Source organism: Mixophyes fleayi, chromosome 3, assembly GCF_038048845.1.
Source record: "Mixophyes fleayi isolate aMixFle1 chromosome 3, aMixFle1.hap1, whole genome shotgun sequence".
NCBI classification, from domain to species: domain Eukaryota; kingdom Metazoa; phylum Chordata; class Amphibia; order Anura; family Limnodynastidae; genus Mixophyes; species Mixophyes fleayi.
In genome coordinates, this window is record NC_134404.1 from 229,987,774 (window position 1) to 230,059,862 (window position 72,089).

The following is a 72,089-nucleotide window of genomic DNA, read 5'->3' on the forward strand; positions in this document are numbered from 1 at the left end:
ATCTGCACCCAAACTTTTGCCCGCCAAGCTGCATTTGTTTGGACACATTCGGCGAGCTGAGTCGCTTAGTAATATCTCTTAAAGTAAGGTACACCCAATCTGCATCCCTGGAAAAATCCTTGAAGAACTTTAAGTCAAAGTTTAGGATGGTTTTTGGCTCAAATAAAGGAGATAGTAATGTGTTGTAAAAATGTAAATGTTTGAGTGGGGATTCATATAGGAAGTTTCTAAAGAGGTAGAGAAATCTAGAGCAGGCCTGTCCAACCTGAGGTCCTCCAGGTGTTGTGAAACTACAAGCCCCAGCATGCCTTGCCAGTAGACAACCTGTTGATAGCTGAAAGGGCATGCTGGGACTTGTAGTTTCACAAACATCTGGAGGGCCGCAGGTTGGACAGGCCTGATCTAGAGCATTGATACATTCAACCCAGGAAAAATATTGTGTATTCTATTTGGCCAGATCATGCGAAATAATGGATAAAATTTGAGGGTAATTCACCTGAACTGATGATGAGTTTTAGTGAAAATTACACTGACATAGTGTAGCTTCCAAAGGTGCCATTTGAACAAGTATAGTGACTTCAAAGTGTATTTGACAGGAGGCATAAAATGGAAGTCGATCTTCTGAGTGCTGATTTAATATTTAGGCAGAGAGCCATATGACTCAATTACTGATAGAAGTGTTATGGCTGGACAATTGAATGTTGCTGGCATATAATGCAATTTTGTGCTCAAGTATGCCTGATTGGATACTTCAAATATTGACATTAAAGTGCATGGCTTGAGCGAGAGGTTCAATAATCATAGCGAAAATGAGGGGGAAGAGGGGGCAGCCTTGCCTTGTTCTATTAGTATTTATAAATGATTCAGAGGCAACACTGTTTTCCAGCACCACAGCTGAAAGAGAGCGATAAAATGCCAATATTAGTAAAATTAATGCCTATTAATTTCTATATGGGATAAAGTTTGGAACATAATCGGCCAGGATATCCAGCCTTCTCGGCATCCATTGCTAGAACAAGAGAAGGGTCTTGCGCTTTTGTATGGAGTAAATCAGATCAATTGACCGAGGCCTGACGAACAGGGACAAAGCAGACATGGTCTGGATGAATTAGAGAAGGGAAGAGGACCAGTTAGCATATATTTTGAAGTCCACAATCAGTAGCAAAATAGGTCTGTAGTTGGTGCAATGCATGTGATCTCTTCCAGGTATAGATAAGAGGACCACATTGACTTTGGTGGTTATCAAGTAAAAGGCTGTCCACTCTAAAATGTCATTAAATAGGCGAGTTTGGGAACGAGGTTATCATAATATTTCTTGTAATAATGAGAAGAACCGCGTGGCCAGGAGCATAAGACATTTTCAGCAATTTGATAGCCTGTAGGTATTCTGCCAGTGAAATATCCTCATTTTAAAAAATGGTTATGCTCCAGGGATAAGCTTTGGCAGGGTCTTAGTTTGTAAATAGTTAACTATCAGCTCTATCTGGGCAGGTAAGGAAAGAGTGGGAGGAGACAAATTATATAGAATGTCAGTAGGTTCTAAATACCTAAGGGATCGTAAATGGACGGGTCATTAGGGTTCCTTTGGATCTTCCCAATCAGACCACAAGCTATTTTTGCCGTAGTTTGTTGTCCTGCATCGGATCAGCTGTTACATTATAAAAGCTAAAAAGGCTAAATGGCAACATTTCCATTGTGCTGACAGGTTCACAATGTCGACAAAGTGATTGGAGACAATGACAATGTGGCTAATCACAATGCCAACATTAAAAGAGTAATGGAGGTAGGTTCAGGGTACAGCGTTGTAGGGTCCATTACTTCCAGAATGTTGCGGGGTATCAGGGAAGCAGGTGACCGTACTAAATCTGGTAAGCAATGTCTAGAGGAAATCGGGCGGAATGTGCCAGAGACGCGATGCACACAGTTCTCCCCGTGCGATGAGTTGATTGACAAAAGCCACAAGTCGTCAGCTGATCCAGATCAGTGGGTAAGCAGAGCGTCCTGAAATGAATGTCAGCAGTTAAGACGACACTTCTCGCAGATCAGGATGCCACACAAAGTAAACCAGGAAGCCGAAAACAGCTATGGGAGACGCAGGGGTAGAGGGTAGCAGGTTGCATAGAGGAGACACCACATCTGTGACATGAGATGTTTGCTGCGGCTCTCCAGTAGGAAGCCAGAGGTGTATACACGTATATTGTACTGGTTAGGAAGGTGAAAGGCAATGTAGCGGGTTGACGGCAGTAGATGTAATTGACTAATCAGACGAAACCCACAGTGAAACAGCCACCATCTTTAGCAATCAGGAGATGCCACCGGGAATTTTTTGTCCTTTAAAAAGGATTTGTCAAAAAGTGGGCAATCTTTTTAAGAAACGCAAACCCCATCAGTATTGCAGGAAGAGGAAACAGAAACATTCATTCCAATTCCTGAGGTTAATGATGGTAGTAAATTAAATGACATATCATTTATATTCTCTTTTAAGTGTTATTTGTATATGTTATTACACTGTAAATCTATGTCAGCTGTATTTAGTGCTGTGTCTCTTAAATACATAGCCTCATAGGAACACTCATTTGCAAGTCACCCTTGAAACTAGTCCTCAAAATTTACAATGACTGGTTTTAATGAAAGCAGTGTGTGTGGTTCTAGTGTCTCCAAATCCCAAACAGACATAGAAGACAAAAGGAAGCTAACGTTGGCAAGGGTTCCATGTCTTAATTGCATTAATGGCTAAGAAATGCTGGTTAGCCATCCGATGCTCCTACTAAAAATAAACCAGCTTCTTCATGCCAATCACGCAAAGCAGATATGGCTACTCTACACTACTGAAGGCATTGGATGAAATAGTTTTTTTGTTTTTTAAACCAATTCACATTATTCATAACTTATTCTCTGGCTAAATTTACATGACAGATAATGTTTTTTTTTGTACACTCTGAAACCTCGTATTTTAAATACATTTAGCTTGGGTATACACAATGGATGTGTTTTGATCTAAGACCTTTTTCCAGATTTTCAAATTCTGCTTCATGTTAGACATAGTTATGCTCTGCTCTCTACTAATCAATGGTAATATTTCTCAAGAGCCCCATCTATCTTACCATCCATCCATCCATGCTGATCTCGATTTCATCTCCTTTCCTGAACTTTCTTTCCCTTTGTCAGCAAAGAACCACAAACGCATTTTAGTTTTTGAGCATCTATAATTTAAATTTAGGCCTGACAAGATAAAACAAAACCAAAAAGGATTAAAACAAAATGTATTATTGTACAACTGGTATTTTAAATTTTGTTACTATGTGTAAACCTATGTTTTTGTTAACCTAAGTTACCAATATTAGTTGCAAAGTCTTTTGTATAAAAATTTCATTTTGGAAACTTGAAAAAACTATTTGGGGAAAGAAACTTATTTTTACCCCCTTCTATTGGATATAAGCAGAAATTCTAATGTGCACTCTCTGCCCACTAATAGTAGAGTCTGCCATTTTGCAGGCTGACTCAATATTAAGTAATGTCTAGATCAGTGGTGCTCAACCTTTTCCAGCTGGGACTGCAAGGGTCAGCGTGAAATTATTCTTGAAAGGAACAGGTCTTTTGTAATAGAGATCCATCGATTGCCATATATACAATAGATTCTAAAAACAGACTATGGGGGTAAATGTATTAATCTGTGAGTTTTGCCCTTAAAGGCATTGTAGTTTTAAATTTAGCTGTCAAACTCACCGAATATTGTTGAGTTGCAGAACTCACAGATTAATACATTTACTACCAGGACCCCATTTTGTTTCTCAACCCAGAGATTATGCACCACTGTTCTAGATAAGTAAATACATAATTACTAAAGACTGCAGCCAAAATGTATCATTACCATTACAATTTTTGTTTCTAAGATGTAATAATATGTAGGATCAAATCAGTACTTTTTATTATTTTTTTTTTTTAAGAATCATGGTAATTACATAAGAGTTAAAAAGAAATACAGCAGACAGAGCCAAAACTCCACAATCTACAGAACCAGTTAAGACTTGAGTCATATTTTTTACATATTAAAGAGAGGGGGCTAACAAGATCCAAACTCTTCTATCCACTTTTCATATTTTTCAATGTCCGAGGCAGACACAGATTTGGATACTTTCTTCAAAGCCATCTCAAAGTCTTCCATTGTGGTGGGCATGTGCATGTCATCCCTTGAAAGATTACGAATTTCTTCTGGTGTTAAACCTTCAATACGTCTCCTCATTGCCATCAAAGATGCATCTCTGTGTAGACATCGATATGTTCAATAAACACCACTATATGTTATGAAATGCAACTTTAAAAAGGATCTCATTTATTTTAAACATCTCATTTATAGGGTAATAAAAATGTATTAGAGCTTTACTATGTAAATCAAGAGACTCTCGTTTTCTCATAGCCTGAGCCAGCTTGTAGTGTTTTGGTTCTGCTCAGATAAAGCCATCTCTTTTTTAAAGCTTACTTTATCCCTGATGCTACTATTTACACCAATACACCCTTGCAGCTGTCCCAATCTCCACACTATAAGCCACACTCACTCCTCTTGTTTCAGCTGTGCCCTCTTCCACTTAGAATGTAAGCTCTCTAATGAGCAGGAACCTCCATACCCTTTGTTTTTATGTCTGTATTTATTGTGTTTGCCTTGTATGTCCTTGCTTTACATATGTCCTTTTTTCCCTACTGTACGGCGCTACGGAACACTGTGGCGCCTTACAAATCTATAGTAATAACAATCTTCAGAAGATTTGTCGCAAAGAGCATGAATGAGTTTGATAATGCATGTGCTGGGTGCGTAATAAATGTGCACAAATGCCCACTTCATTAAAGTAGCATCAAGCAGGGGTTTCTCCAAGAAAACCACCAGATAGTAGTTAGGTTATGGACTCAAATAAAAATTTTATATTTTCACATAAATCGTAATATCAGAAAATGCACCAGGGAATATAAATATGAACCAAATTTGTGGAAATTAAATATATTTAGGATATTAAAGGATTAGTCCCCGATAAAGAAAAGTACATAGTCCATTTTGAAAGACTTAGAAGGGATGGAAGGAATAGAACTAGTACGGTATTCTAAATATTCGTTTTCCATTTAGTTTCGATGAATATATAAAAGATCCAGGAACCTTTCAGAATTGGGGAATTTCTACACAAAGGAGACTTAATGGCAGCAATAACACTGAAGGAACATTGCATTTTCTGAATAAAGTGACTAAAGATGTCTAATATACAATGGCAAATGTCTAAAGTTGTAGCCAGGTATGGGAACTCCAACCCTAATGGTGAATGTTTTTAGCTGCTCTTTTATATAGGGTAACTTGTATGTTAGGTTTATTGATCATTTAACAGGTTAACATTCAATCAAGACAAATGAGACATTAACCAGTGATTTACAATTATAGTAAATACATACGTTGTTCACATGTGCGACCTGAACACTCACTATTGTCAGGCAACTTTACCAGATCCACACTGAGCTATGAAGACATACCTGCACACATTGGTGATATCTGCTCCAGAGTAACCATCCATGTTCTCCGCTATGCTCTCAATGTCAACATTATTTGCCAACTCCAGCTCTCGAAGGTTTATTCTTAGAAGCTCCCCTCTTCCGTTGGCTGGAAAACAAAGAGAAAAAAAGATGCCAACTTTTGTCTTTTAGAGATAGCATTTGAAAGGTAACAATTGGACATTAGACAGATATTAAAATTGGAACTATAGCCAAGATGTTTATACAGCTCCCTTTTTACAGCACAGTCATTCCACGTCAGTTCAACCAGGTGTGTCCACCATCTTAAATTTTACCAATTTTTTTTTTAGTCAAGAGTATGTTCAGAAAAATTATTTCTGCTGAATATCTCATCTGTCTAACCATTAGTTGTCGAAATATTGATTTTTCAATGTATTAAACTATTTACTAATCGCGGCTCATTTATTCCAGTTTACTTCAAGTATCACACGCATAGTTGTTTATTAAGGAACCACCACAAAAGTTGGACCCCTAAGGTAAATTTTCCTCACAAATCTAAAAATTAAAAACCAAAATTACTTTATCTGCCTTACGTTTCAGCAAAAATGCAAACTTTTGGAACAGAATTAAAAACGCTAGGTTAAATCAACATTAGGGGGTAAATGTATCAATATGCGGGTTCTTCAACACCCGCGTGTTCAGCCTCTTCCGCGATTAAATTTCAAGCGGAGCTGCATTGTAAAGGGAAGTTAACCCTTTACAATGCAGCGCCGCTTGAAATTTAATCGCGGAAGAGGCTGAACACGCGGGTGTTGAAGAACCCGCATATTGATACATTTACCACTTGATATCCCATTATATTTTTTTTAGGTGCTTAACAAAGATATACTACCACAGTAAAAAAAATCAGTATGGTACTCTGATACATAGAGGAGGAAAGTTGACGTTCGATTACGGTTGTACCGCATACATCGTTTACGCAATAAACCATGAAATTTAAAAATAAACATAACTGAAGTTGAGTCGACAATCACATTATTTTCCTCTTGTTTGGAACCTGCAGTAATGGTCTGTAATTATCCTTGAAGTGTCAGTCAGCAGTGTATACTGCCTTCCAGTACTTCTTTGGATAGTAGGCACTTCCGTTATACAGAGGACCTGAATAAGAGGAAGGCCAGGACAACACATTTGTTGATCGGTTTCGTTTCAAGTGTACCAGCACATTTTGTTCCTCCTCATTACATTGAATAATATACCCAATGTACTAGAATGTTATTGTACACTGCTGCTATGTATGTTCCAGGTTGCAGATCACTTTTGTCTACATATTTTGCGACTACAGACATAGTGATACCAACTGCTGTCTTCATGTCCTCTATGACAAGCAGTAATTGTGTAGCTCATCATTACCAATAGGCCGAAACTTTTGACGAGTAGAAACGACTAAGACTGTGGCAGGAATATGTAGACGGCTATGCAGCTTAGTTTTGCAGTCTTGTATTTCACTTTGCGACACGTAGAAAAACGTTATGCCACGTACGTTTTCATTTACCCAGTTATAGAGCTCCAAAGGTGTCAAGATGTATTGAGTTTCCACTGCTTGCAGACTGTTGCATGTGGCTAGATGTTTAACTGTCTCTCCAATACCATCACACAGACTCTTACCATGAGATGTGGCATAAAAATTCCATTCTGCTTGAATGTTGAAGTTATCCTTATGGAACCATAACTTCAAAAAGTTTTTGCAGTGCCTGTATTGTGTACAAGCACCATCACTAGAATAGTGAACATACTTCATTTTTGGTAATAGTTCCAATAAGCGTTTCATAACTACAGTAATGAAGGCATGCCCATTAATGATCACGGTTACCACTTAACGCACAGACACAGTTTAAAGTGTCACAATCATCTTGTCTAAAATATACAGCAAATGGGTGAAGTGTTTCCTGTGAAGTGTCCTAGTGGAATCCTTAAATTGCATCCTGGCACACGTATGAATTTTCCGCAAAATGTAGTAACACAGTAGCTTCCGTTTCTGGTCGAATGGTTTCCTTTAACTGGCATAGGAATTCAGCCTGGGGCTTAGCTGTGTACAGAGGGACTGTTGCATAATCAACAGCACTATAAATAACTTCACAGAATTATTCCATAGTACTAGCGATTGTAACCAATTTACTTTGGTCAGTGTGGACCCACTGCTTATAAACAATTGCGTCATCATCATCCATGACACAAAAACGTTTTTCAACTATTTTCTGAAGTGCTTTCAGACCTGGGCATTTGTCTCATTGATGAAGCATACAAGTTTTTGAGACTGAAGAACAAACAAGGATTTCAGTTATCTCTTTGTTGACCATCTTTACTGGTAGAGCAGCAACCAATAATTTTAAGTTTTGGAGAGTTTCACAAACACACAGAATGCATATCTCTTGCACACTAACACCACAGAGGTCATAAGGAACAAAACTTTGCCAATACAAATCAAATGTCTGGAAAACGGCATGGGGATGCTGCTTCAGGGGATTAAAGACATTTATTTGAATTTGAAATTTAGACTATGCATATTGCATAAGCATCTAAGCTCAGATATGGCAAGAACAGGAAATAAACATGACTATAGTCCTTGAAGGTGCAACGGGACTAGAGTACAGGCTACAAAGCCAGTGGGTTGGGACAGTAAAACCAACAAGCCCCAAACTGTAAGGATAAACCTTCAATTAAAACATTTTTCATGATGAATGGTCTAGCCAACATCCATGGTGGACATGTGTTAACAAAGCTCCTCGCTCACTGACTAAAAAAAAAAAACCCAAAAACAAGTATCAGGGGCTCCTCTTCCCCTAAATTGCTCAGAATGGAGTAAGTTTATACCTCAGACGAAGTGGGCTCCCAGCAGAAGACGCTTGCCACTATCCTTGCCTCCCAGTATCTGAAACACCCATCTGGCAGAGAGAGAATAGACATAGATAATATGGCCACTTCGATCGCAGAACAGATCAGCAGCAAAGCACCAGTGGCCGACATCAATCACAGGGAGCTTGGACCAAACTGATAGGGGAAGTATCCACCCGTGTTCTGCAGCCTGCAACACTCTACGGAAGCAAGGTAAGTGCCCCCACACTGGCACTCCTAGATCGATGACCCTGCATTGACAGGTCAAGCGGCATCACTGTACTTCCTCCTCCTCTGACCACAACTGCTTACAGTAAAACCTCACACCCACAGAAACAGAGACTTTAACACCTTTCCACCTCCAAAACTAGTGTCCCGAGGGCTACACTGTCTTACCCATGCACCACTTAACAGCACACATCGGTTTACCTATCTAGACAAAACGGAGCATACACCTTAGCTCCGTGCTGTTGAACATAAAGACCTGTACACTTTGTTACCTTGGTGCCAAAAATCCTCAGAGTCATCATTGCAGGTGGAGTTAGTGCTTCCCTCATACACAGACACCTCCCACAGCTGCTACCTAGAGAACAAAAATTACTGACTTCAACATTTAAAAAAAAAAAAATCCAGACCTGTATTACTGGAACCTTTCTGTTGTACCCATGTGTATTATATACAATTTTTGTGAAAACAAAAAGCATGGGCACGTATATTTCTGCAACATTGTTGCCACCTGCTGGTAACTTGGCACATAACGCCATCCTCAGCTAAAACCTGAACCTGACAAAAGATAGTCATCTAGTGTTCAATTCTTATATAGCTTCATCAGGACACTGCACCTGTTAGATATAAAACCCATAATACAAGTGAGCAGCATATCTAAAAACAAAAAATAAAATAGATTAAAACAAATTGAAATTAAAAAATTAATGGTAGCTCCACAATAGACGCAAAGGTGAAGAGGGGAACAGTACACAAACAACTCAAGACGGCTACTCATTTAGACCACAAGGATTATCATCATCATCATCATCATCATCCCTTATTTATAGGGCGCCACAAGATTTCCGGAGCGTCGTACAGAATACAAATAATGGACCATACAGGGTAAAACAGTACAGAACAAAAAACAAAAAAAAGGGACTCCTAAAGCTCCAAACATAGCTAGTACAGTGAAGTTGGAGCAGAAGAATAGGCAGAGAGAACCCTGCTCATAAGAGCTTACATCCTAAAAGGAGGGGCAAACAGACAGCAGACAAATAGGGAATAAGTGGAGGGGAGAGGGCGCAAGAGGAGCGAGTAGCGGGCAGCAGGGGAATATAGAGATGTGGAGAATAAGCATGGAGAGATGGCTAGTTGGATAGCCGGTAGGCTTGGAAGAACAAATGAGTAACATTGAAGATAAAATGGAGGAACTGGCAGCCTCCCATAACAACCTCATCACTGAGCATGAGAAGTTGGAAACAGAACTCCATGAACTACAGGATAAGATTGCTGCCATTAAAGAACGGTCTAGATGTAATAACATAAAAATCTGCAGCATTCCAGAATTCATTGGGCCAGCTGAGTTGCTTCCTCTCGCAACTGATCCATTCCCTAAGTTATTGCCTTAGGCATCTTACCAAGACTTGATCATAGATCAGATCCAGACCAACCTCTAGGGAGCCTGTGGATGTAAAGATTTACCCAGACACATGCTCATGGATGTTCATTTCTTCCAAGTTAAAGAGTGTATATAGCGGGCGGCCAGAATGGAATATAATGATGAACTCCTGCAGAACCTACAGATCTTTCAGGACTTCTCATCTGCTTAGGTTACTAAACGTAGATCTTTTCAAGCAATTGCTAAAGCGCTAATAGAACAAGAGATTTTATACAGATGGGGGTTCCCAGTTAAGCTAATCCTCCGGAGGAATAATGCTACCCACGTGATCTCTCTGTGGAAAATGAAGTGGTCTTATTGAAATCTTGGGACGTGCTAGTTTCAGAGGTGGCCCGCACGTCTAGAACACACATCTGGCAAGACTGGTTGAAATAAGTCTGTGGTCGAGATTTACTAGAATATGGACTTAACGATCATTGTGTGCCTTCTCCAGCTGAACTCCCAGTTCTTCATCGCACTAGTAGCAGATGCCATGGATGCTAACACCGCTTCCTCACAGTGGAACTACGCTGGCCTACCACTGTTTTACAGAACTCCTGCCGACAGTAAAATTTACTCCATCACTGTGACTCTAGATCAGGATTACCTATGCCAACCTACCAGTTCTTTCTATTTTAGGTGCTGCAGGGTTCTGGAGGACGCAGAGTTTCAATCCATGCTACACAAAAGACTACTGCCTTTAGCTTTTCGTTAAGATGTTGAAGGTATATCTAGATTTCAGTTTTTTACTGTTGTGATGTGTTTAGACACAAGACGTTCAATTGTTTATGTACTGTACATGATTGGGTTTTGTAAGTGTGTAAGATTGTAAATTTACAATTCATTTTAGTTCACTGGGTTGACATGAGTGGGATGGGTCCTCCTAAGGAACACCCGTCCCCAATTACCTAACTTACTGGATCCCTACCCTACCATCAAATAATGTAACCCAGTGTCTTGAGTAATTTCAGTTATTCTACCCCCATTTTTTTTCTTTTACTACCCCCCCCTCCCCCATCTGGAACACACCATCTACCATATCATTTTCCACACCTGGCTGCCTCCCTTCTGGCACTGCTGGGAGCCCAACATCCAATGCACTTCCGATAACATAGATTAAATATCTTTTCCAAAATGCTAGAGGCTTAAATTCCTCAAACAAATAGGAGGTTGGCACTAGCCAAAAAAAACCCGATACAGTAGCTCTACAAGAGACTTATTTTTTGACTTCTTCTCCCCCTCTGCTTCAAGACAATCACTATCCAGTCTGCTATACAGCAAACGGACCACTCAAGTGTAATATTAGCTGTAGAGTCACCTTCGTACACAAGACAACCATAGCAGATAAATCAGGAAGATACCCAATCCTAATTGGCCTATTAAAATATAGACTAGTAACCTTAATTTTATTCTATGCCCCAAACTCCCAACAAATCCCTTTTCTGAAAGGGACATTTCTGGAAATCAACCATCATAAAGAGGGCAGTCTGATTATCATGGCAGATTTTAATATTGTTGCAGACCCTAGGTTAGACAAGTCCTCCCCGATACATGCCTTCCCCACCTTCACTACTCCAGGCCCTTCTATAGCTTTTACTAAACTAATGGCAGAATATTATCTATATGATCTCTGGGGAACCTCAGATCCCAGCGGCAGAGATGATGCTTCAATCTCTTTGATCACAAAATAAAGCCCACCCTTCCACTGAAAAGAAGACTGAACTTATACAAGTGAGGGGCCAACTTCAAAAATTACTTATGTCAGGAACGCAAGAGGCCTTAACTAAGCTCCAGCAAAAGTTCTATGTTGCAGGGAACCTAGCAAACTCTTGGGCAGAAAATGTAGAGGCCATCTTGCCAAGAATAGAATAAAACACTTTATTGATGCAACAGGCCAGAAAGTCTCTAACTCTAAATGTATTGTTAATTTTTTTGCAGAGTTCTATGCCAATGTATACAATTTGAAAGAGGACAGTTCCACACACCAGCCTAGTTCAGACGCTATAGGTAGATTTCTTAGTAGCTTACATGTCCACACATTAGATCCAGAGGTAGTCTTCCAAGAGACAAGGCACCGGGTCTGGACAACTATGTAAATAACTTTTATGTCACCTTCCAACTCGAGTACATCCCCATACTTGAACAACTTTTTAATGCCGGTACAGAACGGGGGACCTTCCCCTCTGAATTGCTAGAATCCCAACTAATCACCATACCCAAGCTGGGGAGGGACCCTGCACTCTGCCTAAATTATTGACCCATTGCCCTTCTTAATTCTGATAACAAAAGATATGCTAAAATAATAGCGAATAGGCTCAGCCTGGTCCTCCAGACCCTGATTCACCCGGATCAGGAGGGTTTTGTAAGGGGGAGCTGGTTCTCAGACAATACAAGATTGGTCATAAACATTATTGAGTGTGTTGCAGAGACCCAGTCGGAGCTACTCATCCTCTCCCTTGATGCCGAAAAGGCATCAGACAAGCTACAATGGGGCTACATGGAGAGGGTTCTCCTCCAGTTTGGATTCCAGGGCTGGTTCTTGAGCGCCATTTCTGCTTTATTTATTTATTTCATCTCTGACCCTTCAGCCAAGATGTTTAGTAATGGCTTCTTATCCAATAGGTTTCCTATAGCAAATGGCACAAGACAGGGGCGTCCCCTTTCTCCACTTATTTTCACCCTCGCGATGTAACTCTTGGCAAGGACTACTAGGTGTTCTTACTCATTCCCAGGTATCATCCTAAATAATACTTCACATAAAATCGGAAGCTTTTCCTATCAACATCTCCCCAGCAAGGGTGAAATGGCACATTTTTGCTATTCTTGGAAAACGACCGCCTTACAGTATTTAGGAGTACAACTCACCCCAAAACTATTTGATACCTGCACTGTATTTGTTGAAGCCAATAAAAATACTGCCCCAACACTTTCCCCTGTGCCTGAAGTAGCTCTGCTGCACCATTACCCCACACATTTCCTGTTGCATGCCAACTATGTTGCACACCATATCTTGATCGCTGCATGTGCAAATATAGCCGAATCTTGAAAGTCACCTCATTCTCCCCCCATTGCAGAAAGTAGTGGCTAAAGTGCAATATAGCTTTGAAATGGAGACGCTGGGAATGCCACAGTGCCTTCGTCTCAGTTAATGAAATGGTTCAGTTGGCATGTCTATCTTACTGAAGGTGAGGAAGCTCCCTCTGCTCACACAGATGAAAAAAAAAACAATTAAAATACCACTGAAAATAAAACCTTTTTTCAACTCAACACAACCTACCCCCTGCTACTTTTGAATTGGGTTCAAGATGCTAATGTCCCACTATTTTAATAACATTGTGGGTAATGCAATTTAAAGCAGAGTTAACATAAGCAATAGCCTAATACTTCATTTAGACTGCAGTTCAAACAAACAGGGAAGTGCACATAACAGGTGAAAATCACTGGCCCCCTCTGGAGTAATTTTTGCAGGGCAAACGGCAGGGATGTAGGAGGAGTGGGCTGCCCAGGGGAGTCAGAGTAAAAGTAAAAGCACAGTACTTCCAAAGAACTGCCAAAGTACTCTGCAGCTTTGTAATGTCTCATGTAAAGTGTCCATCCACAAGAAAGAAAGCATCCGCAGGAAGTGTATGTAGATTTCCCTTTCCGGAACAAGTAGCTTCATTGGTAATAATATTGTTAACAAAATATCCCACAACTGAAAAAATATTCCCCTGATGCTGGACCTCAGCAGTGAAGGCACATCAATTTGATGTGTGAATACTTGATCTTACCCAGATGACAGGTTTTTCCAAAGCATGTCCCACCCAGTCCTCACTGTTCAATATCCTGGACACATAAAAAAAAAAACCCACTTGGTGGGGCTCCTGAAGGAACCAGGCTATTGGGATCAGATGTACCCTCTTCATCACCAGATAAGAAAAGGGCACCTCTGGAAACAACTCCTTGAGTAAGAGCTCAGGGTAATCCTTTCAGTGACATTCCAAGAGGTTCAGTAACTGTGTTTGTTGTTGTGGTTTCCCCTATTCTGTGCATCGCTCACTGTTGCTTCCAGGACATTAACCTAAAATTTTATGGAGGCCTCATGAAAAGCAACTGAGCTTTCCACCGTACTGATTGGCGGCTGTGTAGCAGATCCTGCCATATAAAAGTGATTGTAGTCCACAAATGATCAATCTTGCCTGTCAGGGCCATTAGGCAGCTGGTAATTGTGGCTGAAGTGAGTGCCCTATGAACAACATTTAAACACACTGAGAGAATGTGTGAGATTTCACAATGATGCCGAAACCTGCTGACCCGAAGAGGAACCTTAAGTAGCAAGAAAGTGTTAAAAGTCTTTCTACAGCTTGCTAAGTGACTTGAGATTGTTGATAGCAGCAAGTTCCAAAATAGTGAGGTTAACTAACAAAATGATAGGTATCAAGATGGCAATGTGATAGGCTAAACACAAATACAGCTATGCCACATATCTAACCTTCATAATCATAGGAGAGATGATGAAGAGGAAATCGCTGTGCAGAAGGAAAGACAGAGGCTATCATAGCGGCCTCAACAGCTGTGGCAGTATGGTCAGGTGGTTATAGTCTTAAAGGTGCTGCAGCAAATTAATCCATTAGTTACTGAATTGTAGACCTTTTTGTTACAACATACAGTATTAGATCAACACTGTATTTATATGAGTGTATTGCAGACTTGACTGCTTTAATTGTCCTTTCCTTCCTATTCCAAAGCAGATACACAAGCCAACTTTCATTGTACACTACTATAATGCCGCTCTTTCTCCCCTCTCTATATTAACTATGGAGACACAAGGTTGTATTCAAAATGAAATATAAAGTGTTAATTCTTAGATGTTTTTAGTTTACATCTATATTGCTGACAAAGCAAAAAAATAAATAAAAGTAAAGCACTTAAGATTTACTTCATATGGGAATGCAATACGTGCAGAACGGCACACCTACCTGATGGTAAAGGAATATAAATTCTCTTCTCCAAACGTCGTCTTAAAGCCTCATCAATATCCCATGGAAAGTTGGTGGCTGCAAGGACCATTACCATTTTAGATGGGTCATCATTTTCAGATGCACCACCCACACCTAAGACAAAATAGGATGCATTTATTTTTCCTCTTTATTTCCCTCTCAAATGAAAACAGCTAAAAGATCACTGTATTCCATCATATAACTGGAAGCAAGGTGATAACCAATAGCATACTTATCAGATATGCCCTTCAAAACTGATCACCAAAAGTAGCATAGAACTCAGCAGATAGGAGTAGCTTGGCTCAAGTTGTTAAAAGGCATATTTATGTGTTGTCTTGATAGAAGTAACAGTGGACACTCCTTACTTGAGAATACAGCACTACATTAATACAGATCAATGTGCCATCACTCTATATCAGTACCTTACCCTCCAATTGGATGAGGATGGGAGAAGGATGCCCTCACATCTGCCAGCACTTCTTACAACTAGCTGCTGGGTTTACTTAATTTATTTTTGGATCTCTTCTGCAAATATTTCATTGAATCTCCTTTCTAAAAAGACCCACAAGCATGCTTTACAATGCTGTTCTCATAAGTTATATTACTATAAACTACTATAAGTGTCTTTGTTTATTGAATTTAAGACCGTGATGGGAATTAGGAACGTAGCTAACCCCAACATAAGGTTTATTTAAACCATAACCGGGATAAACAGACTAGGACGTAATGAGACACAAAGTATAAAACAATGGTTACCGTCCATCTGGACTAGAAGCTCTGCTTTAACTCTTCTGCTAGCTTCATGTTCCTCTGAGGTTCCTCTTCGGCTGCATATGGAGTCAATCTCATCAATAAATATGGTTGTTGGGGCATAGAAACGTGCCTAAATAGAAAAGTGCAATTAACACACTGCAATACAAATAAACACCTTTGCCAAGCGGACTGGTGTATTGGAGAAAGTAGTTGGTAGGTAAAGACTCTCAAACATTTTAAAAAAACGGGATGTCCAGCCTCATGCAATCCTATGTTCTGGTTTTAATAAAACTGAAGGCAATGTATTTAGACCCAACTAATGTACTGCTTCAGCAGCGTTGCAATTAGCTGCTCAATTACTTATGGAGCTGCATGCCCTTTGCATTTGCCTTTAGTATGTCACATATACTTAATTTGGTACTGTGAAGTACCAAGAGTTGACTGTTACTAAATATTTTAAATCACATACTGTTGAAAAATAACAGAAGCAATGTAAAAAGAGTTTCATTTCTGGATATCATATGCTATGCATCAAATGGATAAACATTATTTCAAATAGTACACTTCTTGCTTACTTTTGACTTCTTTTTTTCCCCCCATGCGCCAAGACATAGAAATATGTCCCAAAACACTGTTTTGTTAATGTTCTGAATTCTCAGTTTAGCAGGCTTACCATTTCAAACAAAAGGCGGACAAGCTTCTCAGATTCTCCTCTGTATTTGGATGTAAGCGTAGATGATGAAATGTTGAAAAATGTAGTCTTGCACTCTGTTGCTACAGCTTTGGCTAAAAGAGTTTTCCCCGTCCCTGGCGGTCCCACCATCAGTACACCCTTTTGAAAAGGAAAAGATGAAGGTGGACACCATCTTTTTTTTTTGTTCAGACTAAAAAGACAATGGTGCATTTGGAATAGATATAGTTTTCCACATTTTCCATTTTACCTGTGTCTTAAGATAATCAAATATTCCAGACTAATAATTATTCTGCATGGCATTACCTTCCATGGTCGTCTTATTCCCTTAAAGAATTCTGGCATCCACATTGGCAACACCACAGCTTCCTTCAACAATTTCTTTGCGTCTTCCAAGTCTGCAATGTCATCCCTATGTGCAAAGAGTGAATAGAATTAGAAAACTACAGCCAAGTTACTTCTATCAAAAATAGACATTGAGAAACATATGTAAAATAGTCAGTGTCTTGACAAGTTTATTGCATGGGCTCTTTTGTCCAAAAGGAGAAAACAGTTTTCCCACTATATGATATGATACATACAAAATGCTGTATGTGTCCGTATGAGATTTAAAAGTGCAAAATACTATCTGTTTTAAACAACTGCTTAGCAACAGCATCAAATAATTACATACAGGAAAAATGTGAACTTCCTATGCAGAGGATGAGTGCAATCATAGTGCAATATTTTATAATACAACTAACACTAGTGAACACGAATATATAATAAACATGAAGAAGTTAAAGAAACCATTTTGTTGCCTGGCTTTTATTTTAAGCAAGGACAAATAAAAAGTGAAGGCGGGGAGTAGGGGGAAAGGGGAGGGGTTACCTCTCATACAATGAAACAGTATAAGGGACCTGAAAGCTCAGGGTGAGCTAGTGCTAGAAAGGTAGAGGTGGGATGTTGTTAAATTGAGTCCAGGTAGCCCAAGAGGATAAATTCTTCAAGCTACTAGTCATAAACTCAATCTCACATGTGTAATTACCCACCAACCTCCCTCAGTTTGGTGCAATGTAGAGCTAGCAATAACATGCCATTTTGTAAAAATGTTATCTATGTTTTTTATTTCAACAATAAAAAAGTGTGGGCTGCACAAATCAAATACAAAGCAAGTGAATATAAGAACTCTGGTTATAAAAGACATCTATTTTTAGCACTTGCTTTTGCCACCTGCAATATTTTTAACTACCTTATACAACTTTATTTTTTTCATGCTTATTTTATTTACTTATACACTCATTTCCCAACCTACCCACACCATATTTTCTAATAATTCAATACCTTTTCCATTTTATTTTTTTCTACTTTATTATATTTTATTTGTGATATATTTGTGTATTTTATTTACATTATCTGTATACTTATTTTGTTTAGTCATCTACATTACTGTCCATGTCAGCATAATTGTACACAAACTACTAAATGTATATTAAAAAAAAAATGCGGGAATATTAGTTTCACTCACTTTGATGTACATACTGCATACACTTTCACTGCCCCACCCGCTTATTCACTGACTTGGATTAGTATCTTTCCCTAATCCTGTCTACCATACCTCCACTCCTACAACATCATTCAATACCCTAGAAAAAACAAGTGTTTGACGCACCAGATACTTCCAAAAGTAAATAATTTCACTGTTAACTCCCTTAGAATGCCATGTATAATACTTATATTTGAAATTGAGGTGCTACCACTTAACTAAAAACCAATATGCAAAAGACTGAAGAAAAAAAAAAAGAGCTAATGTAATGCACTTTAATAGGTAATGTTTTGATACATTTAGTAGTTTAATCAAATTTTATTCAGATCCAAAGTCTTATTGCAATGTTCAAATCAGCAGTTTCTTTCTCACTCTCCATCAGCTACTGATACCAGAACCTGATCCTGTATTACCAACCACTACCAGACCCTGAAGTCCTGTGCTACTATGTATATCCATACAGGACATCCAGAGATTTCCCTTCATACCACGGCAACAATCAGCTAAATATGCTTTTCCTCTGTTGACTAGGTGGAGGACACCATGTTTATTTTCCACAACAGATGAGAAATAAGTGAACCTGTTACTATATTATTCTAGCGATTTACCTTTTTGTCAAAGTTACTTACATGGAGTAAGCTGTACTTTAACCATATTTCCCATTTAGTTAATGCACAAGTTAGTGAAAATAGTACTTTATAGCTCTTTGTAGTACAAACAGAGCACACTACTACTATGCTTACCATCGAACATTGGGATTCTGTGTAATTATATCCCTCTCCAAGGCTTCTACTAGATCTTTATCATACCCAGTGCCATCAAATCTCTTGGGTTCACTTTCAGACACATCAGCAGATGACTTGTTCTAAAAACAAATAGACATACGATGAAAGTTTTCTAAATTATGGAAGCCTACAGTTTTAGTTCACAGTAGTAGAGAAACCAGGAAGCAGTAAATATAATAAAGTACTTTGTTCTAGAGATCACATCATTTATAAATACCTAATAAAAAAACAAACAGAAAAAAACAAAACACAACACTTAATGGATCATAGATTTTTGGTAAAAAAGTAAATAAAAGAAACTCAAATAATATACAAGTACCTGGAAATGTACTAAAAATTATACACTCAACCGTTCCAGACATCAGAGATCCAAAAGCCCACTTCAAGCTGTGCAACAGTAAATCACAATTTTTATTTTTAGCCCAACTCCAGGATTCAGATTTCCCATGTAATCCTTGTCCCAACCACCCCCTTACTTCTGAAACGGACGCTCCAGTGGCACCTCATGAGGGAGCAACTAAAAAAAAAAGCTAAGGAGGAATGGCAATCAGTCAAACACAGCCATACTAATTGGACAGTGTGCAGCTTCTACTCAGGGCTCTTTGCATTGAAAGTAACAATACTAATCATTGTGGTTTAGAGGTGCTCATGCTTCAGTTGGGGAAGAGGCAGGAAAGTGAAAGGCTAATTATTAGATATCTGGCTATTCATGTCTTATTTATCAGCGTATATCCAGATATCAAACCTACTTTAATAATGGTCTATAGAACTCACATTACGGACTGTCTGTACTGTTATGAGCATTTTGTCGCTATCCAATAACGATTGTCGAATCTCGATTTGTGTTTCTAACGCACAAAGATTTATTCTCAAAAAATAGCAGTAGATATATCTTAGCGAAATAATAATAAGTACAGCCGTTACTTATCGCAGGCGTTTTGGATCCAGTGAACAGTCATTCAGTCCTGAAGTCTGTGGTCTAGGTGACTGAACTCTGGATGAGGAGCTGCTGCTTATATGCAAACAGAGATACAGTAAAACAATGCAAAGGTGTGGCTTGCTTCTATTGGTCCAGGCATCAGGAGGGTCCAGGGGGTTGCAGATCATAGGCTAGTTTAAGCTCAGGAATCCAAAGGAGGGGGGTCATCTCTCCAGGGGATGAGCTCTGAACTTCCCGCCAAGATTACTCATCATAATAGTCCATAATTCCTTAACATTAATAACTTGCGTATGCACTCTGCGATTCCTTCACAGAGTGAACCGGACAGTTGCAAATGCGAAGAGGATTAGTATGATACCACACATGACTAGATTCTTTTAACGTGTACCATATGTTTTACTGATATGCCTATAACTTATATTACATATAAATACTACTATATATCGACATAAATGACTGTGTTGCAACTACCATTAATGTGTACTATTTTACAAGTGTGCGTGTTTGTGCGAATGTATGTAAAAGACTAAATACTGTTGTTGCCACATGTTGCAGTTGCGTAATCCCTTCCACGCCGTAGCGTACGCATCTTTTCAAACAAAGACAACCAAGTTCGCTCGATTTTAATTGAAATTACTTTATCCAATATGCTGACTTCGACAGTACGTTCTGTCAATGTATCTCCCTGCATTCTATATATATCAATTATATCAGTTCCCCTTCTTGTTGCTTGCATTTTTGTAGTCTATTATATATTAAAAGTAACTGTTCTGTGTATTGCTCTATGCATGTCTCCATGATGTACTGTCTCTATGTCCTGTCAATGTATCTCCCTGCACTTTTTGTCAACCTGTGTGTCCGGAGCCTCCCTTGCTATATGCATTTATCTGTTGGTTTCCTCCAGGTGCTCCAGTTTCCTCCCACACTCCAAAAACATACTAGTAGGTTAATTGGCGGCTATCAAAATTGACCCTAGTCTGTGTCTGTCTGTGTGTGTACGTTAGAGAATTTAGACTGTAAGCTCCAATGAGGCAGGGACTGATGTGAATGAGTACAGCGCTGCGGAATCAGTGGCGCTATATAAATAAATGGTGATGATGATCTCTGTGGTCTATTATCTGTTAATGTAACTGTTCTGTGCATCACTCTACATATTTGTCTGCCTGCACATTTTATATATTTGTCCTCCAGTCTGTCCTACTTTACCCTGTATATCCAAGTAGCTGGTACAATTTGTGAACCAGCTTGTCCAATCTGTGTGCCCATCTGTAGGTCTTTCTGCATATAGGATTCTTTTCAATTTATCCCTGATTTTATGTGCAAATATATGTTAGCTTTAATTACTTGAATCAATATCTTTAGCCATAGCATTAAAATGAACAAGGCAAATATATAAGAGATTCTTACACATTTTCTGCAGCACTGTGTTGAAAGTGTAAACATTAAATATTTACTAAAATCCTTTACTCTATATGAAACAGCGGTGGTATGTACGCAGTATGGTTGTTATTCTGCTGTGTACAGAGCACAATTCTCAGAATATGGATCTCTTTCTGTTTTCTGTATCCTGGATATAATCTATACCACCTGTTTTTTTCCTGTATCTATGGAAAACTCAGACTCCTACGGTGTACGCTTTATGTAACATTAACTCACTCAGCAGTCTTGTGTTCGAAAAATCCATTGACTTTGTTAAATGTGCAAAACACCAGTTTCCTGAGTAAGGTGCAGGCAAGTTTTAGCCTACTTTCTGGTTGCACTAGTACTATATATCAAATTAAACATTCTGTAGCACAAACCAAGTGAAACAGATTCTCAGCCAGTGTGATGAAACTTGTTTGTGTGTCAGCCTGCTGTCAATACCTTGTTAGAAGAATTTAAATCTAAGCATGAAAAACGTCACAAACTAGTGCGAGTGTGCATAGAAGATGGTGGGGAAAAGAAGTGAAATCACATTTTGCAACCCATTTGCTTCTTAGCATGAACTCCATTAATGTCATAATAATCTTGTGTCCTCTCAGCTTGTCTGTCTATGACCTCGGAAGAGGAGAAGGGAAATCCTCAATTCAAGATCTCTGCAGCCATGGTTAGCTCACTTGTGAGTATGACCATGTTCAATTTGCTGCATACTATAATAAAAGTAATTTGTTATTCAAGGCTGTTCCTAGTTGTCTTTTAATTAGGCTGATAAATTATTATACCTCATTTCCATTATTTTACGAATTCTAAAACTTAATACCGCATTACGCAACCAGAGAATACTCTAAAAAACAACAGAATAATCTGGTTTAGGTGGCATTTACTAAGTTCAACATCGAAGTAGAATATGGCTTACCTCATTCATGCAGGCAGCATGTTTTTGACAAGAAAACATGCTGTCTAAACAAAAACAAAACAAAAAAACAAAACAGACACAAAATAAAAAAAGAAATGCTTATTCTGCCACTGTCTAGAGCTGTCATCCAAGATGCCACTAAGGTGGATCAGACAGGCATGCTGGTTCATAGACAATACACTGTCGACAAGAGCAGGGGGAGTATTGTTGGACCACGGCATACATCAGGCGATTAAGCACCAGAGTCAAGGTAATATTCTACATTAATGTTTAACTTCTATAAATCTGAATTTCTCAGGATTCGGTGGATTTAGTCTTCAAAGGGTGAGCAGCAACACCTGTGCACTCGCTTTAAATATCAGTGCGCGATTATAAGTATTTGAGCACTATGATTCAAATGACTGGCATGTGCACAGCAGTACACTACATGACTGTAGACATCCGTATTATTACAATTAATGGTTACCTTTTCTTCTTTCACTTTACTCAATGGGTCTTTCTTGTCCCGTGCACGGGCTGGCTTTGCTTTCTGGTTATTGACATTTCTTGAAGGATTTGGGCCCTTCACAGGTGCGCTTAAGCGATTGTTATGCACTCTATTGTCACTGAACTGTGCAGATTGACGTTTCCTGAGTCCTGGTGAAGGTCTTGATGTATTAAAAAAAAGAAATAATATATGGCATTGTATTTAATGTTTTTAAAGAAACAGTTATTTGTGAACTAAATATCACTCACATTTGAAGGCCTACTAAAATAGCTCAATATTTTTATAAAAGAAAACATGAATAGGTTTTAGTTACACAAAGGACAATGAATGTCCTGTAATCATGTCATTTTAAAAGTCAAGTAACACTAATAGAATACATTACGTAACAATACCGCTATGCAACTGCAGCAGACAAAACTGTAGTCAAGAGTGTCTGGTATTACTCTCAGAGCATGATGATGATGATGATGATGAAATAAAAAACACGCTGATAAGGTTTATTTCTCAAATTCAAAAGGCACTTCACAACTCAGTTTAGACCTTCCATAAATAATTTTTTTTTTTAAATAAATTAAATACACATAATTGTTGTTTTACAATAACGGACATTTAGCTCACCTACGTTCAACTGGCACTGGTAAAGACCAGACTTCTCCATCTGGAACTGGGAAATCATGTTGGGCTGCTTTCACTGGAGAGCTGTCCAGTTTAAAACTTTCCAGTGTAGACATGATGTCTTTCACATGCTTAGCTTCCACACTGATCTCCTGCCAAACCTGCCAGAAATGATTTGTCAAGTCTTGAATCACCAAATATACAAGGTGCTCTGATTACAGCAAGAAATTCAAGTAGACTGTTCTCTATCAAATGTGACTGACTTTAAGCAGACAGGTCATAAACTGGACCTGCAGATTACAGAATGCCCAATGTAATGGAAAAGCAGACAAAGACTAGAAAGACATTCAGATATACAGGTTACTGGAAAAAGCCAGATGTGAATACAGTGGACTTTGCTGCAAAAGACAAAAAGCTAATTTTTTTTGTGGTGCAGCTGCAGCTTGAGACAGAAAATTTTGGTGTGCCTGTTTATGTGTACATACATACATACATACACAGACACAAGATCCCATAACTGTATTTGTGAATTTACATAGACACAGATAAGATATAATATACCTGTATGTTCAAAGACACAGATGTATCTGTGTAGAATTGTAGTTTTTCCGACCTCCAATACTGTACAAGTAAAATATGATGGTATCAGTGTATCTTTGCATAATGATTTGTGTGTTTATTTGTGCATTATATGGATGTGTTTTTATGAGTTATGTGAACCACTACAGCAAGACAGCTGTAAGATGTTTGAACTAATTAAATGTCTTTTATATAGCGCAACAGGCGCTCTCAAACTATGTTATTCCCTTCTAAAAAAAAGTTGCAAGTACTGCAGCAAAATATGTTAGGATTAATATACTATTTATTGTAATTTTTATTAATTCAAAGATGGGACTATTATAATTGGAATTATTTATTTTAGATACAGCAATATGAGCATTGGATAAAGACACTGGAGGCCTACGCCACTGTGCAGCTCTGCTGCTAATTTATCTCCCCCATTCCGAAGCAATGCAACGAAGAACTCTATTGATGTACGGGAAACATCTTATACTTGGTGTCTATCAGCTCATATTATAACTTACACTCCTGGTCTAAGACTAAGAAGCTACAGGAACCCCACAACCACCATAGAAGCCTTGCATAATGGCAATCCAGTCCGACTCACTCAGCTGACTTCCAAGGAAGCATGTGGGACACCTCACATTTTTTGCCAATCGGTTTACATCAGTCACAATTAATAAATTAAGGGATCCCTACAAGTATTTGTTTATTTAATATTGTCTTGTATATTACACCTCTTTCCATCTACCATATTTGTTTCACTTTGGGACACGTGTGTCCAGCATCTAAACTATAGGAATAGTTTTGTGCTTAGCGTTATACAATGTTTAAGATTTGCATATATTTCTATTAAAATTGTGATTGCCATTAGCGTCTCACAGACATGTATTTCTACATTGTTGTTTTTATGCAATCAGTTGTTAAACTTTAGTTCTGTATTACTTTTTCCTATCCCATGTATATGTGAATCATGAGAAGACACAGGTAAATTGTCTCATACTAGTTCACATGACCCTTTTAAAGAGCATATTTCACTTTAACCATAAAATTCTTTTGAAATTTCAAATTCAATGAAACAAATAGAATACTAGATGTTTCATTGCATTCTGGAAAATATTAAAAAAAGTTGTAATCCTCAATGCCTAAATAATTATATTAATCTACATGTGAAGCTTACTATGTTTACTTATTTTTTTGGTGCTTGACTTTCTAAAAATGAAAATACAAAACAACGATCTCTGAAATGTAATTGTTTATGTGCTGAAATGGGATAAAAAAAAGCATTTTCACTTGTTAGACTAGTTGTGGATTTATAAGTCATTTGAACAGAGAATGCCATGTTAATGAGTAGAACACTGGAAAATACAAAATCATGTGGTAAAAATAAGAGGAAAAAAAAAAAAAAAAGAACTATACCTGGCATGTTAAAAGTGGTTTTGGTACAGATTAGTTGTATTTTTAACTATCTTTTAAATTTAATTAATAGGCCTCACTAATACTCAAAAATATCGATCAGCTATAAAAACGGAGAGGACTCTCCCGCAAAATGCATGAAGGGTTTTCGCAGGAGAAATTAAATATTTTGTCTGCCATAACCCACTTAACGTTTCTTAACGCAGTCCCCAAAGATTAATAAGGGGACTGCAAAGTTCTGCAATGCATCAAACTTTGCATTTCTCAGCAAGGTAACACAATCACATGATGGCATGACCTGTAATTTTCTACGGGATCCAGCTTAAGCCTCTCCAGCTTCGCTGGCACTGTGGAAGTGCTTTGAGCATGTTCACCAGCCGTATTAGGCTGCCAGTAAATAGAAAACACAGATTGCACTACAGGGGGAACTTCGCCGGGACTCCCAGAGTAGCCCCAGAATGGGACATTTCAGCAGCGCTCAAATATGCATTGTTGCATATTGATGGGCACCACATAACCTTAATACATAAACCCCTAGTGTTCTGCGCTTCTCACCATGACCTTGTATGTTTACAGTGATTCAACAGCAAACCATATAGTTAGCCTTTGTGTTTACTGTTAACATAACACATGGAAAAATTGTACTACATGGACTATGCAATGGCAGCAGGATAGTCCAGCATCAGCAGTTCAGAAATATATATATATATATATATATATATATATATATATATATATATATACACACACACACACACACACACACACACACAAGTTAACCCGTGCATGATACTCATGCATTCTAGTCAAATCAAGCTACTTAAGGTGTTAAAAAGGTTCATGTCATGCATTTGGGCCATAGCCCAGGCCTCAACCACCAACCACTCCCCACCGTCACCCCCGGCAACCACCAATCACTCCCAACTGTCACTTCTCCTTCAAGAAATATATATATATATATATATATATTTTATTTTTTTAAAAAAATCTTTATAAACACTTTTAACAATTAACAAATTAAATTAACAAATTAAAAACATCTTAGTATACCAAATTTCAGCCCTTTTTTTCCCACACACACTAAGAATTTAGTAGGTCAGTGTATAACTCCGCCCAGCAGGTGGCGCTGCAGCTTGGTTTTATATTTTACACACAGACAGACAGACTAACACACGCCACTAGACATTTATATTATAGATATATATTCCATACACAGAGGCTGAGGTGGGGGTGTATACATTGGTATGCCATACAGCTTTCATTGCTTGACTATCAAATTCCATTCACTTACATTTTTCATATATGTCAAGCCTATTTAGGGAACATTTGGGTGTGGCTCACAAGCCAGGCCATGCTAGATGTAAACCCCTATACCTGGAAGGTGAGTGCATCTGATTTTAACTGCATTTTATTAGTGTTTAACGCATATAGAGTAGGACCTGCATATAATGAGGTGCCCTTAACGTTTGGATGGCTTAAAGGTTTTGATCAAAATATGAACTAATACCTAATGTTTTCATTTTGCTAGATACACTCAGAAATGCAGTGTTAAGGATAAGTGCTGACAATTATTATTGTTTATTTATAAGGCGCCATAAGCTTTCCGCAGCTCCGTATATAAACAACTGTCTTTTTGTGTTATATATAAAATTTAAAAGTGGTGGTATGGAAAATGTAAGTGAACATATTTTAAAAATGGCACCCACATTAAACACCCCACCATGTTGCATGTATGTGGGGGTTTGGACTTAGTCGAAATAACCAGGTGGCAAAAAGGTTAGAAACCAGCTAATGGCCTTACACAGTGGGTGTTATCAACCCAACGACTTTCATTTCTACTCTTTCAATTCTGATCACAATCATCAGAATAAGTATCTGATTATGTCATGCCATCAATTCTTGGTCACAAACAATTTTTATTTTATTTTTTTTCAGATCTCACAGAATACTTTTTACACTAAAAAAAAAAAAACAAAAAAAAAAAAAAACAGACAAATCATGTTAGTGTAGGTGGTGAAGTTGCCACAACAATTTTATGACCCCGTTAAATATCATCATGATTGATTTTGGTTATTGGTTACCTGCTCCGAGTCAAGCCTATAGCAGTTAAAATGCTGTGTGAATCAATGAATGGTTGTTTCAAAAACAAACAAAAATTTAATCTCCCTAGAATCAAAACCATCACAAAACAAAAAAGAAAACCACATCCCATGCTCCTAAACAGATATTGTTAACATAGAATTAAAAGAACCTGTCAAAAAATGAGCCACTTGGCATGCAGATATACATTATTTCAATGGATGATTTCATATTTTCTTACCTAAATCTCCAATAAACTCCAATGAAGCTGTGTTAAAGGACAAAAACATCATTCTATTTAGTTAGCAACATTCCTTTGTGGAATGAACACATGTGCAGGCACAAAAATCTTTCATCAGGGGCACTATCTTTTTTTTTTTTACATTTGAGGTCTATGATGTTGCTCCCTCTGCCTTTCCAATTCTCCTGGCACTTTGGTGGATGAAATCACCTGATTGGACAAATGCCACCTACCTGTTAGCAAGCTGTGGTTGATATCCCACATTCAATCTAGTCAACCTGTCTAGTGATGCCAGAAATAAATCTAAAGGCCCTAGAGAAGTTTTAGACCACATGGATTTTTTTAACTACATCTTGTTTATCTCTAAAAGGTGCATTTTCTAGCAATCCTTTATGACTACAAAGTGAGAGGAACGTAAACTATGAAATATTTTCATGCACTGTTTAAAATTGCACAAATTACATTTAAAAAAGTATGCAGTTTGGAATATAGAAGACATTTAAGAAATATATGCCTTTGTTCAGGTTTACATGCATAGAGTACTCACCTGTTGCCATTTCTGTTGTAGAAAGGTGTCTTTAACATACAAATATTTGCTCATCTGATCCAACACACCTTGATAGTATACCATAGCAGAATCGTAGTTACCCAGTAGAGCATATTCCCGCGCTAGTTTTACATTTTCACTTATCATAAGAAGACTCATTTTGATAGCTGGAAAAGAGAAATAATTGTAAACAATAAATGCAATATTGTTTAATGAATAACAAAGCATATAGGTATTCATGTCAGTAGCTTCTGTTTTCTACTGTATGCTGAAGATCCCCACAATCTGTAATTTGTGATAACATTTATGGTACACAGGGTCACAGATGTTCTATTGGACTATACATTGCAGTATATTCGTAAGCAGTGAGACATAATGTTATCAGTGTCATAATGTCATGAGGGCACAAATGAGATACTGTACATTGGCAGGTTTATAAAGAGCTCATACCCAATGTCACAACCAGAGAACCGTCTACTAGTCTCAGATCTGGATAAGAACATCTTGGCAATTTATTCCTTTCTAATGCAAGTTCAGGCAGCTATAATTTTAGGTAATAGTAGCATCAAAGGAGAAAGTACTCCTGAAAAACTCAGGGTCTAAATATTAAAAGCTTTAATACAAGCTTTTTACATACACTTAAATGATATAAACAAAATAATATATATACATCTCATAAATATATATTGTATTAATGCTATTCAGTAGATAAACATGTACACATGCTAATATTATACACAATTCACTGTATAACAGTGTAGCACTAAATGTATAATGATGATAAAAGTCCATTTCCACCTGAAAAGGACAGCGACTAGTAAAATGTACGCACAGGACATGTCTCTAAAAAGAGATCCAGATTAATATCAGTCAGAGTTCTTTCTCTATGCAGACAGTTCAAGACACTAATTATTCCACCACATAATCGCGCCGAGATGATTGCCCATAACCGAGCCGTTATAATTCACCTCAACGGTCAGATGTTTCTGTGTCCCTGCAGCAGTTGTACAGTTAATCATGCTGGTGGTGGCTAGAGGGAATGTGGAGGGTCTTCTTAATTTAAACAGTTGGCACTTCAGATTTCCCGGAAATTTACCATCATTTAAACTGAAGGTTTAGACAACATCATCCATTCGCCGAGAGACCTGCATTCCCCAAGGGGGTAATGTTTTAAAGATCAATGTGCATGTTCTATGTTGATTAAATGTAAGTGTTTGTGTTTTAACCATTTTTGAATATTAAAAAAAAAAAACAATAAAAAAAAGGAATAAATAATACTTTGTAGGGTATTTTTCCTTACCCTTTCATTTTGTATGAGGAGATGGGAGAGCAGAATCATTAAGTCCTACATCTAACAGAAGATGGAACATATTGATGGAAGGCAAATATTTACATAAACGCCTGTAAGTGCATTCATAATTGGACACCGTGGAACTCTAATGGGTCAATCAAAATCTTCAACATTTGTCCCCAATAAAGGAATAATATTGACACGCATCTCTGTCATTCTATGTCTGATAAATGAAAGGAAGATACAACACTTTGTATATATGTAATTAAAGTCCTTCACAAAGTTCCAAAGTTTCAAGCAATTTAATACCCTACCTTTGAAGAGGATTGTAAATGCCTGTACTGTTGTGTGAAGGGTAAAAAGTGCTCATGAGAGGAAGAGAAAGGGAAACCTCTTGTTCTCTGGTCTTTAGGTAAATAAGAAGACTTGCCCCTGGTTGAATCAAGTTTATCCCCAAAGAGAAAACGGCTTTCAAAAGGAAGCGCGATCAACCAAATCTTTGGCCGATTTCTTGGGCTATGCTTCGAGCAGAAATGGTATTCGTGTCTAGTGAAGCTTCACATAGGAAATCCCTTTTCTAACAATATTAATGCTTTTTAGTAGATAAGGTTTGTTAATTTTCTCTTGTACATTCTTATGCAGGGTATCAAGCCATACTCAGTGCCTTGGAGACCGAACCTGTAGCCACATCAGACTTGAGCGTGGTAACCGAGGAAATATGATGTTTCTTGAATTAGCTTGGACTGCAACATCGATTTTAGGCATCGACCCCCAACTTGAAGCCTCTTTATCCTGAAAAGGATATATGTGATCAGGTCACGTCTGTCCAGTTATTCCTATTCCTTATTAAATGAAATCCATAATAATTCTGTCCACTTGCAACACCCTGAAGGTCCTCTAAAAGGAAATCTTGGACCAAGGAGCTGATATATCATCAATCCCCATGGTTCTATTAATATGGCTGAAGAGGACACTCACAACTTAAATGTTAAATCATGTGGGATCTTTTCCAATATCCCCTAACTAACTGTGAGAAGACCCTTCGAGACAAGACGTATCAATCCTAACATCCTCCAGAGCCACACTTGTCTGTGGTCTGGTTACCTTAAGCCCTTGCATGGCATATAAATCCTCCTTTGTGATAAAAGTGTCCTTCATTACCCTCATAATTCTGAAAAATGCAAACTATTCAGGAGACTGAGAAATGGGCCTTTTGTTCTGAGGAATACATTTGGCAAAGAAAGCCCCTTCACAAGCCCATATCAGACAAAGGTTTGTTACAATAAGAATACTAGAAAAAAATCTTGGCGCAAAGCTCACTATATAAAATACAAACAATGTTGATGTAAAATAAATTTCTCTCTTTTATAAATGGCCATAAATTAGAAACAGTCAGTGCACTGATAAATACATAGGATTAAAAAAAAAACTTTATACACAAAGCACGTAAGTGGTAAAAATGATATGTTAAAAACAAAATTAGGTTGACATGTAACAGTACAACAACCGTGATGTAACATGTACACTTACAAATAGTGTAAGTAGGTGAACATTCTTAAATTCATTAATTGTTTCGATATTAACAATCCAGAAAAGATTTTGGTTGAATAACAAATGTTAATAACTTGATGCTCCAAATACCAAGTCTTAGTGATCTGGAGAACTTCAGGCAAAATGCTAAGTAACAATAAGCCCATATAAAATTTCTCATGTGTATTTCCAGCTCATTAATGTCACAGTATATCAGATGGCGTGAAGTAGTCCGTGAGGCAGGAGTGCTCACGGATCCTGTTAGCCTGCTCATCTACCCTAAAGACTTAAGTTTATATGCACTTTTTTGATACTTCACGCCATCTGATATACTGTGCCACTAATAAGCTGGAAATACACATGAGGAAAAGGTGATAAGACTGGCTGTTTCGCTTTCATTTTACAGGCTCTGAAACAGTGCTAAGAAGGAAAAATAACAGACTAATAAAAATAAAAAAATAAAAATGTAGAAAGCACCCCTGAGGGGCTTACCTGGAATGGGTGCTCTACAGCTTTTTGGCCTATTATGTCACACCTGTGATTTCTGAACTGAACAGAATATGTTGGCGCTATATAAATAAATGATGATGATGAAGTAATATCACACAAAGAAGACCCAGAAGCCTGGTCCCACCTTTGCTACATAATTATATCAACTACAGTCCCCATTCCTGGATTTGTGTTGCAGGGAAGTTCCGGAACCACCAGGAAAAAGGTAAGCCCCCAGAGAAAACACAAAACTACTACACTATACTTACAACTGCTTACTCAGCTGAGAGACAGGAAAAATACATAAGGGGAAGTAGTTCTCTATCAGACTGTCCCTAACCTGTGCACCTTCAATCAGGCACTTAAAACTCATCTGTTCCTCAAAGCCTACCAGCCATCCTCCTAACCTTCTCCATGCTTGTTCATCTCACCTCCCTCCTCCCCTTTGCGCACGCCTTTTGTGCCTGATCCACTCCCCGGACTCCTCTGTGCGCCTGCTGTTTGCCCTCCCTTTAGTATGTAAGCTCTCACAAGAAGGGACTCTTCCCTCCTATCTCTATACTTAATACTTCTGCTCCAGCTACACCGATTTTGGTCTTGCTTGGAGCCTTTGGAGTCCAAGTAGTACTTGTTTATTATTTTGTGCTGTTTACCCTGTAAGGTCTATTGTTTGTAATAAGTGCAGCACTGTGAATACCTTGTGAAGCCTTATAAATAAAGATTAGTAATAAAAAAAAATACCTTCCTGGGGCGTTTCCAGTTTCTACTCAGCTGACTATGCAGTTAACCCATTCATTATGGCTGCTATGCAGTTAATGAAATTAAGATCTATGAAAAATTTTGTTGAATCAGTTTAAAGACTACATTTAATAGAGCTTGGCCTATAAGTTTAGTTGGGTATTGTCTTTGTCAATCAATACATCCCCTTCATCCTGTAGTGCAGAACGGGGGAAATTATACATTTAGGAGTATTACAGAGATCTAAAGCATAAGATGTAACAGTTACTGTCTGGGCTCAGACCTGCCCTGACGTAAAAAATGTATGTGGCAGTGAGAGCATTAAATGGGGAGGGGGCCGGGTAGTATAACCCCTACCTAACCTAAAAATAGCCATATCCAAAGACACAGTTACATAGTAGGTCTAATAAATTAAGTACAGTGAGTACACAGAACATTTCTATGAATTCTATAGCCTACACTCATAAGGTTAATGCAGATGTTGTCTTCAAATCTTTCTAAGTCTACATTCTATGCCCACAACAACAATCATTTTTATACTTTTTAAAGTTATTAAGCATAAAAAGTTGACAGATTTAAGCATACAAACAACCATTACATATGAAAGATCTGCTGACTACCAACCAATGATATGTAAATATCATAAAGCTGGAGGAGTCACAATGAGGTCACCGTTTTCACAGGTACAAACACAAGACAAAGCACATAGCAGTAACACCAGGCACTCAGGTGCATGTGCAATGCATGTCACTTTGCAATAATACATTGTTGATGGCAGATTCACCACATACATTTCACATTCTTGGAAACATGGAACATTTAATTCGGAACTATAGCAGAATTGCTGAAGTGCAGGGCCTCCATGGAAACAAAGCAGTCTCAGATATCTACATATTTGTAAAATGTAAATGTTGTAAACAAGTTAATGACTCCCTGCTATATAGCAGCAACCATACTACATATTAATACAAGCATACATATCTACGTCTAGTCATGTATACACAAAACATTCCTTCATCCTAGTGCCATTCAGACCTCAAAATGTCCCAACCACATAAACAGCAGTTTCCTTTTTCTTTATTTCAATTTACCTTTGCATAGATATTATTGAATAACAAATTGTGCCAACAGTTGGTTCTACAGCATGCAGTAGTTGCACAATTTAAACTTAACTTTCAGAAAGAAATACATGGAAGGTACTCATGATTTAAACAATATTTAAGAACAAAGATATACATGAATTTAACATTTTCTGAAAAAAGCTTCTTCTATTTAAACAGTCAGACATAATCTAAATTCCAATATAGAAGCCCCTAGCTCCACCTGAACACCCTATTTTTTTTTGTTAATGATAGTCACAACAGTGTTGCACATGATGTTTTTGTCGCTCAATTTGTATATTGGGCCTGTGATTTGTACAGTCAGCCAGCACCTACCTAAATAGAGGACCTAAAGTGAAAGACTTCTTTACATTTTGTTGGTAAACAATAGGTAATCGAGATTTTCTATATAAAACAAAAAAAGTATCAATGACATAAATTATAAAATTACCAAAACTATTAAAGCTGTGCTCCAAATGAAAAGGAAAATATTCAATATGTAAATATGAGGCTTGACCAAGAGATTGAAAATATTAAACAGTGCCTTGTGCACGAATACAAATATAAGGAGAGCATGTAGCAACCCAGCTCCGCTGTCTGCCGCAGCAATCCGGTAGTCTAAAGCTCAACTCGGCTTTGCACTACTTTACATGCTGGCGAACGGAGAAGACCATTTTTGTTTTGTAACTAAATAGAGAGGACATTTACGAAAACCGGTGAAAAAAGGAGGACTTAATATAAGAACTGATCAAACTATTATTTTGTGAAAGATACTTGTGAGCAGCATTGCTGTCTTGTATGGTTTTCAATACAACCAGGGTACTATCTGCCTGAAGTATATATATCCTTCCAGTTTTCATGTGGGTGTCCTCCAGGTGCTCCGTTTCTAGAGGTTTTTTTGGGGATTTTACAAGTAAGCATCTGTGGCAGGTAAATTAGGTTGTATTACAATGACAGAGAAATGTGAATGAATACACACTGCACAGCAATACATAATATGTTGGTGCTATCTAAAGGGTAATGAAAAATCTAGCAATATAAAGTCTTACAAGTCCACCTTGGCATCTTATAGTTCCATTAGGAGATAAGATATACTTATTATTAAAGTGACCTCATAAATGTAAAGCAACCATCAGAAATGCCTGCATGATTATATACCAACCATCAGAGTTGTTCACATGATCATATAACAGCCTAGTAGCGTGCCCATGATTATATAGCAATAGCATCTATATGACTGTATGCCAGCCAGCAGAGGAAGCAGTATGATTACATAACGAGCCAAAATAATGGTCCCACAATTATAGCAGTAAAAGTGCCTACACAATTATAGAATATGTAGTCTAGCAGAGGAAGCCACATTATTAAATACCAATTCAGAGAGCTCACATTGTATACATGCCACAAGAGTGCCCACATCATTATGCTAGTTGAGCAGTGATCACATGATTACGTAGCAGGCCAGCCCATACAAATAAATACAAGTTTAATGCCTCTATAAAGGTTGGATTAAGGATTGATTTTGTCTCTCCCAAATATAACATGAAACAGTTCCCCACACTAGCACCCTCAGCTCCCACTTTATTAGCACTTAAAGTACCAATAGCACTATCAATGGGCGATGATCACAGATCCTGATTTAGTGATGAGCGTTCTTTGTTTCTTTGTGTATTCATAGTGCCTGAGTGAAGAGGGTGTGGGACAATGAGGTTTTTCGTGTTCGGACCGATACATGATTAGGGCCAATGTAGTGTAGGGGAATTGGACTACAATAATCTGAATGTGAGGAGCTGACATGTATATCATGATAGGCCTGTGTGTGTTCTTTGTAGTATGTTTGAATAGCGTATTATGATTAGTTATGTGTTAGAGACACAATACTCTCCTGTCCCTGCAAGCTTCAAAAGTTTCTTTAGTACATTAAAAAGCAATAATCGGATGGGTGTTTATAAGCAAATATACCTAAGTTTCCATTGCTCAAATCTTCATATATGTCCCTTTTAGAGCACTTAAGGCATTACACAATCTAGGGCATTATGACAGTTTCTCTTTAAGTGCCGCAGTTTACACCTATCTTTATTTTGATCATGGTAACATCACAGTATTTTGCATCACTCCCATAAAACGTGCATGAACAGGATCAGGGAAGTATCTATACAGGATGTTTATGAGAAAGATGTGACCGCCTCCACTAGAGTACAGGCACTCATAAAGCTTCCCACGAAACAATGCTAGTGTAAATGAAAATAATTGCCTCATGCTTCACAGACATTCCTTTATTCACAGTTCCAGTCCAAACTCATTGTGATTTAAGACTAATCATACAGGTATCTAATCAAAGGTTACTCTAACAAAAACAAAACAAATGGAACCTGAAAAGAAATGAATATACAAAATGTGATTCTGGAATGAAAATGTAATCCATCATGTTCAAATTAATTTGGTTAAAAAGTGGCATAAACATATATTTCTTCTTTTAGCAATAGATGTCTAATACATAATTTTAAAAATTACACTTTGCTGGACTTTTTTTTGTAAAAGTTAAATAAGTTATACAAAATAGCAAATAATATGTCTATAACCCCTATCCTATGTATAACTATTTGTTAGGTATATCTGTAGAATGTATCTAGTACTTGCCTTTACTGCAGTGTCTCTATCTTAAAGGCACCAGGCGTACACAATCTTCTGTCAAATTTACAAATTCTATTTGCAGTAATCAGATCATCAAACTGCCGACATTGGTTAAATGAGGTGTTGGGGATCATCAGTAGATTGATTATTCTATTTGCCTGCCCCCTTCTTGCACTACAGAGGTTCCATATACATTCCCAGGTGCTTACTGGGGGTGGCATGTTTCTCAGAACCCCAACCAACACCAGTTTCACTCCAAATCACAAAATTAGTCTCTCTTAGTGCATTTTCAAAAGACTGTAAAATGGTCTCCTCAGAATGTTGTCTGTAAGCTCCCATGGGCAGGGCATTCTCTACCCTATGTCTCATGTTGGTCCTGTCTGTATGTCCCAGTTACATTGTATGCTACATATAGTATGCTGTATTGTGCTATTTACTATTTTAGCTTCATATATTGTTGTATTTGTTTTATTGTAATTAGGTATTATCTGGTTTATGTATTATCGTATTTATGTATAACTACTGTATGTATTTTGTTTTGTATTGATGTACTTTTGCTATACAGTGCTGCATAATCAGTGGCGCCTTGTAAATACATGCCAACGATGATATATAGAACCACATATAGAGAAACCTCTCTGGAAATCTTTGTTTGCCCCCAATGCTCTAGTATAGAATATCTAGCAAACAAATGTAGAGAAGGATAGGGGTTATATTTGCAAAACAAACCATCTGGGAAAATTTTGCATATTAACAACTAAAGAAAACAAAAAAAAAAAACAAAAGGACTTTTCCTTTAATGCTTGGTGGTTGGAACAGCACTTTTTACAAAATAGATAAAGCTGGCATTTAAGAAAACTTATGCATGGGTACCTTTCAAAAGAGATGCTTAATAAAAAAAGAACAAATCAGATGTTTGAATTAATTTATTATTTTTTCATTCACATTAATTGATGACCAGGGGCTGACTGGGCTGGGGGGTATCTATCCCCCGGGGCCAGTCCCATAGTGGGCTACCCTGGGCTAGGTCACTGGACCACCTGCATTTTTTTTCTCTTTTAAAATAGGCTGCCGAACCTTGACGAAGACCACCCCACCTCCTCCTCCCCGGGGCTAAAATTTGCTAGCCCTCCCCTGATGCATAGCATAACCTATGCCCTGTCATGTGTAATAATTATCTCTCAATACAGCAATTTAAGATTGTGGCCTAGAGACATGGGACAGGTGTGATCTCACTGGGGGGCATAGACTATGGCAGAGAAAGAGTAAAAATGTATTTTGTAAAATTTTGCTTAGTTTACATTTTAAGATTAAAAATTAAAATAAGTCGCATACACCCTTCTACAGTAAGGACATTTGAAGTCCTCAGACTCACAACCACTACATCCAATGCTTTTCTGCTATTAGTGCCACATATTCAATGTTCTATAATTGCAGGCAATTTTTTTTTGTATCTTCTTGTTTGTTTACATAGTATTATATAAAAAGAATTAGGAAAAAGTGACATTCCCTGTTAACATTGAATTAAATACTATAAATACCGAGGTTGAAAAAAAATACTCTTTTTATTGGTGTGATATTGCTATTGAACGCTTCCTACTCAAAAGGTTTTCGGGGAGAGTATGCATAAAAATACATCAAAAAATCCAAATCAGACCAAAAACCACATAATGAATGAACAGATTATTGCTGGCTTATCCATAAATTCAGCACCAAATCCAGCACTTAGGGTTCAAGGGAAAGCTAAGGGCCTTATTATTCCAACTTAGTAAATGTTCAGGAAGGCACCAGTGGAAGCTGAAATAAATACATGCACTATGCCTTTACGTACAATGGAGAGTACACCATTATGTACTTTTTAATATGAGTTACAAGGTATAAATCGTGAGGTAATTTACTTCACAGCCACAAAAGCAGATACTTCATCACAAAGTTAAAAAGATAAAAGCAACACAAATTGTTTGACAAACTTCTGTTACCAACTTTTAGACTACAGTCTATCAAGGCCACAACAATTGTGCTAATATGACGTGACAAAATAACAGTAAAGTAAGGAATATTTAAGATTGGAAGTGCAATGCTAGATATTATAGAAATAAAGTATAAACAACATTTCACACCACATCAAATACTTTAAACAAAAAACGTTATGTATTTAGCATTTCATTACTAACTGTAGATGACGCGTCATCTGGAGATGTCTGTAACACCTATCATTAACACTGTACACATCATTATTTTCAAGATTTCCTGAGTGCAGTATAGGTATATTTGACTCATTCAGTTATGCATATTTCCATTAGTAGAGTTTTAAATAGTATTTTCAGAAAGCACAGAAACATACATTGCAGTGTTGTTGAGGGCAACCAATTTTAATCACGTATTTTACTGATCTATTATCATGTGCCAACAATAATTGTGTGAGAACATTACCACACAGCTTAACTCAAGCACATATAATGGCTTTTAGCAATATCTCAAAAGAAAATGTTAGTACTAGAACCGCACAAATTAGTACTGTCACTGCCTTTGCGTTGATAACACATAAATATTACACATGCTGCCGAGCCCTAAATTATTCCACACCAGGATAATAATTGGCTTCTCCCGCTGTCTATAGTTGTGAAATTATTTAGGTCTCTGCAGGTAACTTTTACCAAACAACTCATAGCGTAATGTTGGGTAGATTTCATTTATCTACATGTTTTTGTCCTTCACAAACACAGAACGAGATGAACTTATGCACCTCCTAACATCCGCAGGTAACTCATTATTTACATGGACAGAATGTCCGTGATCAGAACAAGACAGATGAACAATACAAGGAAAGAGGTGGAGAGTAGTAGTGCAGAACAGGTGTAGCTGGATGTGTGTAACATCAACAATTACTACCTATAGCAGCAGCTCGCTTCTGTCCCCGGCCACGTCCTTGTCAATGGGATCAGGCTCCAGAGTAAGGTGACTTGGAAGCAGCTATGAAGGGTGCCTGGATTACACTCTGTCTTGCTGAGATCTGATCTCCATATCGCCTCCTCCTCACACATTCAAACCGAACCAGAAACGTCACTTCCGTCCTGACCGCCAACCCAGTTAATGTGACGTCTATAGCTCATCCTCCTTGTCGGGGTCTCTCTACAGCAGTCCGAACCTAGTGTTATAATCATTTAACTATAACAAAATTTATATACGTGTCTATTTTACAAAAAGCTAATACATTAACACGTTCATTACATATAGAATGCAAATATAAAAGTCAAAACTGTGAGATAAAAAAAAATCTAAAAGTACTGCTGCATTGGCCGGGAATCGAACCCGGGCCTCCCGCGTGGCAGGCGAGAATTCTACCACTGAACCACCAATGCTCACATATTTAAATGTATTTCAAATGTCATTGTTTAATAACACTTTTCTTTAAATTTTTCATTCGATTTTAGATATTTATTTATTTTATCAAACCCTCATGCTACATGTTCTCTTTGATCTTAAATACATTTTCACAAGGACCTGCTGCACTTTGACAGATCAGCCCTCTCTGATATTGAAAAAGGAGTAAAACATTTCCATGGCAAATGGGGACTATACATTGTTTCACTTGATGAGACTATGCAGAGTAATATAATGAAATGAGTGGTTGAAGTGGGGATGTATACAGTGGTATGCCAATACCACCACTTCTCATACTGACATAGCAATATATTTATTGAAGTAATGCAGTGTCAATCAATATTTATTGCTGCAAACTACAGCAATGCATATTTAAACACCACTGAAATTTACCATGCCGGGCCTGTTCTGGAAGCCCCGGCGAAGTCTCCCCTCCTCCACGTACTGTTTTGTCTATTTACTGTAAGCCTAGCGCTGCCAGTGAATGGAGAAGGTGCTTTGCACATTGATGTAATGCCATCCTGAGATGACATTACCTTTCAGGGCAAAGCAAAGCTTTTCAAAGCTTAATGAATTTGAGAACTTCGCAGACCCCATATAAATATATAGGCAGGGGTGGGCGATCTGGCCCGTCGCCCCCCTAGCAGGGATGTTTGGCAACAGAGAATCCTGCCTGGTCGCTCTGATTGTGTTTTAAACACAATTAGAGTCGCCGGGCAGCATACTCTGCCTGCCGACAGGGACCTGCAGCAGTGTGCGGCTGCTGGCAGTATATTGATAAAAGTAAAGAAGCGGGCGGGGTCTAAATGACGACTCCCCTAAAAAAATTCTAGATCCGCCCCTGAACATGGGGACTGCCTTAACAAATGTTAACTGGGGTATGACAGGAGAAATCTATGATTTTTCCTGCATTGAATCCTTCATAAATTATGCACAGTTTTCTCCATTTTTATGGCTGATCGCATCTTAATAAACAGATCTTAATAAATAGATAATTGTAAAACTCTCAAATTCTTCACTTCTAAATTCACTTCTAAACTTTCACTTTGCTCACTGAATGAAAGTATTTAAATCCACTGAGACCAATTTTGAGGTGCTCTATGCCTCATTAACCCTCCCACCCTTGCTTATAGAATCTAGAGCAGAAAGATAATGGGACGTCACTGTAAACATCAAAAGGTCACTGCAGATGACAGGACTGCTATCGCTCATGCTAGCCCAGTGGTTCACAAACTTTCTGAGCTCGAGGCACCTTTAGGGTCACCATAATTTTTCCAAGGCACTCCTAAGCCAAAATAATTACCGGGTAGTCCCGTTTTTTAAGTAGTTGGGTCAAAATGACGTAAGATGTATTTAGAACCCTTCACCATCACATTGTGCCCCTTCACCATATTACTGCGCCCCTTCACCATATCACTCTGTATCCCCTTCACCATCTCATACTCTGTGTCCCCCTCTTCGACATCTCACACTCTTTGTCCCCCTCTTTGCCAGCTCAATCTGTGTCTCCCCCTCTCCCCCTCTCAGGCGCGGGCTGGGAGAGGGATGGCCGGGGGGCACACAGACGGCCGCATCTCATCACATGGGATGCAGCCGCGTCATTGATGGTAAAAAGGAGATATATTGCATCCGGGGGGCGGCCGGCCGGCCTACCCCTCGGCTCTAATAGCGGTCTGATAGAGCGGCCAGCCCGCCCCTGCCCTCCCCTCCTTCAGCATCTCTCTCTTTCTTTCCAACTCCCCTCCTTCAGTGTCTCTCTCTCTGTGTCCCCCTCCCCTCCTTCAGCGTCTCTCTCTCTGTGTTCCCCCTCCCCTCCTTCAGAGCCTCTCTCTGTGTCCTTCTTCCTTCTTTCAGTGTCTCTCTCTCTCCCTCTCTCTCTCTGTGTCCCCCTCCCCTCCTTCAGTGTCTCTCTCTCTGTGTCACCCATCCCTCCTTCAGCGTCTCTCTTTCTGTGATGCCCCTCCCCTCCTTCAGCGTCTCTCTCTGTGTCCCCCTCCCCTCCTTCAGCGTCTCTCTCTCTGTTTCCCCCTCCCCTCCTTCAGCGTCTCTCTCTGTGCCCCCCTCCCCTCCTTCAGCGTCTCTTTCTCTGTGTCCCCCTCCCCTCCTCCAGCGTCTCTCTCTCTCTGTGTCCCCCTCCCCTCCTTCAGCGTTTCTCTCTCTGTGCCCCCCTTTACTCTCCGTTCCTTTACTTACCTTCTTCCTCATGTTCTGCTGTCTTCTTTCCTGATGTCCTCTCTGCTGCTGCTCCCCACTGTCGAAGTTAGCAAATTGGATAAAGTAATTTCAATTAATATCAAACAAACTTGGTTGCCTTTGTCCGAAGATATGCGTGGAGCACGCTACGGCGTGGAAGGGCGTATCCAGCCGCAACACGTGGCAATGAACAGTTTCTACACTTTTACACACATTTGCACAAACATATACAGTTGTAAATAGTACACATTAATTGTAGTTGCAACACATAGTCATTTATGTCGAAATATAGTAGTATTCATGTTTAATATTATAAGTTATATGCATATTAGTAAAACCTATGGTTCAGGTTAAAGGAAATGTGTCATGTCTGATATCATTTTAAACCCCTATTCATCAGCAGCTGTCCGGTTCATTCGACGAAGAGATCGCACATTGCATACTCTAGTTATTGATGTTAGGGAATAAACCTTTAATATGATGCTGACTATAAAATGCTAATGGACTAGTTGAAACTGGAGTCTTGGCGGGAAGAACGGAGCACATCCCCTGGAGAGATGACCCCCACCTTTGGATTCTTTAGTTTGAACTAGCCTGTGATCTGCAACCCCCTGGACCTTCCTGAAGCCTGGACCAATAGAAGCAAGCCACACCATCTGCATTGTTTTACTGTATTTCTGTTTGCATATAAGCAGGAGCTTTTCATCTAATGTCAGTCATCTTGACCACAGACTTCAGACCTGAATGACTGTTCACTGGATCCAGAGCGCCTGCGATAAGTAACGGCTATACTTATTATTATTTCGCTTGAATTATTCTGCTACTTTTTGAGAATAAATCTTTGTGCGTTGGAAACACAAATTGAGATTCGACAATCGTTATTGGATAGCGACAAAACGTGCATAACAATTTGGGGGCTCGTGCGGAGGTTACGTTACCGGACGATATGCAAGACCAACGGATTTCGGTTCCACAACAAAGGGTGGAGACGCGTCATATACGGGGAGAGAACTCATTGTGTTCAAAACCTGATTTTTGTGTGAAACCGAATGTCCGTTTTGCATAATCTGAAGGTGCGCTAACTTGAATCTAGGGACAAAAGAGAAAACTGTTTCTTTTTATTGTCATATTGCGTTTTAATATATCGTATTGCTTAGCGTTTGTGAACTTCCGGTAGATTTGCCACGTGTTTAAACAATCGTTTTGAAAGTTATTATACATGCATAGTATAAGCACTTGTGAAAACCTCTGAAACGTTATTACTGTTGTTGGGAACTTTTGATTTTCTGCGCAGAAAAGGTGTATATTGTGTGATTTTGTGACGTAGATACACTGTTTTATTGTTGATTGTGCTCAGTTGCTGTCTGACGAGGCAGGTTGCCCAACTGAAGGACGGTATACGGGGCAGGTATACCGAGGGCGAAAACAAAGGGGGTTTTCGCAAAGCGCGCCCAATAGATCGCATGGTTTACTGATAATTAGTGTTAGTAAGCGGAGCGATCTGACCGCACGGTAAGGACAACCGTGATTGTGAATTGTGAGAGCAGCTAGGAGGAATTATATTGGAAAGGCAGGTTGATTGTATCGACTTTGCGCTACCAGGGATAATAAACTCAACAGATTTGGTGGGGGAGCTGATAGCCCTGTGGCCCATTGTGATATTTCTGTGTTAGGGGTCCTCGTCTGGTGCGTGAGGAAGCGAGTGGACACGGCTTGAGGAAATACGTCCACGGCCATTAGAGATCTCTAGCGGTAGATTGTTTGTAGCAAAGGGTTGAAAGTGTTTGCGTAAGAGACAGAGTACTGCGGTATTGTCTGTGGTCCGCATAGATATTGATATTGTTCAACATGGGTGCTAAGCAGACGCTAGAGATGGCTGAGGTACTGCCTAAGGAAGGGCCTATTGGTTCAGCAAGATTTCTTATGTGTAAGAAATATGGTGCATACGCAACTGTGTATCGCGACACGTGGGTCAAGATGACCAAGGATTGTGTTAGACCTTTCCCAACAATAGGGAGTTTTAATGCAGAGGTACTAAATAATGTAAAAGATAAAGTGTGGTTGATTAAGTCAACGAAAGTGAAAAATAAACATAATGATTGTTTGAAATTGTGGCAAATGGAAGGCAACACATGACAGGGAAGCGCGTGCACAGCGGAAGTAGGAGTGGCGAAAAGCGCGCGCTCAGTGGAAGTAGCCGTTGAGAAGCGTGGAGAACTCAGCGCAAGCGCGCCCCCGCCACCCTATGCTGGAGGAGTAAGTACAGCCATTATTAAAAGTGAAAAAAAGGAATTTGCTAAGTTATATCCTGTTTTAAGTCAGATTAAAACAAGTGTTTCTGAAGAAGAGGATGAACCCACTGTAATTTCAGCCATTGCCCATGCTGTTAATATGCTAGAGGTTCAGCGTAAGTATGGAAAGGGGGCAATGGCTGAGATAGGTAAGAGTAGTGTGACCACTAGGAGGGATAACATCCAAAGTACTGAAGTAGTTACTCCTGTAGTTAATTCTGAAGATAGTGAACCGGTGGGTACGTATCCTGTCCGCACATTATCAGTTCCCAATAGGAAGGCGTATAAGCATGGTGTAGTTCCTTTAAGAAATGTTACAATGCATTGTCCTTGGCCTAAATCAGAATTACGTTCCATTATGACTGAATTCCCAGATCCTAGAAAAGAGTTGGCTAAGTGTCAGAAGTTTATTAAAGACTTAGGAAATGCACACGAACCAACCAATAAGGATTGACGTGTAGTGTTGAGGGCATGACTTCCTCTCAATACTAACATACAAAAATGTATTAAAGATTGTTTGTTGGAGGGAGACGACACCTTGACAGATGAGGTGAATCAAGAGAATATAGAACAAATTGTCACACATTTAGCCATCTAATTTCCAGTAGTAAATTGGAGTAAAATTTTCACCATTAAACAGAAAGATAGTGAAACAGCATCAGATTACTCCACTAGAGCTATAGCAGCGATAACACGATTCACTGGGATATCAAACATAGGTGAGGACCCACATCACAGGGAGGTAGTTGTAGGAGTATTTATGGATGGTCTTAGGGAAAATTTAAAAACCAGAGTGCAAACCTCATTACCTAATTGGAGAGGCATCACAGTAGATTCTATTAAAGTAATTGTATCGTTTTCAAGCATTGCATAGGCGATTGTATTGTGTTTCTAACGCACAAAGTGATTTATTTTAGCAGATGTAAATAGTCAACAATTCAATAAATTATTATATTATGATACAGTACAGTACAACCAATACCAAAAGATAAATACATACAGCTTGCGCTACGCTGCGCTAACCACAGGCACCCCTGGACAGTGATTCACCTTAGAATACTGTGATCAGTGAAGTCTGAGAGCTGGGTGCACAGCTATGATCATATATACACAGTCAGTGTTACAGAGAACAATAGAGATGACGTAGATTGTTTCTATAGGTCCAGACGTTGGGTGGGTCCAGGGTAAACAGGTCATAGGCTGATTCAATCTAAGGAATCCAAAGGTGGGGGGTAATCTCTCCAGGGGATCTGCTCCTTTCTTCCCCAATGCTCCAGTTACAACTAAGTCAATTAGCATTTCATAGCCAACATCATAAAAAGATTTATGCCCTAATATCAATAACTAAAGTATGCAATGTGCGATCTCTTCGCCGACTGCACCGGACAGCTGCTGAACAATAGGGCTTTAATATGACACTAGGCATGATACCTTTCCTATAACCTGAACCTTGAATATTACTGAAGTGTATGTATAATCATTATATAAATATATATACTACTAATAAACCAAATACTATCTGCTCATAAATTACAGTGTAACGAAACCAATATGAATATGAATTATATAAATAACTAAATGTTGTAATGCGAGTGTGTGCGTGCGTATTTTACCGTGTGATCGCACCACGCCACGTGTTACGTGGCTTACGGATCGCAATCGCATGGCAAAAAAATATTAACCAATATACTTTCGTTCATCCAATTATACGACTTCGACAGTTCCACCCTTTGATAGTATAATAAACTATCACCTTAAAGATGTTATATGCAGGATCTCAGTACCACGTTTCATTGTTATGTAATACAAGTCCCCCTTGGTGTATGACCACGCTGTTTGTAGATCTAAACAAGTTATCATAAGAGAGAGTCTTAATCCTCTAAACGACTTCTTCTTTTACTATAAATTCTCCAAGCTCCAAGGTTTCCAAATTTTCCTTTACCCCTGAATTGAATAGAGTAATTGGCTGGACCGATTATGCTACTAACTTCTCCTTCATCCCCAATACCTCCTTATCATTACCTGAACCAGCCTCTGTCACCTGCTAATAATCAAAAGAATTAACCGTCCTGAGAAGGGAATGAAATATGAGAGCACAAAACAGGAAAACTACAACCTTATGCTGGACAACAGTCTTAGCCTTTGGCTCAGGTGCTACTAACTGCATTCGAGGCCTTCCAGAACAGACTCATGAGTGCCTTTGGACCCTTCTCTGAGTGTTGGCCCCTTTGCAGTGGGTGGAATGGGCACCAGTGTGTCTCTGCTACCCTTGAAGCCGTGATGCTTGTAGCCTACACCTGGTACCTGTCTGTCAAATAACCTGAGCCTAAGAATTTTCTGTTCCACAATTTACTCTCCCGATCCAACATCCTGACAGTTAGTGTGACCTTTCAGGAAACAGTGTTTTGGACGTTCTTGGTTACTGTCTCACTATTTACCTTCTCTCAAGGTCTAACCTAGCCTCCCAGTTACAATCTCATCTCACGAGTGGTCAAGAACATTTCAAAAACTGACAGGTTAAGAGTCTGCCCAGGAGTGATCTTTTGGTAGCGGGAAAGGACTAGTGGCCGAAGCTATCAGTCCCTTCAATCAAGTTCCAACTCTTATTCTATTCAATTCGTACTACCGAGTACCGTTACTTTATGTTCACACTGGTTTATGGCTAATTGAAAGTATGTGATTTGTTACCACTACTCATACATTATACATCTGTTATTAATAACATGAATACCCCTATCATCTATTATAACTCTAGGACTATCACATTGAATAACAAAAGCTTTGAGTATGACACAGTAATACATAAGACACATTTCAATATACCTTTACCCAGACATATTTCATTGGTACACCAGTGTATACTTGAGGATCCTGCATGGTGCTAATTGGATGACGTGTATTTGTTTTACCTGGAGGAAAACCCATCAGCAGGAGGGATATGGGGTGGCTCTATTGGTATCATTTTCCTGACATTCTCTTAATCAAGATAGGACGTTGCCGTCCTACTAGCTTGAGACAAAATATCTGGTGCACCCCAATATACTCTTACCAGCTTGCACATACCTTCTGTACCCAGCTGAGCCAGACCATTTGCTGACTCCTCTGGGACTGGGAGATACACTCTAGGAGCTTCTGGTCTACCTTGTCCATCTTTCCAGAGTCCACCAGACTCCTCACCACATCTCTTCACCTTCCAGACAGTTTATTCCTCAGGTAACACAAATCTTCATATATTAACCAATATGTGTATGTGTGCATGTTTGTGTGTGTGTGTTCACATTTTAAAACTAAAACAATACAACGAAAAACAAAACAAAACATAGATTTGTTAACTGTCACATAAAACCCTGCTGTCTATTTGACAGCTATGTTCGCCCTGGTGTGACAGCCATGTATGGTTGTGTGTGTAAGTGTGGACTTTACTAGCAGTTACTTCAGTTGGTAACTGTGTCACTGTATAAAGTCCTCTATGTAGTGTCCTAATCATGTGCTGGTATTGCTATACAAAGATTTCTCAGTCAACTCAATATCGCCCCCTAGACTAGAAAAATGCTGAAGACCAATTTATATCAATCGATTTTCCCTCTACCAAATCACATGTCATTCTCAGTACCTCACATTCAGCTACTTGACTATGTTAGGAGGACAAAGGGGTCTATTACTATAACACTTTCTTCAAATATAACAGTATCCAGTACATGTCTGTCTAACAGTGAAAAATATAAAACACGAAAATTCTACATTTTCTAGGGTTTCGCATTATGTTGTATCTTGTGGTATAAATCCTACTCCAATGTTCTATACAGAGATGCATATCTGTATGCCTAACCTCCAGCAATCTCCTATCCACCCTTTGTGCATCCATATAAAGGCACATTTTTGTACAGGAGGCACGAATCATAAAACAAAAAAACAAAACAGACATTCAATCGATAAAACATGAATCATATTTCCACAACAGAACCTTTCTGCTTAAAATCAGCAGTTTCTATACACATGAAAACAAAACCCTTGACTGTTTCTGTGACTCATGTCAATCTAGTGTGTGTATCTCTGAATTTGTCTTATGTAAAAAAAATATGTCTTAGCCCCATTGATGAGACTGTGTCTGATTTTATCTCTACCAGCGCAGAGAGAGAGAGAGAGAGAAAGAGAGAGAGAGAAAAAGAAAGATAGAGGGGTACTAGCATTTGTGTAAAGAATGAGAAATAAGAAAGCAATGAATAATGGGAATACAAAGATTTGAATACAAACATACATGTAGAAAGGGAGATTTTACAGCAAAAATGACAGCTGGATTGGACTCTATGGGAAAATGGCTGTATTCATTCCACTGCTCCCCTTAGCTATTTGCTAACTATGACCCCTCCCAATACTTGACTAGGGGGTCTTAACCGTGCAATCCAGTGTCGTCTGTCATTTGTTCATTAAGAACTTGGTATCACATTGACTACATACCTTTTCAACGGACTTTCCTAACTTATGATAAAGAAATGTAAAAATTAACTGTTGATGACTCATCTGAGATACATAAAACGATATTTTGGAGCAAAGTGTGTACATACTTCATTGTTGGATAATGATTCTCAGCCAAACAAATTATCATGAGACACTGCAGCTTAAAACAAAGAGTGTTCCAATTGTCTATTGTTAATTAGTCTTTTAAGAGTAATCTTTCTATTTTTCTACCTCATCCCTTTAAACACTAAGTCTATATTTCTTTCGTATACCTTTATCTGTGAAGAAAAGACGAGATAGTTATCTTTAAACAACAAACAAACCAAACATTCTCATTCTTTACCATCGGCCAGCGATTTAGGAAAGCAAACATGTGACAACATAAAACAAACAAACAAAATCAACAAAGATTACCTTTTAAATAAGTTTCTTTCTAAACTTTCACATTAATACTTACCACAGTTTTAACCTTTACCTTGTCTGGTTGTAGGACTACAGGTCTAACCTGTACTCTAGAGTTGGCTATAGTTCTCCCCCAAAGTATTAGTTGTTACAGGGTGTGCAATCAATTGTTGGGGAACCTCTGAGAGAAGTGTACGCCTCCTTTGTGGATGTCTGTCACGGGCACTAGGAGTCTTTACCCAGGGATCACCAGGTGGTAGGCTTACCAGAGCAATGTAGATGGTAATAGTGTACTCTGGTAGCAGGGTGATCACGGAACAGGCAATGGTAGATGATGAGATGCTCAGGAAAGTCTATGACTAGCAGCACTGGTAATATGGAAGTATTAATACACGAGGAACTGTATGGACAAGGACACGTGAAAGGTAGTCAGTGGTCTGCGATAGCAAGTTATACCACTGCTATAGTGAGGAGGAATGTCCAACAGCAACGAGGAGGTGATGAGAGTCAGCGGTCTGCGGATAGCAAGTGGTACCGCTGTCTGAGTGAAGGAATGGAATCCAAGTGGAGGTATCCGGGTAGTCAGTGGTCTGCGATAGAAAGTTGTACCACTGCTATGTGAGAGGATACTGGAACAGGTGATACAAGAAACAGGGATCAGTGGTCTGCCGTCAGCAAGTTGTACCACTGAATATATATGTGAGGAGGTGTACGGGGAGAGACTGCAACACAGGATGTACACGGGCACCTTAAACACGATCCACAATAATATGCACAATATATATACATGACTGAACAGGTCTGCAAATATAGAAAGTCTCTTGAAGTAATCCAGCACAAGATAACACAGTCAATGATGGCAATAGACTCAGCGGATAGCAGACTCCAGAGGAGAACCAACACAGTCCAGCAAGGTATGCAACACACCAGCACAGTCAATGAGAAGTATGCATACCGTGGTTCAGAAGTAGGCAGTCAGATAGGAGTGCAGCGATACCTGAGCGGCAGGAGGCCGGCAGGATGAGAAGTCCCTGGAGGAAGAGTCTAGTAGGTGCAGCGCACAGGTAAGTAGACCAACAGGGACACGAATCTACAGGAATCAGTAGAACGTGGAACTGGACTCATGGAGGACCCAGGAGAATGGAGATGATCTAGCAGAGGAGTAGCTGATGAGATACGAATCCAATGCTGACAGGAGGGTAGAGACCAGCAGGACACAGGAAGGCGTGGAGAGCGGATCAGCAGCGGGTGGACGATAGCGCTGACAGCAGCAGCAGGGCTCTGCGGACACACGGAGGTAACCAGTAGCAACCAACAGGTACCAATAGCGATGGAACACGGGAGAGCAGAGTAGACCAGGAGCTGTTGATCACGAAGAGAAGCAGATGGTAATAATAGCAGCAGTCTCGAGGAAACACAGGAGAGATGAGATGAGGCTGAGGTGCACAGGAGCAGCGGATAGGAATCAGCTAATAGTCACGATGGTGAACACAGGCGAGTTGCAAGCTGGAGACTGTAGTGCACGGAGGCAGCGGATAGGAATCAGCTAACAGTCACGATGATGAACACAGACGAGTTACGAGCTGGAGACTGTAGTGCACGGAGGCAGCGGATAGGAATCAGCTCACAGACTTGATGATGAACAGGTGAGTGAATGTGAAGAGAAGGCTGTAGTGCACGGAGGCAGCGGGTAGGAATCAGCAAACAGTCACAATGATGAACACAGACGAGTTACGAGCTGGAGACTGTAGTGCACGGAGGCAGCGGATAGGAATCAGCTCACAGACTTGATGATGAACAGGTGAGTGAATGTGGAGAGAAGGCTGTAGTGCACGGAGGCAGCGGGTAGGAATCAGCAAACAGTAACAATGGAATATGATAGCGTTGAAGTGGTATAGAAGACTGTAGTGCACGGAGGCAGCGGATAGGAATCAGCAAACAGTCACGATGATACAGTTGATGGTAGAAGTGGTATGGAAACCACAGTAGTAGAAGTGGTTTGGAAACCACAGAGGTAGAAGTGGTTTGGAAACCACAGGAATCAGCAGCGCTGAATACACGAGGAAACATAGGAACACCTTCAGAGACTCATGGGGAATGAGACTCCAAGAACAGGCCACGTGGTGTTGACCACAGGTGCTTAATATAGGGAGTGTTGCCTGATCTGCCAATTGAGTTAAAGGGACATACACTGAAGTATAGGAAAGGGCTGCGCATGCGCAGACCCTCAGGATGGAGGACGGCCACGGTTCCTAAATGTCCGGGAAGAGGCACTCACGGTCCGGTGAGTGACAATGTCTATGTGATTTCCAACCCAGGTATCCATTCTTCTCTCTACACAGTTCCTACTCATGTGTCCCTTCTTACGGCAGTAAAAACACGTCCCTGTCATGTCCTATTTTATTGCATTGAAAACACTTCCTCAACTCATGTGGTTTCTTTTCTTTATCCCAGGTGTTATTACACTGTGGTCGTGTGTGCTGTCCCTCTAATGCTGGGATACTCACCATCATTAACCTATCACTCTGTGTTTTTTCCTTTTTACATTCTCTTGCGAAATGCCCTTCTTCGTTACACTTGAAACACCTGATTATTCTATGTTTCTTATTATGTGGGTTGTATGCTAGTGGTTGGGTGTGCAGACCCTCCAGTGCTGGGATACTTACCATCATTACCCTATCACTAAGTGTCTCTTTCTGTTTATTCATACTTCTATCATGTCCTATAGCTGACTCCCTGAGAGCACTTACAGTGATCCCTCTCCAGTTCGGTAATAAAGTTTGCACCCTTGTTTTCAAATTTTCCCTGAGGCCATCCATTAGAACTTTAACAGCAACTTCTCTGTAGTGTACATTATCTTTTATGTCTGGTACCCCAGTATATTTGCCCATTGCTATAAGAGCTCTGCAAAAATAGTCTGTTGCATTTTCACTATCTTTTTGCTTGATAGTAAAAATTTTACTCCAGTCCACTATCACTGGAAAATATATGGCCAACTGTGTGATTATATGTCCAATATTGTCCTGATTATCATCCTCGGTTAAGGATTCATCCTCCTCCAACATACAATCCTTAATGAACATTTGTATATCAGTATTGAGAGGAAGGCAGGTCTTCAATAATACTCGCCAATCGTTATTAGTTGGCTCGTACACATTACCATAATATCTAATAAACTTCTGACATTTTGGTCAAATCCTTCCTAGGATCAGGGAAATCAGACAAAATTGAAAATGTTTCAGACCTAGTGCATGGATCATGCTTTGCTACATGTTTTAAGGGAACATCACTATCTCTGTCCGCTTTCCCATTGGGAACTGCTGTTGTGCAGACAGGATGCAAGTCTACCAAATCACTATAACTAGTTGCTGAAATTGCTGCTGCAGTACCATGGATGTCTTCCCCTGTGTTAACCTTTACATTATTCTCACTACTTTCAGCCGCTGCCCCTGCTGGTGGGATTGTTCCTCTTCTTTGTCCTGAAACATTACTTTTAACATTACTTAAAACAACATACAAGTTACTAGTTACAGTTTTCACATTTTTGGTATTGGCTGTACTTCTGGTACGCTTATTTCCGCTGTGCACGTGTTTTTCGCCACACTTACTTCCGCTGTGCATTCGCTGCTCTGCCACGTGTTACCTTCCATTTGCCACTACTTTAAACAATCATTATCTTTTATGTTATTTAGTACCTCTGCATTAAAACTCCCTATTTTTGGGAAAGGCCTATCACAATCTTTGGTCATTTCGACCCACGTGTCACAATACACAGTTGCTTATGCACCATATTTTTTACACATGAAAAATCCCGCTGAATCAATAAGGCCTTCTTTAGGCAGTACATTGGCCATCTCTAGCGTATGCTTAGCACCCACGTTGAACAATACTCTTTTATGTGGAACACAGACACACCGCAATGCTCTGTTCCTTCCACCAAATAATACCCTTGTTGTTTGTGGAACACAGATATACCGCAATAATTTGTTCCTTCCAGCAAACAATTTCAACCCTGTTGCTACAATCACCGCTAGAGATCTCTAATGCCCTGTGGACGTTTTCAACAGGTACGTCCCCTTATCAATGCCTTTCCTAGTTTGAGTACTTTACCACTGTTAGCAACTGATATCAATCAAGAATATCAGTGGTTGCAGTGTATTTCCTCCCACATCTCCCAAGTCGCAATCACGGCTGCACTAAATCAACCATGTGGTCCGATCGCACCGCTTACGGATACTAACTATCAGTAAGCTTTGTGATTAATATTTGGAAATGCCGCGAAAACCTGTTATTTTCGCTTCGAGTATACCTGCCAAGTATACTCTGTGATGTCTCTTTATCACCTGCTCTTAATCAGAACAGAACACCACTCCACACAAAGGTCTCTTTATATTCTGCTCACCCGATGAACAGAACCTTTGTTGTCAGGTAAGGATGAGCGCACTCGGATTCCTGGAATCCGAGCCCCCCCGAACAGTGCGGATCCAAGTCAGATCCGAGCACTGTCCGGGTATTCCCGCCGATTCCGAAACTTTAAATGAGGCTCTGAGTCATAATCCCGCTGTCGGATCTCGCGATACTCGGAACCTTTAAATTCCCCGCTTGCCGCCGCCATCTTCACTCGGGTATTGATCAGGGAAGAGGGAGGGTGTGTTAGGTGGTCCTCTGTCCTGCTATTTCTCGTGCTGTGCTGTGCTGTGCTGTGCTCTGTCCTGCTGAGTCCAGTGGGGCTTTTGGTAGTGCTCTGTCCTGCTGAGTCCAGTGGTGCATCAGTCCAGTGCTCTGTCCTTGCTGAGTCCAGTGGTGCATCAGTCCAGTGCTCTGTCCTTGCTGAGTCTAGTGGTGCATCAGTCCAGTGCTCTGTCCTTGCTGAGTCCAGCGGTGCGTTTTGTCCTGTGCTTTGTTCTGCTAAGTTTATATTTATTTCAAAAGTATTAAAAAATCTTCCATAAAAAGAAAAAAAAAGAAAAATTCTACAAAAATCCTTTTAAATTAATATAAAAAAAAAATCAAAAAAGTCCTTGCTGAGTCCAGTGGTGCATCAGTCCAGTGCTGTGTCCTTGCTGAGTCCAGTGGTGCATCAGTCCAGAAACTGAGGGAAATAATCTCTCAGTGGCTTAACCCACTTAGACTCTCCTGGGGATTTGTGGTGTCAGACAAAGCCAGTAACATTGTGCGGGCATTACATATGTGCAATTTCCTTTGTGGCTCCATTATCTCAATTAAAAGGATTTTTACCTGTTGGTGTAATGATGTTATAAACACTACACTTGAAAGTAGAGATGGGCGGGTCCGGTTCTCCGAGAACCGAACCCACCCGAACTTTGGGTATCCGAGTACCGAGCTGAGCAGCTCGGTACTCTCCCGCCCATTCCGAATCCAAATCGAGGCCGAACGTCATTGTGACGTCGTCGGATCTCGGGGCTCGGTTCTCGCGATACTTCAACTTTATAAATACACGCCTCCACAGCAATCCATCGCCATTTGACAGAGGGAGAGAGCAGGGTGTAGTCATAGGCTAATTAGAGCAGGGACAGAGAATACAATATTGTTCTTGCAATTGCTCTAACCAAAATCGCTAGTGCAGAGAGAAGGATAGAGGTTTATTATTTTTTCTTCATATTTGGCACTCCCCAGCGCTTTTGGGGTGTCCCCCATAATTGTGCATAAATATTTCTGGCTGTCAAAAGTCATATCTGTCAGCAGTATCTACTAAATAATTTTTAGCACTCCTCAGTGCTTTTGGGGTGTCCTCCCTAATTGTGCATTAATATTTCTGGCTGTCAAAAGTCATATCTGTCAGCAGTATCTACTAAATAATTTTTAGCACTCCTCAGTGCTTTTGGGGTGTCCTCCCTAATTGTGCATTAATATTTCTGGCTGTCAAAAGTCATATCTGTCAGCAGTATCTACTAAATAATTTTTAGCACTCCTCAGTGCTTTTGGGGTGTCCTCCCTAATTGTGCATTAATATTTCTGGCTGTCAAAAGTCATATCTGTCAGCAGTATCTACTAAATAATTTTTAGCACTCCTCAGTGCTTTTGGGGTGTCCTCCCTAATTGTGCATTAATATTTCTGGCTGTCAAAAGTCATATCTGTCAGCAGTATCTACTAAATAATTTTTAGCACTCCTCAGTGCTTTTGGGGTGTCCTCCCTAATTGTGCATTAATATTTCTGGCTGTCAAAAGTCATATCTGTCAGCAGTATCTACTAAATAATTTTTAGCACTCCTCAGTGCTTTTGGGGTGTCCTCCCTAATTGTGCATTAATATTTCTGGCTGTCAAAAGTCATATCTGTCAGCAGTATCTACTAAATAATTTTTAGCACTCCTCAGTGCTTTTGGGGTGTCCTCCCTAATTGTGCATTAATATTTCTGGCTGTCAAAAGTCATATCTGTCAGCAGTATCTACTAAATAATTTTTAGCACTCCTCAGTGCTTTTGGGGTGTACTCCCTAATTGTGCATTAATATTTCTGGCTGTCAAAAGTCATATCTGTCAACAGTATCTACCAAATAATTTTTAGCACTCCTCAGTGCTTTTGGGGTGTCCTCCCTAATTGTGCATTAATATTTCTGGCTGTCAAAAGTCATATCTGTCAGCAGTATCTACTAAATAATTTTTAGCACTCCTCGGTGCTTTTGGGGTGTCCTCCCTAATTGTGCATTAATATTTCTGGCTGTCAAAAGTCATAACTGTCAGCAGTATCTACTAAATAATTTTTAGCACTCCCCAGTGGTTTGCGCTCAGAATGGATTCAAAGCAGTCCACATATGATCTGAATGAGCAACCAGGTTCTGTCACCAGTCCTGATGTTAGTGTTCCCAGTACGTCATCTGGCCAAGGCGATGTCAAACAACAGAGTGTTTTCAAATTAGTGCAAAAAACAAAAACCAAAAAAAAATTTACTGTATTGAAGCGAAAAAGAAGTGTAACTGAGCAAAAGTTAAGTGACGATAAAAAAAAAATTGCAAGCATGCCATTCTACACACGCAGTGGCAAAGAGAGAATGAGGCCTTCACCTTTGGCTATTAGTGGCAGATCCCAAAAAGTTACCCAGCCTACAATTGGTGCACAACTACTGTTACGCATCAAAGCCGAGCTGCAAGATAACAGTGAGGCATTACAGGAGAATATTTGCTCTGATTCACAAATGACAACAATCCCTGTGGAGAGTCCATCCAACAGTGGGATGTCTAATCGTGAGCATTCTGCTGATGTGTGCCTTAATAGCCCGAGTGTAGCCGGTGATACCCAAATTGAGGATGCCACTTTGGAATTAGAAGAGGATGAGGGGGAGATTTGTGTAGGCGACGAGGGCGCTAATGAGGATGTTGATGAGGATGAGGTTGTTTGTGTAAGTCCTGCACCAGTGGCAGCAGTTCTGGCACGTGACAAGAAAAAGGCCATTGTCATGCCTGGGAATAAAACAAAAAAATCCACTTCTTATGTGTGGAATTATTTCTACCCAAATCCAGACAACAATTGTATAGCCATTTGTAGTGTATGTGAAGCCACAGTCAGTCGAGGGAGGGACCTTAACCATCTTGGAACCTCGTCTATGTTACGCCATTTAACGAGAGTTCATGGCAAAGTGTTGGGAAAAGCTGAAAGTTCTTCCCAAAAGAATACAAGCACTTCCTCATCAGCTAAGACCCTCCGCTCACCGACATACCGACGGCTACAAAATACACCCACCACACCATCCTCATCAATATCCTCAGTAGCGCTCGGAGTTAGCCCGGCATCCCACTTAAGGCTGGATGACTCCGGCACTATTATTGATTCCTCTGAAGAAAGCGTTAGTCCTGCTGCTGCTGCTGTTGCTGCTGCTGGGGGTGAATCGTCATCCCAGAGGCAGGTTAATAAAATGAGCAGTCCTACATTTCAGCAATTAACTGTGAAACAATCATTTGCGAGGGGAAGCAAATATGACAGCAGTCACTCAGTCGCCAAGCGAATCACAGACGCCATGGCTGCAATGTTAGTGTTAGATCTGCGTCCAATCTCCACAATAAACGCAGCTGGTTTTTCACAGTTAATTGAGGTTTTGTGTCCGCGTTACAGAATTCCATCGCGACACCATTTCTCCCGTAAAGCTATTCCACAACTATACCAAAAAGTGTGTAAAAATGTAGAGATTGCGCTGAAAAATGCCATTCTGCCCACTGTTCACTTAACCACAGATATGTGGACAAGTGGAAGTGGCCAAACCAAAGACTATATGACTGTGACAGCCCACTGGGTTGGTCATTCACCTTCACCAGCAGGAACAGCAGCAGCATGTACACCACTACGTAACATTTGTCACAGGCAGGCCACTCTTTGTATCACCGGCTTCACTAACAGGCATACGGCTGACAATTTGTTACGCAAACTGAGAGATGTGATTGATGCATGGCTTATACCACTCGGACTCTCCCCAGGGTATGTCATTTCAGATAACGCCAACAATATAGTGCGAGCATTACAGCTGGGTGATTTCCAACATATTCCCTGTTTTGCTCACACCATCAACTTGGTGGTGCAGAGCTTCCTACGAAATAACCGTGAGGTGCAGGAGATGCTTTCGGTGGCCCGTAAAATTTCAGGCCATTTCAGGCATTCAGCCACAGCATGTAGGAGATTACAGCAGCTCCAAGAGCAGTTTAACTTGCCCTGCCACCAACTTAAGCAAGAGGTGGTAACTCGGTGGAATTCCACCCTGTACATGCTTCAGAGGATGGAGGAACAGCGCAAAGCCATCCAAGCATATTGCACAAGTCATGACATTGGGAAAGGAGGGGGGATGTATTTCACTCTTGCACAGTGGGGAATCCTTTCAGTGCTGTGCAAAGTGCTGAAACCATTTGAAGTTGTGACATGTGAGGTCAGTGCAGACTCTGCTAGTTTGAGCCAAGTCATTCCTTTAATTAGACTATTGGAAAAGCAGCTTGAGAAAATGAAGGAGGAGCTGAAAGCAAGCAATTCAGCAAAGTATGTTGGCCTTGTCGATCAAGTACTTAATTCGCTTCACAATGATCCTCGAGTTATTAAGATCTTGAACTCGGATCAGTACGTTTTGGCCACTGTGCTTGATCCAAGGTTTAAAACCTACATTGAGTCTTTACTTGTAAATGAGCGAGATGTGAACTTTTGCAAGGAGCTATTGCTCAGCAAGTTGGCCGCTGAACTGGGCCTCGGCTTGACGACGTGTCCTCCTTCACTTTCTCAAGCTGTTGCTCGTAAAAAATTAAATTTCCAAAAAAGAAGCAGGGAAGACACAGGGGGCAGACCAGAACAATTTAACATCTGGGCTGGTTTGAAGGATTTTTCAAAAAAATGTGTCACTTTGCCCATAACTCCATCCAATATGAGTATAAACATGCAAAGGATGGTGGAGGATTACTTTCAAGAGGTAGTTGATATGGAAATGTCAGACAGTCCCTTTCCTTACTGGGAAGAAAAGCAGGCCATTTGGAAACCCATGTACAAACTTGCTTTGCAATACCTAAGCTGCCCACCCTCCAGTGTGTACTCTGAACGAGTGTTCAGCACAGCAGGGAACTTAGTCAGTGATCGCCGTAGAAGGTTACTTCCCAAAAATGTGGAGAAAATGATGTTTATAAAAATGAACTACATCTTCCACGAGGAAGGCCTTCACCATCCAAGACATCCAAGCACTGACTGTTCTCTAATGGCGGATTCAAGCGGCGATGAATTGATAGTCTGTGATGATGACGTACACACTGATGAGGGTGAGGATTAAGCTGAAGATGATGCCGATAACATCTTTTTAAAACTTTCTATGTAAGTGTAGGGTGCAATCTACCCCCAAAGAGGAAAGGGACTTGTGGCATTTCCATATCACATACCATCTTGAAAGGCTGCTGTTAGGGCAATTTATCCTTAAGGGTAGGGTGTCATAGACAGAGTGACCCTAAACTGGCTTTGTCCATTTTTCATAATATTGTACAGTCTATAATGGCTCAATTTTTGGGTATTTTATACAAGTGGAGGGGGGCCTAGAGAGACAGAAACCAAACTGGCTTTTTCCATGTCAATTAATATTGTACAGTCTATAATGGCTGAATTTTTTGGTATTTTATACAAGTGGAAGGGGGCCTAGAGAGACAGAGTGACCCCAAACTGTCTTTCTCCATGTCAATTAATATTGTACAGTCTATAATGGCTGAATTTTTTAGTATTTTATACAAGTGGAGGGGGGCCTAGAGAGACAGAAACCAAACTGGCTTTCTCCATGTCAATTAATATTGTACAGTCTATAATGGCTAAATTTTTTGGTATTTTATACAAGTGGAGGGGGGCCTTGAGAGACAGAAACCAAACTGGCTTTTTCCATTTCTTTACATATTTAACTATAAGTGTAGGGTGTAATATACATTCAAAGACGATGGCTGCATTGCCAATATGCATAGATGGAGAGGAAGACAATCTGTTTTGTGTGTAGAATAGGCCTACCAACGAAGAATTAAACTGTTTTTTTGGATGATTTATTACCTCAACAATTAGATTACTTGTCTCTAAAACAGTTGGAGCACTAAATTGGGTTAATTTAGGCCCAAAAACATGGATTTTCCAAAAAAATAGCAAAACAAAACCAAACAAAACCAAAACCAAAACCAAAACACGCAATGGCGGTTTTGCAAAACCAAAACCAAAACACGACGGTAATCCAGATCCAAAACCGAATCCAAAACCAAAACACGGGGGTCAGTGACCATCTCTACTTGAAAGCTTGAGCCTTTAAATGAAAAAGTCACTCTTCATTGCACGAAGATTTGCAACAGGGGCAGTTTTTTGTTCACAAAGTCAACAAATAACACTTCAACGCTGTCTGTCTTTGACATACTTGATGGGATCTCAATGATGAATACTCTGTACCATGGTCGTCAAAAACAAGAGGTAGTGACGCGCTCAAACTACACCCTCTATATGCTGCAGAGGATGTAGGAGCAGCCATATGTGCAGTGGAATTCAGACCAGTTGAGGGTGATATATTGTGGCCCCGGTACCAAATTGGGTACCAGGGCCACTCCACTACACAGTCCACATAGATGCGTATCAGATATTAAACTACATTCACCGTTGCTGCTGTACCCAAAAATAGGTACTGCAATTCCAAACTACGTTCACTGTTGCTGCTGTACCAAAAAATAGGTACTGCAATTCCAAACTACGTTCACTGTTGCTGCCGTACCAAAAAATAGGTACTGCTATTTCAAAATACGTTCACTGTTGCTGCTGTACCAAAAAAATCAAATATTGCACCTAAAATCAATATTGTGAGGTGTGAGGTGTTCCGAATAGACTGGAAATTAGTGGAAATGATTGTTATTGAATGTTATTGAGGTTAATAATAGCGTAGGAGTGAAAAATAAACAAAAAACTTGATTTTAACCCTTTTTATGCTTTTTTAAAAATAAATCAGAACCCAAAACCCTAAATCAGAACCAAAACCTTTCGTCAGGTGTTTTGGCAAAACATTTCAGAACCCAAAACCTCAAGCTAATCAGAACCCAAAACCCAAAACCCAAAACACTAAAAGTGCCCGGTGCACACCCCTATTGTCAGGTCCCCTTTTTTATCGTGCCCCGTCAGACACACCTGAACCAAAGCGCTATCTATTTTCAATAGTTCCACACTGCCCTCCCAATACTCAATCACGGCCTTACCATGCGGTCGAATCGCACCGCTCAAACTAGTTATCAGTAAACATCGTGATTAGTATTAGGCGCACGTGTAAAAACCTATAGTTGCCTATAGTTACCAGTATACTTTTGCCTTTCAGAGATTTTACCAAGTGATTACACTATGCATAGATAACAGACTATGATCATGACTGTTTACACACATGGCAACAATACCGGAAGTACACATACTCAATGCAGGAAATACACATACTCTATGCAATGCTATACCCTTTAAAACGTAAAAACGACAATAAAAATAAACATTTTTCTTTCTTGTCCCTAGATTCTAGTTAGCGATCCTTCAGTTTACGCAACTGCGGACATTCGGCTTCTCAACACAAAATGGACAACAGGTTTTGAACACATTGCATTCCTTCCTGTATGAGACGCGTCCGACAATATCCACCCTTTGTTGAGCAACCGAAATCCGCAAGCGTTGCGTACCTTCAGATAACGTAACCTCCTAAACTCATGAGCCCCCAAATTATTAAAGTAATTGTATCGTTTTCAAATAAGCATTGCATAGGCGATTGTATTGTGTTTCTAACGCACAAAGTGATTTATTTTAGCAGATGTAAATAGTCAACAATTCAATAAATTATTATATTATGATACAGTACAGTACAACCAATACCAAAAGATAAATACATACCGCTTGCGCTACGCTGCGCTAACCACAGGCACCCCTGGACAGTGATTCACCTTAGAATACTGTGATCAGTGAAGTCTGAGAGCTGGGTGCACAGCTATGATCATATATACACAGTCAGTGTTACAGAGAACAATAGAGATGACGTAGATTATTTCTATAGGTCCAGACGTTGGGTGGGTCCAGGGTAAACAGGTCATAGGCTGATTCAATCTAAGGAATCCAAAGGTGGGGGGTAATCTCTCCAGGGGATCTGCTCCTTTCTTCCCCAATGCTCCAGTTACAACTAAGTCAATTAGCATTTCATAGCCAACATCATATAAAGGTTTATTCCCTAATATCAATAACTAAAGTATGCAATGTGCGATCTCTTCGCCGACTGCACTGGACAGCTGCTGAACAATAGGGCTTTAATATGACACTAGGCATGATACCTTTCCTATAACCTGAACCTTGAATATCACTGAAGTGTACGTATAATCATTATATATATATATATATACTACTAATAAACCAAATACTATCTGCTCATAAATTACAGTGTAACGGAACCAATATGAATATGAATTATATAAATAACTAAATGTTGTAATGCGAGTGTGTGCATGCGTATTTTACCGTGCGATCGCACCAAGCCACGTGTTACGTGGCGTACGGATCGCAATCGCACGGCAAAACAATATTAACCAATATACTTTCGTTCATCCAATTATACGACTTCGACAATTCTCTTAGGGAGTCTGCTGTGTAGCATGACAAAAATAATTTTAGGAAAAAGGAAGAGAAGAGTGATAGGTTAATGACGGTAAGTATACAGGCTCTAGAGGGAATGCATACACGACCACGAGCATACAACCCACTTAACAAGAAACATAAAATAATCAGGTGTTTCAACTGTAACGAAGAAGGACATTTCATGAAGGATTGTAAATAGGAAAGACTCAATACATATAGGGATGGGTCACGTAGATATCCTCCAAGGAGGAATTCCCATAGACTAGAAGACTCACACCTGCCCGCGCATGTTATAGCAGCAAATGCTGTGCGGGAAAGCGATAGTTAGCGCTAGGGGTCAGGTCATACCTGTAGTCTACAGCCAGTGAGGTTAACTGAGAGTCTGAGAGAAGAACCAACAATGATAGTTGACATAGCTGGTAGGAAACAAACTTTTCTTGTAGATACAGGGGCGGCCAGATCTGTGATAACCTCTCCTTTCAATCTACAGGTGACCAGTAAAACTATTCCAGCTATGAGGGTAACGGGAAGAGTGTTACATTATCCTTTAACTAAACCCACAGAAGTTACTATCGGGCACCTGTATACCAAGCATTCATTTCTTTTGGCTGCAGCAGCTACTACTAACTTGCTGGGAAGAGACTTGTTATGTAAAATGGGATGTGTCATATACTGTACCCAGATGGTGTATTCCTAGATATACCAGAGAAGGTCGTGCATGAGGTACAGGATATATTGGACACCCCTCAAAGTTTAATGTTGCACTCTACCGTTATAGAACAAAGTCCATCTCAAGTAAAGGGGATGTTGCTGGAAATACCGGGGTCGCTATGGACCAGAGATGGACAGGACACTGGATTGATGGCAAATGTAGCTCCTGTGATGGTAAATCTAAAAAGTGGTAGGATAGCTCCAAAAATCCCACAGTATCCATTAAAACCAGAGGTGGAACTAGGGGTATATCCTGTTATTGAGAAGCTGTTGCAACAAGGGATTTTAATCTGTATATCCAGCACAGCAAATAGTCCCATTTTCCCTGTGAAGAAGAGTGGGGGGAGGGGCTATAGATTAGTCCAGGATTTAAGGGGAATTAATAAAGTTGTTGAGAGCCAATTCCCCGTAGTGCCCAATCCAGCTGTCATCCTCATGCAGATTAGACCGTCTGCTAGTCATTTTACTGTCATTGATCTATGTTCTGCTTTCTTCTCAGTCCCTCTTCACCCTGACTGCCAATACCTATTTGCATTCTCCCACAGGGGGGTACAATATACATGGACCAGACTTCCCCAGGGGTTCATTGATAGTCCCAGTATTTTCTCCCAAGTCTTACATGACTGTTTACAATCCTTCCAACCTAGTAATGGGTCTGTTCTAATTCAATATGTAGACGATTTGTTGATGTGCTCTGATTATTTTATGTCAGGTTTACATGATACTAAATTGTTGTTGCTCCATCTCTCAAAAACAGGGCACAAGGTGGCAAAGGACAAGTTACAGCCATGTCAGACTAAGGTCAAGTACTTAGGACACTGTCTCACCCAGGGGCTAAGACACTTGACAACGGACAGAATTGAAGCTATACAACACATGACTCTGCCGCAGAGCCAGAAGCAAATTCGTACCTTCTTGGGGATGTGTGGATACTGTAGATCCTGGATCCCAGGTTTTTCTATTCTGGCATTACCACTGCAGGAGCTAGTCTCATCCTCAAAACCAGAATGTGTCGTACACACAGAGGAGTCAGAGCAAGCGTTCTTTAATCTCAAAGATAGTTTGACTAGAGTACCTGCATTGGGAATACCTGATTATGAAAAGCCTTTTGAGCTATACTGTACGGAAGCTGATGGTTGTGCAGCAGGTGTCCTCACACAGAAACATGGTGATGCTAGCAAACCGGTAGAATACTACAGTGCACAATTGGACACTGTGGCAAGATCACTCCCAACATGTCTCAGAAGTGTAGCAGCAACAGCTCTTAAGGTAAGTAAGAGCGAGGACGTAGTATTAGGACATGATTCAACTGTCTGTACACCCCATGCTGTATCAGCTCTGTTAAATTCAGCTCAAACCAGACATGTCTCTTCAGCTAGATTCACAAAATGGGAACTAGCTCTGATGGCACCTTCAAACATCACCATCAAAGGATGTAGCACCTTAAATCCAGCTACATACCTTCCATATGTGTCTCGAGAGACACAAAGGGTGGGAGGTGAAGAGACCCTGGGTGGTGATGAGTTTGGCAAGAGTACTGATACGCATGATTGTATGGAATACCTGAACCAGACCTTTACTGCAAGGCCCGACATACGTGACACACCCTTAGAAAATGTAGATTTTACGTTTTATACAGACGGGAGTTGTCATAGACAGACAGAGATGGGAGAACTATGTACTGGTTATGTTGGATGATCAGGATGTTGTAGAAGCTAGACCCCTTGGCCCACCTTTCTCAGCCCAGGTGGCTGAACTAGTAGCATTAAGGAGAGCGTGTGAGTTGGCAAAGGGTAAATCAGCTAATATATATACTGACTCTAGGTACGCCTTCGGGGTAGTGCACAATTTTGGGGCCCTTTGGCATCTAAGAAACTTTACAACAGCAGCAGGCACGCCAGTGGCATACTCACATCACATAAAAGGTCTTTTGACAGCAATACAGTTACCCAGGACAGTAGCCATCATAAAATGTAAAGCCCATACTTCTGAAGAAGACCCGGTGTCATTGGGCAAGAACAGGGCGGACGAGGCTGCTAAATGGGCAGCAGGGCAACCTATGACTGTATCGACCGAGACTATGATGGTTTTTCAGACATTAGACATGCAGAAATTAATTGAAATGCAAGATTTGTGTTCCCTGCAGGAAAAAGCGGTCTGGAAGGCGAGGGGATGTGGTCAAGAGTCCTCAGGACTCTGGAGAGATGGACAAGGTAAGCCTGTAGCTCCTAGAACATACTATCCAAGCCTGGCTGAAGCAGTGCACGGTCTAACTCACCTGGGTAAAGAAGGCATGTGCAAACTGGTGAGAGCATACTGGTGTGCTCCTGGAGTTTCCTCTCAGGCTGGTAAGAAGGCAATGTCATGTCTTACTTGTTTAAGGAAAAATGTTGGGAAAACTATTCCAACTGAGCCATCCCACATCCCTCCTACAGACGGGCCTTTACAGGTAATACAAATTGACTATATCCAATTACCACCTTGCAGGAATCTAAAGTATGTGTTAGTGTGTATTGATGTGTTTTCGGGTTGGGTAGAAGCATATCCAGCAGCCACTAATACTGCTGTGTTCACTGCAAAGAAAATTGTACAAGAGTTTGTGTGTAGGTTCGGTATCCCTAGAATCATCGAAAGTGATAGGGGTACCTACCTTACTGGTGATATCTTCCAAAACACGTGTAAGCTCATGGGAATCAGTAGCAGACTTCCCACCCCTTACCGACCACAAGCCAGTGGTAAGGTGGAAAGAGTAAATGGTACTATTAAGAACAAGCTTGGTAAGATAATGGCTGAAACTGGGTTGCATGGCCAGAGGCTTTGCCACTAGTCCTCCATAGCATCCGAACCACTCCTAGACCTCCTCTTAATCTGTCCCCCTTTGAGATACTGTTCGGCCAACAACCACATTTGATCGTGAGTCCGCAAGACATCTTAAAGTGTAATAATGAAGTGACTGTGCAATATCTTATAAAAATGAGCAGACAACAGACTCAGTGGGAAACGGACGTGAATTTAATGCTCACTGAGCAACAATGGGAAATAATTTTTGTAACTTCTCACCGTATGTCTAAGTGCATTAACCATACAGAGATGCAGGTCAAACTTCTCAACCGGCTATACCTTACCCCGGAGCGGTTACACAGGTTCTGGCCAAGTCAATCAAAATTCTGTTGGTGCCAATGTTCCCAAATAGACGATATTTTTCATGTCTTCTGGTCATGTCGGATGATTCAGCCGCTCTGGGGTGAGGTATATGCTTTGATCTCAACTGTTCTAAAGACTCCTGTTGCTCCAGACCCAGCCCTAGCTCTTCTCCATGTCTACTCGACTTCCATTCCGAAGCACGATCGCTACCTCTTAGGCCACATATTAATAGCTGCTAGAGCAGCAATAGCACAAAACTGGAAGTCTCAAGCCCCCCCTACCACTACCTGAATCATCTCTAAGCTACAGTACAGCTTTGAGATGGAAACAATATATACGCCCTATTCCTCATCTGCATCAGCTCCTATCATAAAATGGTTCAGATGGCATGAATATATCACAGATGGCCCCGGGGCTCCCCAAGATACTCCTGATTTTCCAACAGCTCATTCTCCAGCGGCCCTTATAGAATCTCCCCAGCCCATTGATGAGCTCTTATCCCCTGATACCCCTCCCATGGTGGAGACATCTCCGGATGATCAAAATGAAGGCTGATATGTCTTGCTGTATTTCGTTGAGGCTATTTGTTTTGGGTTTGTTTTTTTTTTGACTGGATTGTTTTGTTTTCTTCTTTTATTTCTAAATGCGCATTGTTGTTATTGTGTGCCTTATTTTAATTTCAATTTTAATTGAGTAATTCCTTTCCCCCTGCGAGGGGATTCCCTATGTGTTTCCCTTTGTTTGTAATTTCTGTTCCCCTTTTTTTTTCTGTACCCCATATATCTTTGAAAAAGTTGAATAAATTGATGCAAAAAAAAAAATGAGCAGACAGCTAAAGCAACAACAACAAAAACTTAAAATGCTGTCACCTGGTATGCCAGAAACGAACTGTCATGACGTTGAACCTGGGGACTATGTTATGATCTGCAATTTCTTACGCTCAGGTTGTTTAACAGACCGTTGGGAAGGCCCATATTAAGTACTGCTGACCAGTACCACATCACTGAAGGTTGCAGAGAGAGACACTTGGGTCCATTCCACCCATGGCAGGAAAGTCAGTAACCCGGAGAAAGTGCGAGATAAAGCTAAGACCGATGACACCGATCTGTCACTCGTAAACCTGTTCCGGGAGACCTAAAGCCTGCAGTCAAGACACCTGAACCAGAGATGTTGCCTCAGAACTATCTTTCCAGCGATGGAGTGGCGGTTTTTGTTTTTCTTTTGTTTCAGGATTTTCCTTGTTTTTACTTTTTATAGGACACTCTATTTTTGTGAAGGAGGATGGAGGACAGAGGCAGGTTCTGGTAGTGATACCGATGAGATGGATATCGAGGAAAAGTTACTAGAATACCCAGAGCAGCCCATTATCAAGCTTGGTCCAGGGGTTATGAAAAGCTCTGCTAGTTTGGGTACTCGGAGACAGTGTGAGGGGCTATTGTCTGATGAATATTGTATCTGTAAGTTCTGTGACTCCCTAGTTGAAGAGAAGTGCATCCAGCGATGCCAGTCCACTAGTAATCTGGACGTGGGCGGGCATCCTCTGGAGGATTATCACTCCTTAGTGGGTAAGGTTCTAAACCAAACTGAGTGCTGGGTGTGCTCTCATGTGCCTCAGGGACAGCATAACACAGGACTAGTGCCGTTCCCACTAAACATCACTGAGGTACTCGAATTAAGGGGAGGAAGGCCCATAGAAGGGAAGTACAATAACACTAGGTCCCCTAGTCTGAAGCTTCGACAATACTCCTTAGACAGATCTTTACTGTGCCTAAATATCTCTCATGCAAAGCGTCTGGAGAATTGGGAAGCTGACCTATCAGATCAGACAATGGCTCGACACACTCATTTTGGAGGGAGACTTACAAGGTCACCAATAGGCAGGAATGTTGATGGACACCACAAATTAGGGCGTGTGACCAAGCATAAGAAAGTGTCCATTGGGAAGGTCTCTATAGGTAATTGTAAGAATGTCATCCATGCCGACACATGTCTTGAACAAATGGAGACACTAGGCATGGGTAGTTTTGTCAAAACCTTATGTGAAATAATTAATGGGCATACTGTTCCTTATGTTCTCCCTCATGATGTGTACTTTGTTTGTGGGAGAAAAGCTTATTCCTGGGTGACTCCGAGTTCCAAGGGCTTGTGTTTTTTAGGTAAACTGGTTCCTGAAATCATGACTATTACTCATGAAGAAATGGTTGGTATTCACAAGACTACATCACCACCATACATACACACACAGTATAAACACCGTGGCAAGAGAAATATGATTCCTGGTGAGAAACCCATAGCTACAGAATTGATTAGTGAAACCGCAGGTTTTCAAGTTATGGTTGCTCTAGATCTCACCAGGACCGCTCGGGGAACTTTAAATTTCAAATATATTCAAGACCTAGCAAAATTGATAGACAATATCACCGAGATGTATGATGTCACTTTCAGGTATACTGGAAGGGAGCTACAAGCTTACAAGAAGGAGTTGGTGCAACATAGGTTGGTACTGAATTATTTCACCTCTATTACTGGTGGATACTGTGTGACTTTGGCCACCCAGTTTGGTGTCAAATGTTGCACGTACATCACCGATAATACAGATGACCCCAAAAAGGTTATAGACCGGAAGATGGATGAAATTCTGCAACTGAAATGGGAATTTCGAAAGAACCATAATTCTTTGTTATATCAGGTCGGGAAGAGGTGGCAGGTTGGTTCTCATGGTTGAACCCTGTAAAATGGTTCTCCAGTCTAGGGGAGTGGCTACAGGAAATGGTTGCTAGTGTAGATAAGCTCCTTCTCCTTGTACTTGGTGTCATCTTAGCAATTGGTATATGTGTCAAATGTGTTCCTACTGTGTTGAAGTGTGGAAAACAGTCTTTTAGTGGAAACACTGAAAACGAGACTGAAAGGGTGGTGCGAGATACCAAGGTCATGGTCTGTGAAGAAGTGTTGTATAATCCTGAACTTGAAACGGTGATTGTGTGATTGTGTTATTACACTATCAAAGGGTGGAGCTGTCGAAGTCAGCAAATTGGATAAAGTCATTTCCATTAATATCAAGCAAACTTGGTTGTCTTTGTCCGAAGATATGTGTGGAGCACGCTACGGCGTGGAAGGGCGTATCCAACCGCAACACGTGGCAATGAACAGTTTCTACACTTTTACACACATTCGCACAAACATATACAGTTGTAAATAGTACACATTAATTGTAGTTGCAACACAGTCATTTATTTCAAAATATAGTAGTATTCATGTTTAATATTATAAGTTATATGCATATTAGTAAAACCTATTGAAATGTGTCATGTCTGATATCATTTTAATCCCCTATTCATCAGCAGCTATCTGGTTCATTCGGCGAAGAGATCGCACATTGCATACTCTAGTTATTGATGTTAGGGAATAAACCTTTAATATGATGCAGACTATAAAATGCTAATGGACTAGTTGAAACTGGAGTCTTGGCGGGAAGAACGGAGCACATCCCCTGGAGAGATGACCTCCACCTTTGGATTCTTTAGTTTGAACTAGCCTGTGATCTGCAACCCCCTGGACCTTCCTGAAGCCTGGACCAATAGAAGCAAGCCACACCATCTGCATTGTTTTACTGTATTTCTGTTTGCATATAAGCAGGAGCTTTTCATCTAGTGTTCAGTCATCTTGACCACAGACTTCAGACCTGAATGACTGTTCACTGGATCCAGAGCGCCTGCGATAAGTAACGGCTGTACTTATTATTATTTCGCTTGAATTATTCTGCTACTTTTTGAGAATAAATCTTTGTGCGTTGGAAACACAAATCGAGATTCGACAATCGTTATTGGATAGCGACAAAACGTGCATAACACCACTGACACTGTCAGACGTAATGATGTCACGCCCGGTAGTCAGTGAGAACAGTGAGGAGGATCCGGCACTGGATTGGTAAAGATTTGTAAGTTCCTTTTTTTTTTTTCCTTCCCCAAGGGCGATTGCGACACCCCTGTGACAGCGCCGCAGCACCCCAGAGAGCTGCGGCACACACTTTGGGAACCGCTGTGCTTGCCGCTGACAATGATATGTTTTGCATGGCTTTGCTGGCATTAAGTGTCCCATGCACAGCACGAGGAAGCCCCCCGGTGGTATATTACCGCAAGAAGATTTCTTCTATTGCCACCATCCCACGATGGTGACAACAGCAGGAAATTAATTAAAAATGCTTTATTCTTTAAAAACAACATCAATATTGTAAAGTATCTATATTTTTTAACACATTTTATTCTATTTTGTTACAACTATTTTTTTCCCACTAAATAGAACTAAAAGCCCAAGTTTGTTGTTGCAAAAGTCCTGATATCAGAAAGGTAGGTCAGACGCTTCAGATTGGCACTGTCCTGCTTAAGTTATGGCTAGTGATACGATGACATCATCAAGATGTCACCAGGATTGCCTCCAGAGAGGAGCAGGGCAGTGGAATACATTCTAAAAAAATAAATAAATAAAAGAGACAACATATCTAAAGATTTAAAGCTAAAAAAATGCCTCTGTCTCCATCCAATTTGCTATCTTACCCTTATATATGTTTGCATGTAGTCTACCTTTTGATAAAGTCTTCCAGACGAAACACGTTAAGGTGTTTGGCCAGTTCTCTGGTTGCTGTTTGGAACATTCCCCTTATTCAAGGACTACTCTTGGGGATCCTAATACCGGAGACACTGTTCAGATAAGGGAATTTATATTATGTTTGATGTACGGGCATTTGCTTACTTTTTCACTTTGGATATGTAATAAACCCTTTTAAATCAACTGTTTTTTGGGCATATTACACTATGTTACCATTTCTCTTCGAGTTTTAGCGTAGATCTGATCTATATTGAAGGAGCTGGAATCATAACAGATAAGCCTGATTTATTCCTTACTTGGTACGCGGCCACTTCAACACATGAAAATATATATTATTATAATATGGTATCACACTATGTTTGGCGCTTCTCTTCTTACTTTTTTATCTAGGTTATCTGCACCTGCAATTTGGTGTATCTGGAAGTGAAGCAGCCTACTGTATGTGACCTTTTCTGTTTGATGCTATTGAGCACTTTAAGTACTTTATTGGTGATATTCACTAAGCGCCGTTTGGTCTAATCACTATTTTTACTTTTTAATAATGTCTGCCTAAAATAAGGCCTTATTTTAACATTGGGCCAGGCATGAACATGACCCCTGATTTTTTGTTTTCTGGAGTTAGTTATAATTATTTATTACCAAGTTGTTTGTAAAAATCATTGTACATGTGAATCTATATATTCCACTTTTGAACTACAGGGCAATATTGTGTTCTAAGTATCTTATCTACTACTTATAATGAATTGCCCTCTATTCGCACTATTTGTATACATTTATTTCTGGACGTATTATAGTTTGATGATTTAACTGCCTTCATATAGATTCAAAGAACTACTGTATATAATTTGTGTATATTGTATTGGATATTGTGTGTAGACTATATAAATATTTTTTATACTTTCAGGATATATTTTAATCACTATTAATCATGTTTTTGAAGAACTTGCAGACTTGAAATTACACTTGTATCAACAATCAACAATAGAATACTATTAGCAGAATACAAAACACTCTCTGGCTTCACCATTGCAATCTTTACAGCAGGAGAGTTTTGGTAATTGCTAGTGACGGCGAATTTGTGTATTGAGAGCATACAAAGTTGTGCAACATTTAGAACACGCTTGTTTTCTGGAGACTCTGGTAAAGTAGTCCAGTGTGCCCCCTCCTCACAGAACTGCAACCTCGGGATGTGAACGCCCATAATAGGTGTTGTTCCTATAAACATTCTGCAATAGACACAACCTTTTCAATATGAAGTTTGGTAAGTATCGGTTTTGCATTCATTAATTTTATAGCACTTCACTTCGTTGCAATTGGACTATTTGCAGTACCTAAATGACACATAAGTACTTTTTTACTGCTTATTACTTTTTCATATGTGACATTGCTAGAAAAACATTTTGACTTTATAGCCACTGAATTAATCAGTTTTAAAGGTTTACAGTTTTGAACATAAGGGGCCTGATTTATTAAGGAAGGCAAATGAACACAATTTGCATTTAAACGGACAGAAAATGCAAGCAGGTACGCATGCAGTTGTGGAGAACTGCCCCGCGGACCAGCTGCCCCTGAAGAGGGCGAAGAAAGAAGAAGAGGAAAGCTGCTCACCGATCCAGTGTTGAATATTTCTTCTATCTTCTTACAGGTCCCGGGGCAGCGGACAAGTGGCCAATCAGTGGGCGGAAGGGCAAGCCAATCCTGGCTCGCCTCCAGCCATTTAAACTTTTGGCGCCGTTGCGAGCCAATCAGGGCTCGCGGCAACGGCCAATGACGTTGGCACGCCCGCGGCTTCATAAGTCACTGGGCGCCACCATTGGAGACGTCTAGCACCGCAGATGCCGTTGGAAGTGGCAGGGAGCCCTTATAAGGGCTGTGAGCTACCCTTCCACTTGAAAACGCTGGAGAAGGAGCCAGCGTGTCGAACATTGGCGGGGAGCCCTTGTAAGGGCTAAGAGTGCTCCCGCCAAGAAGACTGCTGGTTGGAGGGTCTGGAAGACCCGAAGACGGCGCGGCAAGCGGAGTTTCCTGTGCGGTGCAGGTAAGTATAAAAATACTCATTT

At 40.0% G+C, this 72,089-nt stretch overlaps 1 protein-coding gene and 1 non-coding gene across 4 annotated transcripts; both read right to left on the bottom strand.

Moving 5' to 3' along the window:
- Positions 1-3,911: 3,911 nt before the first annotated feature.
- KATNA1 (katanin catalytic subunit A1) lies at positions 3,912-38,840 on the bottom strand. 3 transcript variants are annotated; one of them, XM_075203254.1, is made up of 12 exons: positions 38,656-38,840; positions 29,930-30,064; positions 27,982-28,148; positions 23,141-23,298; positions 22,502-22,682; positions 18,719-18,840; positions 16,757-16,862; positions 16,433-16,591; positions 15,763-15,889; positions 14,986-15,120; positions 5,512-5,638; positions 3,912-4,262 (listed from the first exon to the last, which is right to left on the bottom strand). In XM_075203254.1, the coding sequence occupies exons 3-12, from the start codon at positions 28,138-28,140 to the stop codon at positions 4,064-4,066; spliced, it is 1,473 nt and encodes a 490-aa protein (XP_075059355.1). In that variant the 5' UTR covers positions 28,141-28,148; positions 29,930-30,064; positions 38,656-38,840; the 3' UTR covers positions 3,912-4,063. The 3 variants fall into 3 exon arrangements, with proteins under 3 accessions (XP_075059355.1, XP_075059354.1, XP_075059356.1); XM_075203253.1 differs by lacking the exon at positions 29,930-30,064 and having other exon boundaries at positions 38,656-38,838; XM_075203255.1 differs by lacking the exons at positions 27,982-28,148; positions 29,930-30,064; positions 38,656-38,840 and adding an exon at positions 27,435-27,454.
- Positions 38,841-39,054: 214 nt separating this feature from the next.
- TRNAG-GCC (transfer RNA glycine (anticodon GCC)) lies at positions 39,055-39,125 on the bottom strand. Its single transcript has one exon. It is a non-coding gene; the product is annotated as a tRNA-Gly (tRNA).
- Between the last annotated feature and the right edge of the window lie 32,964 nt (positions 39,126-72,089).

What these genes read in the sequence shown, in the direction of transcription:
- KATNA1 (XM_075203254.1), bottom strand. Translation starts at nt 28,140, where the DNA reads ATGAGTCTTCTTATGATAAGTGAAAATGTAAAACTAGCGCGGGAATAT. An exon ending in CAGAATCCCAATGTTCGATG is followed by an intron (nt 16,863 to 18,718) that starts GTAAGCATAGTA and finishes CTTTGCACATAG; the next exon opens with GGATGACATTGCAGACTTGG. An exon ending in GAATAAGACGACCATGGAAG is followed by an intron (nt 16,592 to 16,756) that starts GTAATGCCATGC and finishes CCTTTTCAAAAG; the next exon opens with GGTGTACTGATGGTGGGACC.